The sequence below is a fragment of the Salvelinus fontinalis genome, chromosome 20, assembly GCF_029448725.1.
Source record: "Salvelinus fontinalis isolate EN_2023a chromosome 20, ASM2944872v1, whole genome shotgun sequence".
NCBI classification, from domain to species: domain Eukaryota; kingdom Metazoa; phylum Chordata; class Actinopteri; order Salmoniformes; family Salmonidae; genus Salvelinus; species Salvelinus fontinalis.
Genome location: NC_074684.1, coordinates 19,318,920 through 19,379,701, shown reverse-complemented (window position 1 = coordinate 19,379,701; position 60,782 = coordinate 19,318,920). Strand labels below are relative to the sequence as shown.

The 60,782-nt window shown below is 42.0% G+C and overlaps 2 protein-coding genes across 3 annotated transcripts; both read right to left on the bottom strand.

The window, feature by feature from the left end:
- Nucleotides 1-2,898: 2,898 nt before the first annotated feature.
- On the bottom strand, nt 2,899-36,454 carry LOC129817464 (beta-taxilin-like). 2 transcript variants are annotated; one of them, XM_055872736.1, is made up of 10 exons: nt 36,336-36,454; nt 27,887-28,222; nt 26,017-26,108; nt 25,229-25,399; nt 19,548-19,742; nt 7,216-7,335; nt 6,813-6,887; nt 4,675-4,767; nt 4,369-4,464; nt 2,899-4,286 (listed from the first exon to the last, which is right to left on the bottom strand). In XM_055872736.1, the coding sequence occupies exons 2-10, from the start codon at nt 28,206-28,208 to the stop codon at nt 3,243-3,245; spliced, it is 2,208 nt and encodes a 735-aa protein (XP_055728711.1). In that variant the 5' UTR covers nt 28,209-28,222; nt 36,336-36,454; the 3' UTR covers nt 2,899-3,242. The 2 variants fall into 2 exon arrangements, with proteins under 2 accessions (XP_055728711.1, XP_055728710.1); XM_055872735.1 differs by lacking the exon at nt 6,813-6,887 and adding an exon at nt 6,700-6,774.
- A 19,659-nt stretch (nt 36,455-56,113) lies between these two features.
- On the bottom strand, nt 56,114-58,563 carry LOC129817461 (cbp/p300-interacting transactivator 2-like). Its single transcript, XM_055872732.1, has 2 exons — nt 58,329-58,563; nt 56,114-57,985 (listed from the first exon to the last, which is right to left on the bottom strand). The coding sequence occupies exon 2, from the start codon at nt 57,975-57,977 to the stop codon at nt 57,249-57,251; it is 729 nt and encodes a 242-aa protein (XP_055728707.1). The 5' UTR covers nt 57,978-57,985; nt 58,329-58,563; the 3' UTR covers nt 56,114-57,248.
- Between the last annotated feature and the right edge of the window lie 2,219 nt (nt 58,564-60,782).

The window sequence follows — 60,782 nt, the reverse complement described above, 5'->3', positions numbered from 1 at the left end:
TGTCTCGCATGAAAATTCGTAACTTTATTCTGTAATCCATAGGTTGCATTATCAAAGCACGTCTGGGCTATAACATTTCCCCTGCTTCTCTGCGCTGTCTCGTATTGTTGCCAATATGAGAGCTTCGGTGGAGAATGTGTGATCAACAAACTATATGAGAGTATATATGGATATTTATTTTAAGAGTTAGTCCCCGTTAAAATACCTTGCTTTTTAAACATTTTGCTCTCAATCTCCCCGTTATTCATGATCTGATATACTATCTGTATAACCAAATAGTATATATGTCATTCGTTGGAGGTTATCTAGCAAGTTTAGGAACTTTGGTCATTTTACTTTTGTTTAAATGCCGTTATAAGGTTTGTATGATTCGTCAATGCTGTGGCCTTCTCGGGGTGCGCTCTGTGTCGAGATATTCTAGGCCTACTGGTGAAATGCGATGAATTAATTGAGGAACATAACGCTCTGAATGTTGAACGGCCTTTTGAAATTCATAATGTCATTTGCGATCAAAGTTACTCTATCAATACTAAATCACAGTTTCACTTGCTGTGAAATCTTTACACAGTTGCGCAGCCAAGATGGCATTGTGGAGCAGCGACAATCTTATTATGGGAGAACATTGAGTGACCTTATCTTGGTTTTAAATGTTAAATTGGCACTTCTCTTTTTTTGCGTTATTTCCTGGGACTTGAAATTTGGTAGATTTTTGGGAAAATATGAATACCTAATCCGCGAAGATGTACGGTGTATTGTAAAATGTCACAATGTGTACGTGGCGTACTGGTGCTTTCAAGACAACTGGGAACTCAAAAAAAGAAGGTAAAATTCTGACGTCAGTCAGGTCGGAAAGTCGAAGCTCTAGATGCCTGAGTTTCCGAGATGGAATTCCGAGTTGGATGACCGTTCAAAACGATTTTTCCCAGTCGGTGATGTTTTTTTTTCTGTGAGTTCCCAGTTGTCTTGAAGTCGGACATTTCCGAGTGTGCGTTTTAAGACTTCATCCATAGGTGCGTTCAGTTCGCTTGAACGTTTGCTACGTTGCGGAACGGTTTGTTCAGAACAACACGTTTCCCCAAAACGTTCTTGTAAATTCTTGAACAGATTTTGAGGGAAGTTTGCTCCTGTGGTGAGGTGTGGCTAGAAGCAATGCGAGACGTATTTGAAGTGCAATGGCCATGCTGACAGCGTTCGACAACCCAACCCCTCCCACGTTTTTCAACTGGTCGTTCAGTACAGCAACTTTCTCGTTCAATTGAACATCCCAGAACGTAAACACGTACTGAACGCAGCCCACGTTCCACTGTCTCGTTCCGTTTCCATGTGAGTGAACCGAACCCAGACTCCCTGCTCTCACTTCACGGTCAATAACTGCTGATGAAGCGGGTTTAGGGAATATCTGCCATCTGATATCTAAAGTCAGGAAAAGGGGGTCAGCCTGACTGCTATTACGGCAGGTGGCCTAGTGGTTAGAGCGTTGGGCAAGTAACCGAAAGGTTGCTGGATCGAATCCCCAAGCTGGCAAGGTAAAAATATGTCGTTCTACCCCTGAACAGGGCACTGTTCCCCCGTAGGCCGTCATTGTAATTAAGAATGTGTTCTTATCTGACTTGCGTGGTTATAAAAAATGTTATGATTAGATATTTGGTATGGGCAACATGAACATGTGGTATCTGGGGCTGTAAAAAAAGTGGAGACCTATTTTAATATTCACCCTTCAGGCTAAAATGAATTGTATAGGCTGTTGGTAGATACATTCATCTCTAAGATTCTGACTGTATGAAGTGCAAGCGCTCCTAAAATATGAGGTATGCAATGAATTTATTACACCAACATTTCCCCATGACTGTTAAAACTGATGTGAGTGTTTCTGGACATAATGTATCAATCCAGCATGGGATTAAAAAATGAGAGGAATGTCAGTATGAGGGTTTTGGTGAAATTTTGAATGGGTTTCAAAGGCACCATCTGGTGGCCACAACAATGAAGTGAAATATAACTGTGACCGGAAATCTTTGAAGAACCTCTGCCATACTCTTCTTGAAACAGGTTTTGGAATTACGTGTAGCCTGTTTCCCTACCAATTTGTATGTTTGCAGTGCCTCTTTCTGCCTGCTGACTGATGATTCCCATAGGTTGGTGGTGATATGATGATACTTTATGACATTTTCAGTTTCTTCATTAAGTGACAGCTAGGTCCTTTTGTCCTTAACTCTAGTTCATAACAGTAGAAATTGTTTGCCATTTTTGGTGTGCAATCTGCTCAACCAGTAATACAATCCAGAACATAAACATGATATTCACAGGGATCGGTAGCAGGTCTAATTTGTTTCCCCTGTGGCACTCAACACTGATCTGTATTTATTAAAAACCCAGGGTCCTCTGCACTATTATTATCACTCATACATTAGTGCTGTTCTCAACGGATTCGCAGATGGAGTTGCTATGGCGACTCAGTGCCTGTCAGTCTAATGTCCTGTTGTGTCCTTGGTGGAGGAGAGTTTGTGTAACTCAGTTATTTTGCCAGAACACAGACCGACCACGGCCAGGCCAGAACAACCCACTCTGTGGATAGAGACTGTCTGATACAGATTGTGTTAAAAAAGGAAATGTGCACCGGATGGGGGGAGTGTTGCCATGGAAACTACTGTAAGGATCCATCTCTAAATCATTGTGAATGACTGGCCAGTTAACTTTTAAGCAAATAGTTAACAATCCATATAAATAAGACATTAGTCAAAATAAAAAGGGACTTGGATGCAATATCAGGCCTTTATCTAGATATATGGGTCCATCTTCCAATATTTGGTCATATAAGGTTGGATATGAGATGTATATTGCATAAAACAGTGTGATGGGTCTAAGCAATACATACCAAAGAGCACATGCATGTCTACATAGTCTTCAATTAGATATTTATTGAAGTTACATTATAGGGGTTCAGATGGAAAAAGTCAAAAAAGATAGTGGCTGTTCTGATGTTGTTTGCACAAGGTAACATTTGGCATTGCAAAGTTTTGAGGGTGCAATGTCCTGAATAACCTTTCTACCTATTCTTTGGTTATGCAGTAAATCTCTGTCTGTCCTCATCTGGTATACGACTTAAACATACTTCTACTGCACGCCACTTCAGATAAAACAGTATATAGACAAACCAAGCTGGATTGGATATCTCAACTCAACCATAACACGAGGCACAGGGACTACAGTACTAACACTCACAAAATGACACATTCGTCAGTTCAGCTAGTCTTCTTTGCATTCTTTTTTTTTGGCGTCTGCTTCTTGGCAGAGGGCTCTGGGTGTTTTGGGGTCTCTGGCTGGACTGGGGCAGCCATCTCTGCCTGTGCTGGTGCCTCCACCTGTGCTGGTACCTCTACTTGTGCTGGAGCCTCTGCTGGTACCTCTACTTGTGCTGGAGCCTGTGCTGGTACCTCTACTTGTGCTGGAGCCTGTGCTGGAGCCTGTGCTGGTGCATCTACCTGTGCTGGTACCTCTACTTGTGCCTCTGCCTGTGCTGGAGCCTGTGCTGGTGCATCTACCTGTGCTGGTACCTCTACTTGTGCCTCTGGCTGTGCTGGAGCCTGTGCTGGTGCATCTACCTGTGCTGGAGCCTGTGCTGGATCCTCTACTTGTGCTGGAGCATGGGCTGGAGCCTGTGCTGGAGCATGTGCTGGTGCATCAACCTGTGCTGGAGCCTGCGCTAGTGCCTCTACCTGTGCTGGAGCCTGCGCGGGTGCCTCTACCTGTGCTGGAGCCCGCGCTGGTGCCTCTACCTGTGCTGGAGCCTGCGCTGGTGCCTCTACCTGTGCTGGAGCCTGCGCTGGTGCATCTGCATATGCTGGTTCTGGTTCCTCTGCATGTGCTGGTGCCTCTACCACTACCTGTACTGGGGCCTTTGTTGGTTCAGGGATCTTCTGGGCCTCAGCAGATTCTGTAGACTCTGGCTCTTCCTCACTATCAGAGTCATCGTCAGCATCGTCTCCTGTGGACGGGGCCAGTAGGGAGGCTGCGAACTCCGCCAGCCTGTTCTGCTCAGCCCTCAGACGGGCCATCTCCTCTGTCATCTCTGGCTCCTCAACTATGTCCATGAGGCTGTGGACTGGTTCAGTGGCCACCTCCTGTGTCTCGTCCTTGGGTGTCCCCTCGGTGGCGTCAGCCGTTTGGCGAATGCCTTTGATCTTGGAATACAGGATCTTCCTCTCATCCTGGAGTGCTCGGCAGAGCCTCTCCAGCTTGTCAATCTTCACAACGAACATCTCATACTCATTCTCCTTCACAGTCCTCTGTGGAAAAGAGAGTCTAACTTGTTGTAGCGCATTTGAATAAAGTCTAACACTATTGCATGTGTTATAGATGTGTATTTACCTCTTCAATCATCTCCGAGAGAGCCTTGTTAGTGCTCTCAAATCTGGTCTTCCAAACATTCGACTCTTTATCTAGTTTTTTCATCTTCTTTGTCATCTATGAAGCAAAATGTTTGTTGGGTTAAAACGTATCTGAAAATGTAACCATCATTCTGAATATGATTAATATGGAAAACAGTCCCTCCAACATATAGCTGTTTCCTCATTTCAGAATTATGCCGACCTTATATTACCTCCATGCACTTGGCCCTAAATATAAACAGTATATTTAAAGGAAGGATGATTTTATTTTAAGGATGCCACATACCTTCTCCATTTCATTTTTGAAGCTGGCGTACACATCGTTGCTCTTAGACAACGTAGTCTGGAACTCTTCAAACTTCTGGGAGTACAGAGCAAGCTGCAGAAAAACAGAGGGACAGTCAGGAGAGAACTCCAGAAATTGATTTCACATGTAGCATTCGTATGCATCTATTCACCTCATGAACAATCAGATCTATGCTTTGAACCTTATTTGACCCCAGAAACAAATTTGTTATACTTTAGTGTGAGATGAGGTGAGGTGAGAGGAAGAGCCAGCCGGTTTCACCAAACATTTAACCAGCCTTGCCTGGTTTCTTCATTGCTTCAGGGCCTAATTACAGAGTATTGCATTCCAAGTCCTAGGGCCCTCGGTGTGAATGCTCTACACTCAACTGGCCAGGCGGCCTCCCTGGGCTTCCCTTTAGCAGTCCTCTGCTCAGTGTTGGCAGAGCTATGTTAATGAGCGGCTCTATAAATGTTTCAGTGGCAGTCGGTCCAGCTAGAGTTAACAGGCTAATCTCCGGAGGCCCTCAGGGGAAACCACATCCTACACACAGCCAGTCTCCCGTATTCAAACCTGTCTATCTGCTAGCCACCCCATTGAGATCAACTGTCTTTATTTTAGAGTTACTGTTTTGGAACAAAAGCAAAACAACTGATTTGACATGCGCTATAAAAGAGGAAAGGCATTTGCTTGGTTATGTGTTGTATTTCAGAAAATCTCACTTGATACAGATTAGTTTCTGCCTCACGTCTTTCTAATAGATTTTTCTTGCTGGTTGCGCTGCTTTGGCCGTTTCCTTGTGTGATCTAAATCTACGCCTGGTATTGTAGAGACAAATAAGGTTGACATTCCTAGTTAATTGGATTGGAAATATGACATGGCCTGGTACAAATACATGATGAATCATATTGTCACGCCCTGATCTGTTTCACCTGTTCCTGTGATTGTTTCCACCCCCTCCAGGTGTCGCTTATTTTCCCCAGTATATTTATCCCTGTTTTTCCTGTCTATCTGTGCCAGTTCGTCTTGTATGTTTGTCAAGACAACCAGCGTGTTTTTCCCGTACTCCTTTTACAATTCTCTTTTTGATAGTCCTCCTGGTTTTGACCCCTGCCTGACTCTGGACTACTTTCCTGCCTGATCATCATGCCTGCCCTGACCTTTATTCTGCCTGCCCTTCGGTACCTTTTGGACTGAACTGGTTTTGACCCTTTTGTCTGTCCACGACCATTCTCTTGCCTTCCCCTATTGGATTAATAAATATTGTAAGACTCCAATCATCTGCCTCCTGTGTCTGCATCTGGGTCTCGACTTGTGTCATGATTATAAAGGTACTGAAATGCAGTATTAACATAATTTGTTTCTACTGAGAAAACACAAGGCTTTAAATAATGGCAAGGTTTCGCTGCAATTAATTATAACCATATAAACTGTCAGATATAATTTCTGAATCCAGCAGGGAAGCATTTATCTTTGTGTCAGACCAACTAATTTCATTGTATAATTTGCTTGCACCCATACAATAATTGTGCCACATCCAATAAACATAGCGGTTGTAATTGTATCATACTTTTACAATGGAATGATCAATGGTACTGGAGTATGTGCTACTGTGTGGTATTGCATCACATTTTTTAATATTCCCATGATGCTGTGTCATCCTGCTGGTTCAGGAAGAGGGAGTTTCTCTTGCCTGCTGCTATTATGGGAATTATGGCTGCTCTGTACAGTACAGCTGACAAATTTTCCTTTCATATCAAGTACCAAGTACATCAAGCCATATAGCCTAGTTACGAGAGGAGAATCACATTTTTTATGGTCACTTTTGCCATTGTGAGGATATTGAAAAACTTTACTATAGATCCAAATTAACTTAATACAGTAAATACTGAAATTAGTTGTCTTTAATACACATGGAGCAATCCAGAGGACCTTAATGGTAGGATTGGACTTGCCTTTCATAGACTTGGCCCTGAAATAAATGTAGTGAATAAGGGTGTTTGGCACCACATTGGATATATTCACCTGAGCCTGCATGACAGTCTCTTGCTCTCTCAGAAGTTTAGCTTGTAGTTTCCACTCAGCTGCATGTACCAGTAACTGGTTAAAAACAAAACACACGTAAAGCACAAATGTACCTTTTTCTTCAACTGCAACTCTTGCTCCTTCAATGTGTAGCATTTCTTTGTTTTGTCAATTGCCTCCCTAAGCAGCTAACAACAGAGACAGTGGATGGTTACAATACTCATTTCTGTGAGCATCAAATGCACAACAAACATCATTGGTTTTAAACTTAATACCGTTTAATTAAACAAAAGTTACTCAACTATATTTACATTGCTTTACAGTACTTTGTGGGTAAGGTCAGTAAAAGTTGTGCTCCTGTGTGGCTCAGTTGGTAGCGCATTGCACTTGAAATGCCAGCATTGTGGGTTTGATTCCCATGGGGGACCAGTCTGAAAATGTATGCACTTGCTACTGTAAATTGCTCTGAATAATAGCGTCTGCTAAATGACAAAAAATGTAAGTACAGTGACTCACGTATTCCTTTTCTCTCTTGTGCTTCTCCTCGGCCTCCTGCAGCTGTGCATTAGCTTGCTCCAGTTTGGTATCAGACAGCTTCTGCTGCAGGTCGTGGTGCTTGAAGATCTTCTCCAAGCTCTGAGTGATAGACAAGGTGAGATGACACACTAGATTAGACACTTAGTTTTAAGAAGGGCTTCTAAGACATTCTGTACAGGTTATGAATCCATCAATTAGGATACATTTCTCACACTTTCTAGGTTTCTAAAACCACCACTGCCATCCTGTCTGTCTATGAGAAATTGTCATTAACATGTGCCTTGAAAAGTAATTAAGGCCATTGTTGTTTGCGCACAGTATTTCATTGGAAAGTTCAGACATGTTTTATGATGCCTGAGAAAACAGACAAAATAGTGGGTGGAGAACTAATAAAAACCTGGGACTTGAATTACAGTTTCACAATTAACAGGAGGACAAATGCAAAAGCTTTTAATATTATTATTTTTAAGTATTGTCTTTTTCAGGATTACATTTGTCATTTTAGCAGACACTCTTATCCAGAGCGATTTACAGTAAGTAGTGAGTGCATACATTTTCATACTTTTTCATACAACCCTCTCATAAAGGGATTATTATTATCAGGGCACAAATTCTGATAAGAAAACTGACCCCAGATTAGTTCAATTAGGATAAATAATTGTTTCTATAGATACTATTTATTTTTGCGCATGATGCACAAATACTGCACTATACTGCACTATACTGCACAAAAATATAACAATTTAAAAAATGTGACTGAGTTACAGTTCATATAAGGAAATCAGTCAATTGAAATAAATAAATTAGGCCCTAATCTATGGACTTCACATCAGTATGCAGGGGTGCAGCCATGGGGGACCACTTGGCATTCAGGCCCACCCATTGGGGAGCCAGGCCCAGCCAATCAGAATTAGTTTTCCCCCACAAAAGGTCTTTATTACAGACAGAAATACTCCTCAGCTCCCCTCCACAACCCCCTCAGACAATCCCACAGGTGAAGAAGCCGGATGTGGTGGTCCTGGGCTGGTATAGTTACATGTGGTCTGCGGTTGTGAGGCCGGATGGACATACTTCCAAATTCTCTAAAACAACGATGGAGACAACTTAGGATAGAGATTTTTACATTTTTTTTTACCCCCTTATTCGCCCCAATTTCATGGTATCCAATTGGTAGTTACAGTCTTGTCTCATCGCTGCAACTCCCGTACAGACTCGGGAGAGGCGAAGGTCGAGAGCCATACATCCTCCGAAACATGACCCAATCTAGCCGCACTACTTCTTGACACAATGCACATCCAACCCGGAAGCCAGCTGCACCAATGTGTCAGAGGAAACACCGTACACCTGGCGACCTGGTCAGTGTGCACTGTGCCCGGCCCAACACAGGAGTCACTAGTGCGCAATGAGACAAGGATATCCCTGCCGGCCAAACCCTCCCTAACCCAGACGATGCTGGGCCAATTTTGCGCCGCCCCATAGGCCTCCCAGTCGCGGCCGGCTGCGACAGAGCCCGGGCTCAAACCCAGAATCTCTGGTAGCACAGCTAGTACTGCGATGCAGTAGTAGTTACAGTCTACCAGGGAGAAAGGGTAGAGAAATTAACATAAAATTATCTGGCAACAGCCCTGCTGGACATTCTTGCAGTCAGCATGCCAATTGCACATTCCCTTAAAACTTGAGACCAGCGCTGTGGCATTGTGTTGTGACAAAACTGCACATTTTAAAGTGGCCTTTTATTGTCCCTAGCACAAGGTGCACCTGTGCAATGATCATGCTGTTTTAATCAGCTTCTTGAAATGCCACACCTGTCAGGTGGATGGATTATTTTGGCAAAGGATAAATGCTCATTAACAGGGACATAAATAAGAAATAAGCTTTTTGTGCGTACGGAGCATTTATGGGATACATTTTTTCAGCTCATGAAACATGGGACCAACCACTTTACATGTTGCGTTTATATTTTTGTTCAGTGTATTTTGTTAACTATGGCAAATAGCCAAATGTATAAACAGTGTGGAATAATCCACAATTTCTCTGCCAAAAGGAGAACATTTAATGTCCATCTGGAAATGAATCCATCTCAGCATTTAGCCAACTATCAAATGTCAACTTGTGTCCATTTTATGCAACTGCTGATGTCAGAATGTCTTGTTCATCATTGCAATGTGTGGTTCTAATCACTTATTTTAATAGGACACATTAGATGTTATTTGGATGTCAAATAATCACATCTCTTTCTGGCACGCTGCCTCTTAAGTGTTTATACGGACTACAACCAGCAGATGGCTCTTGAGACAAATTACTAGAAACTCCACCAGTAAAAAAACGACAACAAATAAATAGGACGTTTAAATCATTACGGTTTTTACACACCATTCCCAGCTGTGTATGTGAGCAGCAAAAGCAGCAGCAGCAGCAGCCTCAGTGGCAACCAACTGCATGGCAGATCCTGGCTTTCATATGTCACTTCAGGCTTGTCTTTTCCCTGATGTGTTGTATTGTATTTATGCCAAAGCAGCAGCAGCTACTCTCCCTGAGGTCCAAATTAAAGCAGTTATACAGCACCAGTCAAATGTTTGGACACACCTACTCATTCAAGTTTTTTTTTAATTTTTTTTTTTATTATTATTATTTTTTTACTCTTTTCTACATTGTGGAATACTATTGAAGACATCATGAAATAACACAAATGAATCATGTCGTAACCAAAAAAGTGTTAAACAAATCAAAATATATTTTATATTTGAGATTCTTCAAAGTTGCCACCCTTTGCCTTGATGACAACTTTGCACACTCTTGGCATTCTCTCAACCAGCTTCACGAGGAATGCTTTTGAAGGAGTTCCTACATATGCTGAGCACTTGTTGGCTGCTTTTCCTTCACTCTGCGGTCCAACTCAACCCAAACCATCTCAATTGGGTTGAGGTCGGGTGATTGAGGGGGCCAGGTCATCTGATGCAGCACTGCATCACTCTCTTTCTTGGTTAAATAGCCCTTACACAGCCTGGAGGTGTGTTTTGGGTCATTGTCCTGTTGAAAAACAAATGATAGTCCCACTAAGCGCAACCCAGATGGGATGGCGTATCGCTGCAGAATGCTGTGGTAGCCATGCTGATTAAGTGTGCCTTGAATTATAAATAAATCTGACACACCTTGATCTGTTTCACCTGTCTTTGTGCTTGTCTCCACCCCCTCCAGGTGTCGCCCATCTGCCCCATTATCCCCTGTGTATTCATACCTGTGCTCTGTGTTTGTTTGTTGCCAGTTCGTCTTCTCTCGTCAAGCCTACCAGTATTTTTCCCGTACTCCAGTGTTCTCTCCAGTCCCTGTTTTCTCGTTTTCCCGGTTTTGACCATTCTGCCTGCCCTGACCCTGAGCCTGCCTGCTGTTCTGTACCTTGTGACTCTGATCTGGATTACTGACCTCTGCCTGTCATTGACCTGTCGTTTTCCTGCCCCCTGTTTTTGTAATAAACTTTTGTTACTTTGAACTGTCTGCATGAGGTCTGATAAATTCACCGACAGTGTCACCAGCAAAGCACCCCCACACCTTCACACCTCCTCCTTCCTGCTTCACGGTGGGAACCACACATGCGGAGATCATCCGTTCACCTACTCTGCGTCTCACAAAGACACGGTGGTTGGAAACAAAAATCTAAAATTTGGACTCTTCAGACCAAAGGCCAGATTTCCACTGGTCTAATGTCCATTGCTTGTGTTTTTTGGCCCAAGCAAGTCTCTTCTTATTATTGGTGTCCTTTAGTAGTGGTTTCTTTGCAGCAATTCGACGATGAAGGCCTGATTCACACAGTCTCCTCTGAACAGTTGATATTGATGTGTCTGTTACTTGAAATCTGTGATGCATTTATTTGGGCTGCCATTTCTGAGGCTGGTAAATCTAATGAACCTATCATCAGCAGCAGAGGTAACTCTGCATCTTCCTTTCCTGTGGTGGTCCTTATGAGAGCCAGTTTCATCACTGCGCTTGATGGTTTTTGCGACTGCATTTGAAGAAACTTTCAAAGTTCTTGATATTTTTCCCGGATTGATTTCATGTCTTAAAGTAATGATGGACTATTTGCCATAATATGGACTTGGTCTTTTACCAAATAGGGCTATCTTCTGTGTACCACCCCTACTTACCATTTCTCCAAAAAGTTTGATCTTTGTCCCCATGTGCAGTTGCAAACTGTAGTCTCGCTTTTTAATCGCGTTTTTTGAGCAGTAGCTTCTTCCTTGATGAGCGGCCTTTCAGGTTATGTCGATATAGGACTCGTTTTTACTGTGGATAGAGATACTTTTGTACCTGTTTCCTCCAGCATCTTCACAAGGTCCTGTTGTTCTGGGATTGATTTGCACTTTTCGCACCAAAGTACATTCATCTCTAGGAGACAGAACACGTCTCCTTTCTGAGAGGTATGATGGCTGCGTGGTCCTATGGTGTTAATATTTGCGTACTATTGTTTGTACAGATGAACGTGGTACTTTCAGGCGTTTGGAAATTGCTCCCAAGGATGAACCAGACTTCTGGAGGTCTACAGTTTTTTCTGAGGTCTTGGGTGATTTCTTTTGATTTTCCCATGATGTCAAGCAAAGAGGCACTGAGTTTGAAGGTAGGCCTTGAAATACATCCACAGGTACACCTCCAATTCACTCAAATTATGTCAATTAGCCTATCAGAAGCTTCTAAAGCCATGACATCATTTTCTGGAATTTTCCAAGCTGTTTAAACACACAGTCAACTTAGTGTATGTAAACTTCTGACCCACTGGAATTGTGATACAGTGAATTATAAGTGAAATAATCTGTCTGTAAACAATTGTTGATAAAATGACTTGTGTCATGCCCAACGTAGATGTCCCAGCCGACTTGCCAAAACTATAGTTTGTTAACAAGAATTTTGTGGAGGAGTTGAAAAACAAGTTTTAATGACTCCAACCTAAGTGTATGTAAACTTCCGACTTCAACTGTACATGCACATACCCACATATTGTCACGCCCTGACCTTAGAGAGCCTTTTTATTTCTCTATTTGGTTAGGTCAGGGTGTGATTAGGGTGGGCATTCTAGGTTTTCTGTTTCTATGTTGGTGTGTTTGATTCCCAATCGGAGGCAGCTGTCTATCGTTGTCTCTGATTGGGAATCAGATATAAGTTTCCTTTTGGGTTTTGTGGGATCTTGTCTTTTGTTTGTTGCTTTATTGCACGACTAGCTTTACGTTCGGTTTGTGTTCATTGTTTTTTCCCGGTGTTACGTTTTCAAATAAAGAGAGAATAAACGCCTACAACGCTGCACCTTGGTCCGGTCATTTATCATCCGACAACGAGCGTAACAGAAGATCCCACCACCAACGGACCAAGCAGCATGTCCCGTAGTGGAGGACATCATGGACATGGGAGGAGGTAATGGCAGGGCATGAGAGCCTGCCGTGGAAACAGGTGGTAGCAGCGGCGACGAGACCAGGAGTCACGGCAACGAAGGAAGCACGAGAGGCAGCCCCCAATTTGCTTTGGGGGGGAGCACACGGGGAGATTGGCGGATGAGCAACTCCCCGCGCTTACCGTGGGGAGCGAGTGACCGATCAGGCACCGTGTTATGCGGTGATGCGCACTGTGTCTCCAGTGCGCATTCACAGCCCGGTGCGCTCTGTGCTAGCTCCCCGCATTTGCCGTGCTAGAGTGGGCATTCATCCAGAACGGATTGTGCCGGCTCAGCGCTCCTGGTCTCCGGTGCGTCGCTTCGGCCCAGGATATCCTGCGCCGGCTCTGCGCACTGTGTCTCCGGTGCGCCTTCACAGCCCAGTGCGTCCTGTGCCAGCGCCCCGCATTTGCCGGGCGAAAGTAAGCATCCAGCCAGGAAGGGTTGTGCCAGCTCTACGCTCGAGACCTCCAGTGCGTCTCCACGGCCCAGTGTATCTGGTGCCTGCTCCACGCACCAGGCTTCCAGTGCATCTCCCCAGTCCGGTGAGACCTGTTCCGGCTCCACGTACGAAGCCTCCAGGTATGATCCATGGTCCGAAGCCTCCAGTGATGATCCATGGCACGAAGCCTCCAGTGATGATCCATGGCCGGAGCCTGTAGTGATGATCCATGGCACGAAGCATCCAGTGATAATCCATTGCCCGGAGCCTCCAGTGATAATCCATGGCACGAAGCCTCCAGTGATGATCCATGGCCCGAAGCCTGTAGTGATAATCCAAGGCACGAAGCCTCCAGTGATGATCCATGGCTCGGAGCCTGTAGTGATGATCCATGGTACGGAGCCTGCAGCGACGGTCCCCAGTCCGGAGCCTCCAGCGACGGTCCGTAGTCCAGAGTCTCCAGCGACAGTCTGCAGTCCAGAGCCTCCAGCGACGGTCCGCAGTCCAGAGCCTCCAGCGACGGTCTGCAGTCCAGAGTCTCCAGCAACGGTCTGCAGTCCAGAGTCTCCAGTGACAGTCTGCAGTCCAGAGTTTCAGCTATGAATACCAGGCCTGGTTTCCCAGATATTTCATAGTGTTCTATTGTTTCCAGTTCTTGTCTTATATTATCTCCAATGTATCGTCCATGTGAAAACCTGTCTGATTAGGATGAATAATATCTGACAAAACCATTTTAATTCTATGCGCTAAGCATTTAGCTAGAATTTTTGCATCACAACACCGAAGTGTAAATCCAATTTTTTAAATGGACTGGAGTTTTATATATACCAATTGGATCCTGTTTCAGTAATAATGAAATCAGACCTTGTTGAGTGTCCGATAATCTACCATTTATATAGGAGTGGTTATAACATGCTAATAATTGTCATCTGAGTATGTAAAAAAGAGTATACCTCCACTGGTATGCCATCCAGCCCTGGAGTTTTCCTGGACATAAAGGCTTTAATTGCATCAAGAAGTTCCTCCTCTGTAATTTGGCCTTCACATGAGTCTTTCTGTACAGATGTTAATTTTACATTATTAATAGTAAAAAAATCCATACAATTAGCTTCGGTTAGTGGAGATGGAGGAGACTGAAACGAAAACATATGCTTAAAGTACTTTACTTTCTCTTTCAAAATATTGTTCGATGAATCATGAGTGACTCCATCATTTGAAACAAGTTTCAGTAAAACGTTTTTGGTAGCATTTCTAAGTTGAAGATTGAACAATTATTTTGTGCATTTTTCCCCATATTCCATCCAGTTCCCCTAATTTTTTATAATATATTACATTGGATCTTTCTTGAATAAGTTACTCCATTTATTTTTTTAGTTTTTCCTCTAACTTACTCTGCACCTCTATGGTACAGTTTTTATTGTTATCTATCTGTACTGTTAGTCCTTCAATTTCCTTTGTTAATTTTGGACTCTTTTGACCTAAATTGCTTTTGTTTTATAGATGAGTACTGAATTGCATGCCCTCTAAAGGCACATTTAAAAGTGTCCCATACAATAAGGGGATCTGTTGTACCTATGTTATGTCTGAAAAAGTCAGTTATAAATTCTTCTGTCCTTGTTAAAAACAAATGATCATCCAGTAGGCTGTGGTTAAATTTACAATATCCTTGCCAACGTGGAAATTCTGTTAGAGTAATATATATGCAATTATGTGATGGTCCTACCGCACTCTGTCCCATATCAACACTTTTTAAACTTTTGGTGCCAGAGAGAATGACATAAGAATGTAATCAAGACAACTAGCTTGATTAACCTCCACAATGTATATCTGATTTCCTTAAAACCCGAGGATTTGCCCCTTTTTTCAATTTTTGCCTAAAATGACATGCCCAAATCTAACTGCCTGTAGCTCAAGCCCTGAAGCAAGGATATGCATATTCTTGGTACTATTTGAAAGGAAACACTTTGAAGTTTGTGGAATTGTGAAAGGAATGTAAGAGAATATAACACAATAGATTTGGTAAAAGATAATACAATAAAAAAAAAACTGTTCTTTTGTATTTTTTTCTAACATCATCTTTGAAATGCAAGAGAAAAGGACATAATGTATTATTCCAACCCAGACGCAATTTATATTTTTTCCACTAGATGGCAGCAGTGTTTGTGCAAAGCTTTAGACTGAACCAATGAACCATTGAATTTCTGTTCAAAATTTTGTGTCAAAACTGCCCAAATCTGCCTAATTTGTGTATTAATAACTTTTCATGTTTGAAATTGTGCACTCTCCTCAAACAATAGCATGGTATTATTTTACTGTAATAGCTACTGTAAATTGGACAGTGCAGTTAGATTAACAAGAATGTAAGCTTTCTGCCAATATCAGATATGTCTATGTCCTGGGAAATTTCTTGTTACTTACAACCTCATGCTAATTGCATTAGCCTACGTAAGCTCAACCACACCGTGGATGGGACACTGATCCCGAAGAAGTTTTAAGTGCCTGAGGGTGATAGTTTGTAGTGTGATTTCCTTTACGGTCCATAGAGGTATTTAAAACCGTATTATAATCTCCCATCAAAATAATAGAGTCTTGTTTGTAGGGTTGATAAATTGTTATATACACTACTGTTCAAAAGTTTGGGGTCTTCAGTTTCTTGGCAATTTCTCGCATGGAATAGCCTTCATTTCTCAGAACAAGAATAGACTGACGAGTTACAGAAGAAAGTTATTTGTTTCTTGCCATTTTGAACCTGTAATCGAACCCACAAATGCTGATGCTCCAGATACTCAACTAGTCTAAAGAAGGCCAGTTTAATTGCTTCTTCAATCAGGACAACAGTTTTCAGCCGTGCTAACAGAATTGCAAAAGGATTTTCTAATGATCATTTAGCCTTTTAAAATGATTAACTTGGATTAGCTAACACAACGTGGGGCGGCAGGGTAGCCTAGTTGTTAGAGCGTTGGAGTAGTAACCAAAGGTTGCAAGATCAAATCCCTGTACAAATCTGTCGTTCTGCCCCTGTTCCTAGACCATCATTGAAAATAAGAGTTTGTTCTTAACTGACTTGCCTAGTTAAATAAAGGTTAAATAAAACATGCAGTTGGAACACTGTGACCTTTGCTGATAATGGGCCTATGTAGATATTCCATAAAAAATCAGCATTTTCCAGCTACAATAATCATTTACAATGTCTACACTGTATTTCTGATCTATTTGATGTTATTTTAATAACCTGTTGAGGACAGAGGGCGCTGTTTTCACTTTGGGGGAAAATCGTGCCCAATTTAAACGGCCTCGTACTCAATTCTTGCTCGTACAATACGCATATTATTATTACTATTGGATAGAAAACACTCTCTAGTTTCTAAAACCGTTTGAATTATATCTGTGAGTAAAACAGAACTACTTTTGCAGCAAACTTCCTGACAGGAAGTGGAAAATCTGAAATCGATGCTCTCTTCTAGGGGCTGCCTATTAAAGTCCTTGATATTTATTAGTTTAGATGCACTTCATACGTCTTCCACTAGATGTCGACAAGGAGTGAGAGAAGAAATTGAGTGTGTAACTTGGGCTCGAATTATAGCTCTTGGCATGACGTGTCACCAGTTTCCTGTTTTCTGGAGAGCGCGAGCAGGGACCTGGATTTGCCTTCTGATAAGCTGCCGTTATGGACGACTAATATCTCCGGCTTTGATTTTATTTGATACATGTGACAATATCATCGTAAAGTACGTTTTTTCAATATAGTTTAATCAGATTATTGACATTTTTTCGGGAGTTTTGCCGTGTTCCGTTCTCTTCCGTTTGTTGACATGGAGAGATTCGCGCCACTTGGCAAGTGTGCTTGCTAAATCGAGAGGGAAAAGGCCGTTCTAAATCCAAACAACGATTGTTCCCGACAAAGGACCCCTTGTACAACATTCTGATGAAAGATCAGCAAAAGTAGGACCCATTTTATGATGCTATTTCATATATCTGTCAAACATGTTGTGCTAGTCGTTTGCGCCCAGCTTTTGGGTACTCTCTCGCTATACCTAAGCTGGATGTCGTAATGAAGTTATTTTTAGAATTCTAACACGGCGATTGCATTAAGAACTAGTGTATCTATCATTTCCTATACAACATGTATTTTTTAGTTATGTTTATGAATAGCTAGTTGGTCAGAATATGTGTGTCAGAAAAAGTGTCAGAAAAATATCCGGACGTTGTGGGAAAAAGATGCTACGTTAGCACAATGTATAACCACTGATTTCAGCTCTAAATATGCACATTTTCAAACAAAACATAAGTGTATGTATAACCTGATGTTATAGGACTGTCATCTGATGAAGCTTATCAAGGTTAGTCAAAAATTATATATATTTTGCTGGTTTGTTACGATCGCTAACTTTTGCTACTGGGAAATGGCTTGTGTTTCTGGCTATTGTGGTAAGCTAATATAACGCTATATTGTGTTTTCGCTGTAAAACACTTAAGAAATTGGAAATATTGGCTGGAATCACAAGATGCCTGTCTTTCATTTGCTGTACACTATGTATTTTTCAGAAATGTTTTATGATGAGTATTTAGGTATTTGACGTTGGTGTCTGTAATTATTCTGGCTGCTTTCGGTGCAATTTCTGATTGTAGCTGCAATGTAAACTATGATTTATACCTGAAATATGCACATTTTTTGAACAAAACATAGATTTATTGTATAACATGTTATAAGACTGTCATCTGATGAAGTTGTTTGTTGGTTAGTTTGGTTGGTTCTTGGTCAGTTAGGTTGGCTTTGTGCATGCTACCTGTGCTGTGAAAAATGTCTGTCCTTTTTTGTATTTGGTGGTGGGCTAACATAAATATACGTGCTGTTTTCGCTGTAAAACGTTTTAAAAATCGGACATGTTGGCTGGATTCACAAGATGTGTACCTTTCATTTGCTGTATTGGACTTGTTAATGTGTGAAAGTTAAATATTTCAAAAATATATATTTTGAATTTCGCGCTCTGCCTTTTCAATGGAATGTGGGAGGAGTTCCGCTGGCGGAACGCCAGAGCCAGACAGGTTTTATGGGCAATTTTTAACATTTTCTTTCAAAAACAAGGACATTTCAAAGTGACCCCAAACTTTTGAATGGTAGTGTACATTTTCAAAGAACCGTGGATCACCATTATTTGGACCGTATAGGTTAATAAGCCATATCTGTTTATGGTCCAATAACATATTTAAAATCATCCATCTACCTTGAGGATCTGTTTGGACAATTTGCACATTTGAATCAAAATAACTGTTAACTAATATCATCACCCCTTTTGAGTTTCTTTGCCCTTGGGAGAAGTATATTTCGCCCCCCAGTCCTTTTTTCCACAAAACTTCATCTAAAATTGTTGAATGAGTTTCCTGTAAACAATAGATATTATATTCCTCCTCTTTTAGCCAGGTAAATATTGATCGTCTTTTCTTATTATCTGCTGAGCCTTTACAATTATAACTAGCTACACTTATTTAATGAGACACAAGTTTAAATTCTATTCATCATAATATATGTTTGCAAACGTACCATTAAAAAGTAACACGATGATTGAGTACCTATACAGCTGTACCATGATATTTGCATTGCTACTAAGTAAAGGGTGACTACTTTGAAGAATCTCAAATATAAAATATATTTTGATTTGTTTGGTTACTACATGACTCCATATGTGTTATTTCATAGTTTTGATGTCTTCACTATTATTCTACAATGTAGAAAATAGTAAAAATAAAGAAAAACCCTTGAATGAGTAGGTGTGTCCAAACTTTTGACTGGTACTATACATTTGAAAAACATTACAATACATTCATAACAGATTTCACATCATATTAAGTGTGTGCCCTCATATTAAGTGTGTTTTTGTGATTATACTCTATATGACATGCTATAGTGTCACTCAATGAGCGAGATTCAACCTTAAAAAGGGTATGAATTTGTCATGTATACAGCACAAATAAGGAGCCCTTGCTGGCTATATCTCTGAGTATTGATGTGAGTAGGAAGCAATAATAGCTTTAAGCATAGCAGTGGGAAGTAAGGGTGCTGAGGGGGCTGCATACTGTATATTTTAAAAAATACATTTGTGCACTAGGATTTTATTACTCCTGTATGAGCAGTCAGCGGAGCAGAGAAAATCCCCCCCCCCCCCCCCGTCGACAGCACCCCCACCCATAAACATCTTCCCGCAGCCAGCCATGCCTCTAAGTGTCTCTGAGTGTCTTTATTCAAAGATCTGACTCAACTCTTTTGTCACGGCTATCTCACTCAACATTACATACAAGTGTTCATTTCCTGTAGATGAATCATCATCAATAACATCTTTGGTTATCAAATGACTCTCTGACTGGAGCCTGCATGCATGGGGTTAGTAGGCCGTGGATGAGGGTGTACAGATATACAGACATGTAACAGTGAGGTTAAGTGTCCCTGTCGTGTACCTCCTCTCTCTGCTCATACTGGCTGATGATGTGTTTGAGTTTGTCTGCCAGGTTGGTGTTCTCCGAACACAGCTTGTTGTTGCGGTTACTGTGCTGTTCAATCTGAGCCTGGATGTCTGTCAGCGTGCTCTGGAAGTGAGTGGTGATCTCTCTGCGCTTCTCCTCGTCCTCACGACAACGTGCAAGGGTCTCCTCCTGAGGGAGAGAGAGGGAGAGAGAGAGACATTCAGACTTTAGTCAACCTCAGGTTTGTGAAATGCCAGTTTCCAGACTCAGCTTACTGAGAAGCAAGCCAAGCGTTGCCAGAGTTTCTATATTAAGACATGGCTGTTTATTTTACAAATGACACAGACGTAAGCTCCCACATGGGAAATGTAACTCAATTCAACCTGCAGCTAAGTGCTCAAAGACTGAGCTCCTACCACTGAAGTAGCAAAGCACATTAACGCCACTCCTCCTCAGACTCTGCTACCAGATGACAAGACATGATGTTCCACTTTCAACAGCTGTCACATTCCCATTCAAATCGGCACATTTTGATTCACTTTGCATGTAGCAACAATGTTCACTTTACAATCAGATTTTTGCATAATGATTGCTGCATATCAATCGGTTATACCCAATAGTCAAATGATAACCCTAACTCTGCTTCCACCCTGATTTCCTTTATACATTGAAATGTTAGAAGGAAAGAGATGGATGGGTCAAGGCTTTAGAGCTTTAGCCCATCAGGGGAGGGCCGCGCCCATCCTCTGCTTGTGCCTCTGAGCCTTTTTCTCTCGCCTTTGATTTATAGTCGAAGGGCAGATGCCACAAAAGACCAATGAGACCATCCCTCTTGTCAGAGAGCCACATCACCGGTGCCCTGTGTCTGAGGGGTCTCCTCCCAAGGCCTGAGTGTGAATCACACACACACTAACACACACACACGGCGCAGTGAGAGACCACAGAGGTCCTGCAAGTGTAGAGAGACGGGGTATCCAATTACCTCCCCAGGGGAGAAGAACAGGAGATGAAATATGTCGCAGAGGTTGTGTAAGGGTTACACAATAGACAGGATACTGATCCAGTGAAAAGGGTCCATTTGTTTACAGATCACTGAGCATTATGCCATTAATGACCAATAGGGTGATTTATAAATGATTCATAAACAAATCGAATGCCCATTTAATCATACTGTGTACATAACTGTTGGCTGTGAATCAAAGAATATGTGAACACTGGGTTCAGTGATGTTGATTTAATGGATAAACTTAATCAAAACCGGAGATTTAGCTGAAGAGGTTTCACATTAAGAGGACTAACAGCAGTGGCAATGTGGCCACACAATATAAATCTTTGATTATGCTAAACCTGTGACCTTTGCTTAAGCATGTGGGCAAATTAGGTAGTGCTATTGGTCATGGACTTTCTTTGAAACCTTACAGACAAACTGCTTATAAATGGGATGACTAAACATTTGTCAATCTATTATTTATAGATGTAACAGGACACTCAAGCATGTAAGGGCTAATTGAGCTATGACCCTCTCACATTGAGAGCACTCTGACTCAGGGAAGAGTCAAGGCCATTTGGAAGTGGCCCCTTTAGCCATCTAACTTTTAGAATGAAAATACCAGTAGTTTAAGAAACAAAATCAAATGTACAGTGGACAGTAAGTATAATTGACAAGCATTGACAGTAACATTTTCTCTCTCCTGCATTTGATGTCCTATTTCTGTCATCAAGTCTATTTGAGTTTCAATACTCACAGCTACCAACAGTGAGACATCAATAGATCAGTTGATTAAACATACAGTAAGAGGCTGGTAGATTGATGCTCTGCTCCCCTGCTGTGTATTGGAGTCAACTAAAGGTGTCCGCATGGTTCCCATCCGAAACAGTTCAGAACAGTTTGTGCATACAGTACCAGTCAAAAGTTTCAACACACCTACTCATTCAAGGGTTTTTCTTTATTTTTACTATTTTCTACATTGTAGATTAATAGTGAAGACATCAAAACTATGAAAAAACACATGGAATCATGTTGTTACCAAAAAGTGTTAAACAAATCAAAATATATTTGAGATTTGAGATTCTTCAAAGTAGCCACCCTTTGCCTTGATGACCTACTCTGGCCCATCTTTGGACACTGTGTTAACAACCCTCCAGACGAGCTTCAATGCCATACAACTCTCCTTCCGTGGCCTCCAACTGCTCTTAAATGCAAGTAAAACTAAATGCATGCTCTTCAAACGATCGTTGCCAGCACCTGCCCACCTGTCTAGTCTGGACGGTTCTGACTTAGAATATGTGAACAACTACAAATACCTAGGTGTCTGGTCAGATTGTAAACTCTCCTTCCAGACTCACATTAAAACTCTCCAATCCAAAATTAAATCTAGAATTGGCTTCCTATTTCGCAACAAAGCATCCTTCACTCATCCTGCCAAACATACCCTCGTAAAACTGACCATCCTACCGATCCTTGCCTTCGGCAATGTCATTTACAAAATAGCCTCCAACATTCTACTCAGCAAATTGGATGTAGTCTTTCACAGTGCCATCCATTTTGTCACCAAAGCCCCATATACTACCCACCACTGCGACCTGTATGCTCTCGTTGGCTGGCCCTCGCTTCGTATTCATCGCCAAACCCACTGGCTCCAGGTCATCTATAAGTCTTTGCTAGGTAAAGCCCCGCCTTATCTCAGCTCACTGGTCACCATAGCAGCACCCACCCATGGCACGCGCTCCAGCAGGTATGTTTCACTGGTCAACCCCAAAGCCAACTCCTCCTTTGGCCACCTTTCCTTCCAGTTCTCTGCTGCCAATGACTGGAATGAATTTCAAAAATCACAGAAACTGGAGACTCATATCTAAGCATCAGCTGTCAGAGCAGCTTACAGATCATTGCACCTGTACATAGCCCATCTGTAATTAGCCCACCCAACTACCTCATCCCCATATTTTATTTATTTGTTTTGCTTCTTTGCACCCCAGTTTCTCTACTTGCACATTCATATTCTGCACATCTATCACTCCAGTATTTAATTGATAAATTGTAATTTTTTTGCCACTATGGCCTATTTATTGCCTCCCTAATCTTACTCAATTTGCACACACTGTATATAGACTTTTCTAGTGTGTTATTGACTGTACGTTTGTTTATTCCATGTGTAACTCTGTGTTGTTTTGTCGCACTGCTTTGCTTAATCTTGGCCAGGTCGCAGCTGTAAATGAGAACTTATTCTCAACTGGCCTAGCTGGTTAAATAAAGGTGAAATATATATATATTTTTAAATGCCAGCTTTGCACACGCTTGGCATTCTCTCAACCAGCTTCATGAGGTCGTCACCTGGAATACATTTCAATTAACAGGTGTGCCTTGTTAAAAGTTAATTTAATGCGTTTGAGCCAATCAGTTGTGTTGTGACAAGATAGGGATGGTATACAGAAGATAGCCCTATTTGGAAAAAGACCAAGTCCATATTATGGCAAGAACATCTCAAATAAGCAAAGAGAAATGACACTCCATCATTACTTTAAGACATGAAAGTCAGTCAATCCAGAAAATGTCAAGAAATTTGAACGTTTCTTCAAGTGCAGTCACAAAAACCATCAAGCACTATGATGAAACTGGCTCTCATGAGGACCGACACAGGAACGGAAGACCCAGAGTTATCTCTGCTGCAGAGGATAAGTTCATTAGAGCTAACTGGACCCCAGATTGCAGCCAAAATAAATGCTTCACATAGTTCAAGTAACAGACGCATCTCAACATCAACTGCTCAGAGGAGACTAATTGATTCCGGCCTTCGTGGTCAAATTGCAGCAAAGAAAACACTACTAAAGGACACCAATAAGAAGAAGAGACTTGCTTGGGCCAAGAAACACAAGCAATGGACATTAGACCGGTGGAAATCTGTCCTTTCGTCTGAAGAGTCCAAATTTGAGTTGTTTGGTTCCAACTGCTGTGTCTTTGTGAGACGCAGAGTAGGTGAATGGATGATCTCCGCATGTGTGGTTCCCACCGTGAAGCATGAAGGAGGAGGTGTGATGGTGTGGGGGTGCTTTGCTGGTCACACTGTCTGTGATATATTTAGATTTCAAGGCATACTTATCCAGCATGGCTACCACAGCATTCTGCAGCAATACGCCATCCCATCTGGTTTGCGCTTAGTGGGACTATCATTTGTTTTTCAACAGGACAATGACCCAACACACCTCCAGGCTGTGTAAGGGCTATTTGAACTGTAAGGAGAGTGATGGAGTGCTGCATCAAATGACCTGGCTTCCACAATCACCCGACCTCAACCCAATTGAGATGGTTTGGGATGAGTTGGACCGCTGAGTGAAGGATAAACAGTCAATAAGTGCTCAGCATATATGAGAACTCCTTCAAGTCTGTAGGAAAAGCATTCCATGTGAAGCTGGTTGGGAGAATATCAAGAGTGTGCAAAGCAGTCATCAAGGCAAAGGGTTGCTTTTTAAATTTATTTTATTTAACCCTTATTTTACCAGGTAAGTTGACTGAGAACACATTCTCATTTACAGCAACGACCTGGGGAATGGTCACAGGGGAAAGTAGGGGGGATGAAAGAGCTAATTGTAAGCTGGGGATGATTTGGTGGCCATGATGGTATGAAGGCCAGATTGGGAATTTAGCCATGACACCGGGGTTAGTAGAATCTTCTACTTTGAAGAATCTCAAATATAAAATATATTTTGATTTGTTTAACACTTTATTGGTTACTACATGATTCTACATGTGTTATTTCATAGTGTTGATGTCTTCACTATTATTCTACAATGTAGAAAATAAAAATAAAGAAATACCCTTGAATGAGTAGGTCTGTCCAAACCTTTGACTGGTACTGTATATTACGACCACATTTTGTAGCATTTTTGTTCATTTTGGTCTTTGGTAAGGGTTTTCGGCTGTTCATACACACAAAAAAATTCTCAAGGCAAGCTGAAGGAGCTAAAGTCTACGCCCCTTCATCGGTCATTGGTCAACAGTAGGGATTCGTCAATTAAGTGTTTGTTGTCATTCAACGATAGACAACTCATTTTCATGCAAATTTTGTTCACCTGAGAAATACTGCACCAAACATCTTAGTTAGATATGTAAAATTGCGCGACTAAGATCTCCTCTGTGAAAACGTCAAAATTAATGACAAATTTCTTGAGTTATTTTAGATAAATTCTGACTACTTTGAGGAAGTGGCTACGGTGTCTCAAGATGGAGTAACAGTACTATTGACACTTTTCCTCATGTTTCAACCGAAGATCTTTTAAGCGAGTATACAAGTACACTCGTTTGGTTCGGTTAGGCGCAGGCCAAACCGAGGCATGCGAAGCCTTAAGTTTGAGCTGTGCTGAACCCCTGGTGTTGAATGGAGTTAACTGATGATAAACTGAGCTATCTGGACCCCTGCTGTTCAGCAATGTAGAGTTGACTTGAGGTTGAGCTGTAGCAGAGTAGGTTTGTGGTACATAGTATTGCTTGAGACCTTGATAAATGCTTTCTTTCAGAGCTAATGCATATAAGCTTTAGCTCAGCAGGCTAATGTGGTCTCACATTGTGTATATGACCTGGATTCAAAACCCAGTTGGTCTTGAATGCCCACCTCAAGGGTCTTTAACCCATAATGTTGAGTAGGTTAGTGTAGTGATGGAGCCGAACAGTTATCACCCACCTTGAGGGTCTTGTTGTGCCTCTGGAGTTCCCTGCAGAGGCCCTCCAGTTTGCTGCGGGCCAGGATGGCTCTGCTGTGCTCGTACTGGAGCTGGTCCCTCTCCTTCCCCACATGGCCCTGCTTCTTCTGAAGGAACCTCAGCTGCTTCTGCTCCCCTCGACGCTCCTCCAGCTGTGGACCATGCAGACAGATGTGCCATATACATTGCACTGCCTTTCAGTCTCTGCCCTCCGTCCAGACTTGGGCTGTTTAAGCTGCTTTTGGCTAACAACCGACTGGCTGACTAAAATAATAAAAACATGTCCTAAGAGGATTTGGTATGGCTGGGTGGGTGGGTATATATTTGTTTCATCTTGACATCTCTTTAGCCTTGTCTCTTTCTTTTTCCTGGTGATACTATGCACTGTATATGTAGGAACTGTCCAATTACTACACATGAACCTGACTGATAGCCGATGTCTTTGGAATATATTATTCATAATGCCTAGTGTTCCTGATGTTGTCTTGTTGAGGAATTACAGAGCCATGTTGTAGCTAGCTGTCTTATTATGGAATATGGCCTTTGCGTTCAGATTCGCCTTTGCAGCCAGAGGCGCAGAATATTTAGGTCATCACGGTACGAGACTGAACCACTTTCAAGATCTCACAAGGCACTCCCTGTTGATTCATGTGTGTTTCTATTTGTTTCCTTTTAACTTTCCCTGGTCTGTTTTATTGCTGCTGGTTCCTGCTGTGCTGAAGAACTCTACTCTCTGGTGTGCTGATAGAGGGGAGAAGAGAACACTCACCAGTTCGGCATACTTCTTGAGTAGAGCATCCAGTTTCTCTTCTGGCGTGCACAGCTTGTTCAAACTTTGCATTAGAAGCGTGCCCTCCTTTCCTGTGTGGATAGAGAGAAATCATGTAATGTTTGTTTCCATTTGGACAGGCACTAGAAAAAGAAAGATGAAAAAAGGCCAACAGGGATCATTCTATAAATGGTTTCAAAATAAATACTTTTCTGAAGCAATTTCCCCTGCATGAAAGCTCTTGCATCTTGACACCAATGGCTTCGGAAAAGCAAATAAAATCAAATGGCTGAAAATGCGTAACCAAGATTTGTATTACCCTCTGTTGCTGGCCTGGTTTCATGTTGAGGCAAAGAAACTATCTCCAACATCTGCTATTGGTTAGAAAATACACTTTGTGTTGCTCTGAAGCAGGCCTCTCCCCATGACTTGTGTAACCTGTCCTCAAAACACAATCTGAACATGGGGCACAACCTGGACGGATGTTGAGATACAGTAACATGACACTTAACATGTCTGCTTGTTCCTTTGTGCATAAGCAGTCATGATTTTAAATGATCATGCCCACTTATACAGTAAGTCTTAGATTCAAAAGAAGATGATGATGAAGGAATGCATCCTCTGACTATATAATAATAATAATCATTTGGTGGATGCTTATATTTGTCCTATTTCAAACATTTACAAGTGTGTATTATACGCATGTGTGAATTGGAAATGTTTTTTTTTTTTGCATATCCCAACTCCCCCTGCGAGTAGGGCCATGGCCATGGTCTTCCATTATTAACAGCAACTCCTGAGCAATTAAGGTGAAGTGCCTTGCTTAAGTGCACATTGACAGATTTTTGACTTTGTCAGCTCAGGGATTCAAACTAGCAAACTTTCAGTTACTGTCCCAACACTCTAACTGCTAGGCTACCTGCCACCCCATTTACAGTGAACAAAAATATAAACACATGTAAAGTGTTTTGGTCCCATGTTTCATGACAGAAATAAAATATCTCAGAAATGTTCCATACAAAAGCTTATTTCTTTCAAATTTTGTGCACACATTTGTTTACATCCCTGTTAGAGAGTATTTCCCCTTTGCCAAGATAATCCATCCACTGAAAAGGTGTGGCATATCAAGAAGCTGATTAAACTGCATGATCATAGCACAGGTGCACCTTGTGCCCGGGGACAGTAAAAGGCCACTCTAAAATTGTCCATTTTGTCACACAACACAATGTCACAGATGTCTCAAGATTTGAGGGAGCGTGCAATAGGCATGCTGACTGCAGGAATGTCCACCAATTTAAATGCACAAAGATACCGCAACGAGATCCTGAGGCCCATTGTGAGGCCCATTTTTTGAAGGTATCTGTAATCAACAGATGCATATCTGTATTTCCAGTCATGTGAAATCCATAGATTAGGGCCTAATGCATTTATTTTAATTGATTGATGTCCTTATATGAACTGTAACAGTAAAATCTTTGAAATTGTCGCATGTTGCGTTCATATTTTTGAAGTCAATGAAAACTATTCTTAAGAGCGATATACACCGTTATGTATCCAATAATTTCTTTTAACACATGTTCTGTCAATTGAATGCTTGTTGAGTGGTGACTAGAATACCTCCTCTGGTCTATCTCATTAGCACACTGCCCCGTCTTTGCGCTCACAGATACTGTTGTCGAACAACAACAGATTATAGCATAGCTGTGTTGAAATACAAAACCATTCTGCTGTTGAATGTAAGGTTGTGGGACTTGACTATGTTTTCTATGTATTGTATATCAAAGTGTTGATGTTATCTTTAAAAACAAAACTGCACAATCCAAATAATGCATGAGGAAAACAAAACATTGACCTCTCTAAATACACCTACCTAAGCCTTTCAGCAACTTCTTTGCATCCTTGCCCGTGCTGGCGTTCTTGGCGGCTGTTACTTCATCAGCTTCCTCTCCGCTTGCCTCCTCTTCCACCTTCTCCGTTTCCAGGATGATGCACTGTTTCTCTATCAGGCTGGCTGCGGAGCCATAGGTGTTGATGATTTCGTCCAACCGAAGACCAAACTCCTCCATGGGGTCCATGTGCTGGCCCTCCTGGGGTAGAGGGACCGGGGTCTCTGCGGTGACTGGGGACGGTGGTGGAGTCACACTGGTCTGGGCTGGGATGACCTCTGCAACAGACTGGACGTTGATCTCCATTCTCACAGATGTGGCTGAGAGGGGATGGAGATATAGGATGTTAGATGTCCTATATATACAAAAGTATTTGAACACCACTTCAAATTAGTGGATTCGGCTATTTCAGCCACATCCGTGGCTGACAGGTGTATAAAATCGAGCACACAGCCATGCAATCTCCATAGACAAACATTGGCAGTAGAATGGCCTTACTGAAGAGCTCAGTGACTTTCAACGTGGCACTGTCATAGGATGCCACCTTTCCAACAAGTCAGTTCGCCAAATTGCTGCACTGCTAGAGCTGCCCCCGTCAACTGTAAGTGCTATTATTGAAGTGGAAACGTCTGGGAGCAACAACGACTCACACAAGCTCACAAAATGGGACCGCAGAGTGAACGTAACATGTAAAAATCGTCTGCAACACTCCCTACCGAGTTCCAAACTGCCGTTGGTCGGGAGCTTCATGAAATGGGTTTCCATGGCCGAGCAGCTTAAGAGAACCATGCGCAATGCCAAGTGTCAGCTGAAGTGGTGTATAGTTTGCCTCCATTGGACTCTGGAGAAGTGGAAACATGTTCTCTGGAGTGATGAATCACACCTCACGATCTGGCAGTCTGACAGACAAATTTGGGTTTGGCGGATGCCAGGAGAACACTACCTGCCCAAATTCATATTGCCAACTGTAAAGTTTGGTGGAGGAGGAATAATGGTCTGGGGCTGTTTTTCGCGGTTTGGGCTAAGCCCCTTAGTTCCAGTGAAGGGAAATCTTAACATTACAGCAATGACATTCTAGAAGATTCTGTGCTTCCAACTTTGTGACAATAGTTTGGGAAAGGCCCTTTCCTGTTTCAGCATGACAATGCCCCCGTGCACAAAGTGAGGTCCATACAGAATAGTTTGTCAAGGTCGGTGTGGAAGAACTTGACTGGCCTGCACAGAGCCATGACCTCAACCCCATCGAACACCTTTGGGATGAATTGGAACGCCGACTGTGAGCCAGGCCTAATCGCCCAACATCAGTGGCCGACCTCCCTAATGCTCTTGCGGCTGAATGGAAACCGAAAGTCCCCGCAGCAATATTCCAACATCTAGTGGAAAGCCTTCCCAGAAGAGTGCAGGCTGCTATAGCAGTAAAGGGAGGACCAACCCCATATTAATGCCCATGATTTTGGAATGAGATGTTCGATGAGCAGGTGTCCACATAATTTTGGTAATGTAGTGTACTACTACCCATGTGGCAGATACGGAGACACATTAGAAAACTAACAAACAAACTGACAACTATACTAATAATACTAACTATACTAAAAAGGTACCTGTGTAATAGTGATGCACAGGATGACTCATATCCGCTGGGATGGGTTTAGGGTCATTCAGGTTTGAATAAATAGAAGCAATGCCTTTAAATAAATCTATAAATGTATAATTATTGTGCAATTTATATAGGCTTCATTGAGGCTTTTCTTACACTATTTTAGGCTATCTGGTATTAGTGCATAAGCCTAAACTTCAGGGCTGTAAACGCGTCAAATAGCCTACACAGCCAATCTCCAAATAATCCTTTTGGGAACGGGCAGAAAAACTTAACGTCAATCCACGCAGGCAAAACGGATATTGTCCAAGTTTAAATCAATAAGACAAAAGCTGAGAAAGGAGAGTTGAAAGTAATGAGAAGGGAGGGCCACAAAAGTAATGTTTGTAAAATATTTGGTGAAGTGGTAAAAGAGGATGATAGCTTTGCCAGCTGTTATGTGTCATGATTGTGAGTCGCTAAACAAATTTGACAGTCACAAGACGGGACTTCAAATAGGCCTACGGCATGTCAAGGGAACAGTAGCATACTGTTTAGATTGGTTAAATGAAAACTGAAATCTGGCATTGACTAACCAGAATAACCTACTGTTTTTTTTGGCAAATTCCAAGGTCCTCTGATAGTACTAGCTCCGTGTCAATCGACATCCCTGTGTTTTGAGAGAAATGTCTGAGTTTAACAGGTAGCCTATTGCGTGTGGTTTGAGCATGAAAACAATAACTGATTTGATGATAAGGACAGACACTTGGAGACGGGAAGCAAGTACAGGGAGTGAACATTTAATTAATAAACAGACATAAAATAAGACAGAAGAGCATCTGGACATGAAAAACATAACGACATTAATGCTGACACGGGGATTAAACAGAGGAACAGACAGATATAAGGAAGGCAATCAAAATGTGAAGGAGTACAGGTGAGTCCAATGAAGCGCTGATGCGCGTAATGAAGGTGACAGGTGTGCGTAATGATGGGCAGACTGGCGCCTTCGGGCGCCAGGGAGGGGGAGCGGGGGCAGGCGTGACACCTGGGCGAGGCGTAGAAGCCCAATGAGCCGACTGAGGCATGGGAGCCTGACGAGCCGGCTGAGGCGTGGGAGACTGACGAACCAGCTGGGGCGTGGGAGCCTGTAGAGCTGGCAGAGGCGTGAGAGGCTGACGATCCGGCTGATGCGTGAAAGCCTGACGAGCCGGCTGAGGCATGACGTGGGGTGGGAACCTGCCGAGCCAACTGAGGCAAGGAAACCTCTTGAGCCAGCTAAGGCGTGGAAGCGGATGAGCCAACTGAGGCCCCCCCGGCTCCATCGGCAGCGGCACTCGGACCCGACGTTACCAATAAAACCAAAAATTCCCTGATGCTTCAAATTGTGGTTTCAGCATTCTGTAAGGACAGACGCTTGGAGACGAGAAGCAAGTACAGGGAGTGAACATTTAATTAATAAAGATATATGAAACAGGACAGGAGAGCTTCTGGACATAAAAAACATTAATGCTGACACAGGTATGAAACAGAGGAACAGACAGATATAAGGAAGGCAATCAAAATGTGAAGGAGTACAGATGAGTCCAATGAAGCACTGATGCGCGTTAAGAAGGTGACGTGTGCGTAAAATGATGGGTAGCCTGGCGCCCTCGAGTGCCAGGAAGGGGGAGTGCCAGGAAGGGGGAGCGGGAGCAGGCATGACATCGATCAATTTAATGAAGTGCATAGCCTACAGTTGAAGTCGGAAGTTGACATACACTTAGGTTGGAGTCAGTTAGGACATCTACTTTGTGCATGACACAAGTAATTTTTCCAACAATTGTTTACAGACAGATTATTTCACTTATAATTCACTGTATCACAATTCCAGTGGGTCAGAAGTTTACATACACTAAGTTGACTGTGCCTTTAAACAGCTTGTAAAATTCAAAAAAATTATGTAATGGCTTTAGAAGCTTCTGATAGGCTCATTGACATAATTTGAGTCAATTGGAGGTGTACCTGTGGATGTATTTCAAGGCATACCTTCAAACCCAGTGGTTCTTTGCTTGACATCATGGGAAAAAGAAATCAGCCAAGACCTCAGAAAAAATTGTAGACCTCCACAAGTCTGGTTCATCCTTGGGAGCAATTTCCAAACGTCTGAAGGTAACATGTTCATCAAACAACAATAGTACGCAAGTACCAACACCATGGGACCACGCAGCCGTCATACAGCGCAGGAAGGAGACGCGTTCTGTCTCCTAAAGATGAATGTACTTTGGTGCGAAAAGTGCAAATCAATCCCAGAACAACAGGACCTTGTGATGATGCTGGAGGAAACAGGTACAAAAGTATCTCTATCCACAGTAAAACGAGTCCTATATCGACATAACCTGAAAGGCCGCTCATCAAGGAAGAAGCCACTGTTCCAAACCCGCCATAAAAAAGCCAGACTACTGTTTGCAACTTCACATGGGACAAAGATCATACTTTTTGGAGAAATGTCCTCTGGTCTGATGAAACAAAAATAAAATTGTTTGGCCATAATGACCATCATTATGTTTAGAGGAAAAAGGGGGAGGCTTGCAAGCCAAAGAACACCATCCCAACCGTGAAGCACGGGGATGGCAGCAGCATGCTGTGGGGGTGCTTTGCTGCAGGAGGGACAGGTGCACTTCACAAAATAGATGGCATTATGAGGGAGGAAAATGATGTGGATCTTTTGAAGTAACATCTCAAGACATCAGTCAGGAAGTTAAAGCTTCTTCGCAAATGGATCTTCCAAATGGACAATGACCCCAAGCATACTTCCAAAGTTGTGGCAAAATGGCTTAAGGACAACAAAGTCAAGGTATTGGAGATGCCATCACAAAGCCCTGACCTCAATCCTATAGATCATTTGTGGGCAGAACTGAAAAAGCGTGTGCGAGCAAGGAGGCCTACAAACCTGACTCAATTACACCAGCTCTGTCAGGAGGAATGGGCCAAAATTCACCCAACTTATTGTGGGAAGCTTGTGGAAGACTACCCAAAATGTTTAACCCAAGTTAAACAATTTAAAGGCAATGCTACCAAATACTAATTGAGTGTATGTTAACTTTTGAGCCACTGGGAATGTGATGAAAGAAATGAACGCTGAAATAAATCATCCTCTCAACTATTATTCTGACATTTCACATTCTCAACAGACCTAAAACAGGGAATTTTTACTAGGATTAAATGTCAGGGATTATGAAGTTTAAATGTATTTTTCCTCAGGTGTTTTTAAACTTCCGACTTCAACTGTATGTATAACGGGTGTACATGTATACACTTCCACATTTTATGCAAATAAATTGAATATCGCCAATGCATCATAAAGAAAAATTGAGCCTATTTAATGCAACCCTTGCTGTTAATAGATCGCAAAGTAGCATACAACAGAGCTAAATGTTTGGAACACGTTCACTTTCTCATCCATAGCCTAAAAACGCATATCAAGTGCAAGTTAGCTGTTTACATCACATATTAAGGCTGGGGGGCATTTAGGATGTCATCTACTGAGGATCGCTAAAATATCCTAATGATTCTGATCACACTTCCCCAATTCAAATATTAATGGTGACACCATACCAAAGATGGTTTGGTATGGTTTAGAAACGTAATAATAACTCATGCAGAATTAAGTATTTCTTGCAGTAAAATGATGCACAAAATGTAGGCAAAATTTGAACTTGGGAACAGGAGTGGAGGAATATGATTTCTTTATTTCTGCATCATTAGAGAATGCATTGCCCAGTTGGTGCTGTCTTTATCATAAAAGCTGATTTCAACCACATGAAATATGCATCAAAGCTGAACTGAAACCTTATCAGAAACATGTTGGGTGGTTTTCACAGCTTTCTTTTAGCTTACAAACTCATTTGGACATTTTGCACAGAAAATCTTTCCTAAACGTCTTTGTTCCGCGAAAGATGACAGAGAAAACTTTACCTAAGTCAACTAGATTGAAGAATTAATTCTATGACAACAAATAATGACAAAAGATAAGCTAAATGTATCTAATTATAGACAAGTTGACTATCAAATAGCCTACCAAAATGTCAGAAATTATAAGCAGAAACATATCTAAATCAGGCAACAACAACAAATTCTACACCCCCTGTCAAAATATCGTTCTGCAGTCTTTGACTGTGCACATTTACTATATTTGCAGGTCATGCATGGGTGTGGGCCTCAGATTTTCACTTTAACACATATAGTCGAGCGGTTGCTGATGGGTTATTAGCAATTGTAGGCGGTTGTGGTTGACTGCTATCTGTGTTTTTTTATTACATGTTTTATTTAACCTTTATTTAACTAGGCAAGTCAGTTAAGAACAAGTTCTTATTTACAATGATGTCCTACCAAAAGGCAAAAGGCCTCCTGCGGGGACAGAGGCAGAGATAAAAAATAAATAATAATATATATATATATATATATATAGGACAAAACACACATCACAACACTACATAAAGCTACATAAAGAGAGACCTAAGACAACAACATAGCATGGCAGCAACACATGACAACACAGCATGGTAGCAACACAACATGACAACAACATGGTAGCAACATATGGCATCAGCACAAACATGGTAGAAACATTATTGGGCACAGGAAACAATACATCACGCGAAGCAGCCACAACTGTCAGTAAGAGTGTCCATGATTGAGTCTAGTTTTAGTGTTTTTTGCAGCTTGTTCCAGTCGCTAGCTGCAACGAACTGAAAAGAGGAGCAACCCAGGGATGTGTGTGCTTTGGGGACCTTTAACAGAATGTGACTGGCAGAACGGGTGTTTTATGTGGAGGATGGGGGCAGCAGTAGGTATCTCAGATAGGGTGGAGTGAGGCCCTAGAGGGTTTTAGAATAAGCATCAACCAGTTGCGACGGGTATACAGTGGGTCTTGCGACGGGTATGATGTGTCCTATAAGGAGCATCGGTGGCAAATCTGATGGCCGAATGGTAAAGAACATCTCGCCGCTCGAGAGCACCCTTACCTGCCAATCTATCAATTACGTCTCAGTAATCTAGTATGGGTAGGATGGTCATCTAAATCAGGGTTAGTTTGGCAGCTGGGGTAAAAGAGGAGCGATTACCAGAGGAAACCAAGTCTAGATTTAACCATAGCCTGCAGTTTTGATGTGTGCTGAGAGAAGGACAGTGTACCGTGTAGCCATACTCCCAAGTACTTGTATAAGGTGACTACCTCAAGCTCTAAACCCTCAGAGGTAGTAATCGGTGGGGAGAGGGGCATTCTTCTTACCAAACCACATAACCTTTGTTTTGGAGGTGTTCAGAACAAGGTTATGGGCAGAGAAAGCTTGTCGGACACTAAGAAAACTGTGTTGTAGAGCGTTTAACACAACATCCGGGAAGGGGCCAGCTGAGTGTAAGACTATCATCTGCATATAAATGGATGAGAGAGCTTCGTACTGCCTGAGCTATGTTGTTGATGTAAATTGAGAAGAGCGTGGGGCCTAGGATTGAGCCTTGGGGTACTCCATTGGTGACAGGCAGTGGCTGAGACAGCAGATGTTCTGACTTTATACACTGCATTCTTTGAGAGAGGTAGTTAGCAAACCAGGCCAAAGACCCCTCAGAGACACCAATACTCCTTAGCCGGCCCAGAAGAATGGAATGGTTTACCGTATCAAAAGCTTTGGCCAAGTCAATAAAAATAGCAGCACAATATTGCTTAGAATCAACTGCCATGGTGACCTGTGTACCACTTGCCTAAATCTAAAACAAAATCTCCAAACTGCAATATCTCTTTGTTAGACTAAAAGATTAACATTTTCTTAAAGAAAACTCAAATATTTACACTTGTAATATTTAATCTGATGTTTAAGCTTCTCTTAGACTGAATACTAGGTATAGTATTACTTCTCAATAAAGTAACTTTCAGTCTGATGCATGTGGAACAAATCACTGTGGGTGGTGAAAAATAGCACAAAACCCAATAGCCTGTCGGGAGTCAGGAAACAATACCACTGTGAGGATTTAAATCTGCCCTGTCACAAATAGACCTCAGGCCCAGCATCCTCCCTTCCCACTTCTCTATTTGATTTAATACAGAATTAATTTAAAGCATCCAGAGGTTGTTTATCCCCCAGCTTTATTGCTACATGACTGCTCCCTGCTTATCAGGATAAAATTAGCCCTAGTCCCCCCCCCTCTGCAGCCCCTTTCCCTCTCCCACCCTCCCTGCTTCCAGCGGGCAGGCACATGGCACCTGTTCTGAGGCCTCACTCTATTTTAGGAGCCTCTAAATATGGTCAAGCTATTTGTTATTCCAGCCACGTATCTGTTGATGTCGATGACGGCACTTTTAATGTAGAAGTGTGAAAAACACAGTTGATATTATGTTCTAAATGTCTACATTCATTCTTTGTTAGCTGATAATACATCTGATGAGATTACATATATATTTTTAAAGACAATGTGTTTCAGTTGATGATTCCGAATAGATCATAACCTCCTCTGATAATGTTGAATAAACAACACAAATCAAAAAACACTGAATAATTCAGTGTGTCTTCAGACCAAACTAACACAGGAGAATACTTCACCACCAACTCAATTCACCATAATAAAACAGAATAGTTAGCTTACACTACATAAGTTACATGTCACACTAGCACAACACATTTGTCACTATGATCCGAAGGTAAAGCCAAAAATAACTCATCAATTTTGTCACCACACATCATGAAGCAGCGTTTCACTAATCATCAGAACTAAACAGGGCAGATAGACATAGCTCAAAGACAAGTCCACCAAAAACTCAAACTTTACGTATAATTTCTGTACCTGAACAGTGTGTAAAAGAGTTTGGGAAATCCACTTACCAGGTCCAGGGGATAGAAAGAGAAACGCGAAGAGGGTCCAACAGGACTCTGGTGACTGAGACAACAGCTGTGACAGGCAAGCCCCTCAAAATAACTTCCTGCAACTCAACTCTGCTCACATCAAGTGGAGAAGCTGTCAGCGTATGATGGGCCACAATAATAGCCTTTCTGATCAGGCTTTGCTGGAGGGCAGCTCAAAGGCCCACCCTCGACTGTCCTTCCTGGAATCTCCAGGGGCTGTTTTTAAAGAAAGTTTGGTGCAGTTTTACAGTGCAAGATTGGATTGTCTTGTTATTATAGCTCTTGTTTAGGGCACTGAGTTTTTCCTGACCATGTCACCTGGCTAGGAAAAACTCTGGTCCCTAGACAGCTCATAACTAGGGCCCAGTTTTTCAATATATACAAAAGTATTTGGACACCCCTTCAAATTAGTGGATTCGGCTATTTCAGCCTACACTCGTTGCTAACAGGTGTATAAGATCGAGCACACAGCCATGCAATCACCATAGACAAACATTGGCAATAGAATGGCCTTACTGAAGAGCTCAGTGACTTTCAACGGGGCACCGTCATAGGATGCCACCTTTCCAACAAGTTAGTTTGTCAAATTTCGGCCTTGCTAGAGCTACCCCAGTCAACTGTAAGTGCTATTATTGTGAATTGGAATGCCTAGGATCAACAACGGCTCAGGCGCGAAGTGGTAGGCCACACAAGTTCACAGAACGGGACAGCCGAGTGCTGAATTGTCTGTCCTCGGTTGCAACACTCACTACCGAGTTCCAAACTGCCTCTGGAAGCAACGTCAGCACAAGAACTGTTCGTCGGGAGCTTCATGAAATAGGTTTACATGGCCGAGCAACCGCCATTGGACTCTGGAGCAGCATTCTCTGGAGTGATGAATCACGCTTCACCATCTGGCAGTCCCAATGAATAATGGTTTGGCGGATGCCAGGAGAATGCTACCTGCCCGAATGCATAGTGCCAACTGTGAAGTTTGGTGGAGGAGGAATAATGGTCTGGGTCTGTTTTCATGGTTCGGCTAGGCCCCATAGTTCCAGTGAAGAGAAATCTTAACGCTACAGCATACAATGACATTCTAGACGATTCTGTGCTTCCAACAGTTTGGGGAAGGCCCTTTCTTGTTTCAGCATGAGAACGCCCTCATGCACAAAGCAAGGTCCATTCAGAAATGTTTTGTCAAGATTGGTGTGGAAGAACTTGACTGGCCTGCACAGAGCCCTAACCTCAAACCCATCGAACACCTTTGGGATGGCCTAATCGCCCAACATCGGTGGCCGACCTCATTAATGCTCTTGTGGCTGAATGGAAGTAAGTCCCCGCAGCAATGTTCCAGCATCTTGTGGAAAGCCTTCCCAGAAGAGTGGAGGCTGTTATAGGAGCAAATGGGAGACCAACTCCATATTAATGCACATGATTTTGGAATGAGATGTTCGATAAGCACATAATTGTGGTCATGTGGTGTATCATGTGGTCATGATAACCTCCTCCCCTGGCCCTAGTTAAAGCTTATCTTGTGTTGCGACCGCTGTAAAAACGGCCATGTCTCATGTTATGTAGAAGTATTTAATAGAGCTGTTTGTAGGACTCATACAAATGTGTATACATTTAATCCAAATGACTATGTGATGGACATCAGCTATCAACATTTACAGGAGGCAGCCAAAATGGCACTGGGCCATCTAAATGACCTCTTTTTAATTAAAACTTTTATGGAATGACTCCCGATGATGAGCATTTAACTGCTCCAGAGTGCATTTTGTAACTGTGTTGGCACCCTGATTTACCACCAGCTGCAACACTACTTCTACTTCTTGCCAAGTCATAAATGTTAATTATTTCATTTCATGGATTTCATGTGGAAGCTTTTCCTCTGCCCCATCTATTTCATAAGTCAGCACTGAACTGTATATTTAAAATAAACTGTATGTAGCTATTGACCCCGAACCCTCTGTATGGTCAAATTCAATGACTGGCTAAATGGCAACTCAGATTCATCTGATTGATGTGGATTGAATGAGCAGAAGAATATGTTGAATCCTACTGCTGGACTGGGATTAGAATCCTAAATCCAATAATTCAGAACATGACTGAGGTGGCCGGGATTGGGGTGCGGGATGGGGCACTGTCTCAGCAGCTTGACAGTATGTTGACGTGGCTTGTCTGTTGTACTGTACAGTATCCTACTTCGCTAGTACCCTACGTTCAGGCTATGCTCAAACCCTACACACTCAAACCCTGCACCCCAACCCAACATATATATTTTTAAAGCCTTTCGTGAACTCACACTCCCACTTGACTTTTCCCCCCCTACTAGCTCTGACTTTGCTGATAACTACTTTATTGAGGGAACATTTACTTCCCATGACTGTGACATGTGGTTGTCCCGCTTAGCTATCTTAAGATGAATGCACTAAGTGTAAGTCGCTCTGGATAAGAGCATCTGCTAAAGGACCACAAATTAAATGTACAATGCATTCGGAAAGTATTCAGAAGCATTGCATTGTTCTTGAAAGTTTAATTTAGCTATGAATGAAGACGTGTGGAAAACGACGGAACCCCGGATCTAATGGAGAACAAAGGAACAAAAGCTGCTGTGGGAGACACAAACTCAACACGGAAAACTTCGGAACTCAAGAACTCAGATACCGGTGTCAACACCTGCTAGCAACCAGCCAGCTAGCTAGCTAACTAGGTTGCAATGGAGCCTGCTTCACCTGGAATAGCTAACGAACGTTTCCAGCGCTGTAGACGCAGTGTTTATTACGTTTTTGTCCGTGACAATATTGACAATCCGGAGTTCCAATGCGGCAGTTGTTTGCTAGTGGAGGACTACAGGAATGAGGTGGCTATGCTTAACAAACAGATCTCAATTCTCAACATCTAATGGATGTTTCCCCACCTTGTCATCTGTCCCTATCCGAATGACCTGTGATCCCTGGAACTTGCTTTCCAAGGAAGTCATCTCCATCTGCTTCTCCTCCTCAATCCTGTAGTGAAGTAGACGGAGAACAGCAAGAAGAGTGTTCCAATCAGCGCTGGTCCCATATCACAAGTCGTGGAAACCGAAGGCAGCGGCATGCTGCTAAGTGTACGGGAGTGACTGCGAGAGGTTTGGAGCAGATTGACAAAAGGAATAGCTTTGCTGCACTGGTGACTGATCTACCGGCGCCTTCATCGGTGGGACGGCAGTGCTAACTCCAACTACGCTGACTCCAGCAGTGGCTTTGTCGTCGAGTTCTGCTCCTTTCCCTTACTCTGAATCTGATGGGACACTGCCTGCTGTGGGAGGTCTGGACCTATCGACGGGAGCAACGGGCGTACGCTATCCTGCTTCTCGTGGGCCTGTGAAAGGCTCAGCGAATTGTGTGAGGGGTGCGAATAGGCATTGTATTGGGAAGTTCCATGGTGAGAAATGTCTCAGTCCCTGGAGCAAAAACGTTTTGTTATGTATTATAGTACATGATATCAATAAGCTGCTCCCAAACATCTTAAACCAGCATCTTGAAATTGAGTCTATCATAGTTCATGTGGGATTCAATGACATTATGAAGGGCAGCTCAGAATAGCTGAAGATGGATTTTAAAAGAGCCGCCTGGTATGGCAACTGCTCGGCATCTGACCGTAAGGCGCTACAGAGGTTAGTGCAAACGGCCTAGTACATCACTGGGGCCAAGCTTACTGCCATCCAGGAATTTGGTTCTGAATATAAACGACTACACCTTTGTGAATGTTGACCTGTTTAAAGGTTTCGTTCACATCAGCTACCGAGATCGTTATCATACAGTCATCCAGAACAGCTGGTGCTCTCGTGCATGCTTCAGTGTTGCTTGCCTCGAAATGAGCATAAAAGGCATTTAGCTCGTCTGGTGGGCAGGTCGCATCACTGGGCAGCTCACATCTGGGTTTCCCTTTGTAGTCCGTAATAGTTTTCAAGCCCTGCCACATCCAACGAGCGTCAGAGCCGATGTAGTAGGATTCAATCTTAATCCTGTATTGTTTGATGGTTCGTCTGAGGGCATAGAGTGATTTCTTTAAGTGCCTGGATTAGTCTCCCGCTCCTTGAAAGCGGCAGCTCTAGCCTTTAGCTCGATGCGGATGTTGAAGTGATATCCATGGCTTCTGGTTGGAATATGTACGTACAGTCACTGTGGGGACTTTGTCGTTGATGCACTTATTGATGAAGCCGATGACTGAGGTGGTGTACTCCTCAATGCCGTAGGATGAATCCTGGAACATATTCCAGTCTGTGCTAGCAAAGCAGTCCTGTAGTGTAGCATCCGCGTCATCTGACCACTTCCGTATTGAGCGAGTCACTGGTACTTTCTGCTTTAGTTTTTGGTTGTAAGCAGGAACCAGGAGGATAGAATTATGGTTAGATTTGCCAAATGGAGGGCTAGGGAGAGCTTTGTATGCATCTCTATGTGTGGAGTAAAGGTGGTTATTGTCACGACTTCCGCCAAAGTTGGTGCCTCTCCTTGTTCGGGCTGCGTCCGGCGCTCGTCGTCACCGGCTTTCTAGCTGCCACCGATCCATGTTTCTGTTTTCCATTTGTTATGTCTTGAGTGTACACACCTGGTTCCCATTAAGTTATTATTATTTCCCTATTTCCCTCTGGTTCCCATTATGTGTTGTGCGTGATTGTTCCTGTTATGTGTTAGTCTTGCGTGTTAGCGTTTGTTATTCCCTACGTGGATTTATTTGTACTGTATATTTTTCCCCGAGTAAAGAACGTTATTTTTACTCAGTTCTGTTTCCGCCGCTTGACTCCGTTCTCACCTATACACCACTAACGCTGACAGTTATCTTGTTGCACATACTGTACACAATAAGTAAAAAAAATAAAAAAAATAAAACACAAAACGAGAAAAATCTAACAAAAAAGCATATTTGGTTGGGAGAATGTAAAACGTCAGCCATGTTCTTCTGCGCCATCTTTGCAAGTGTGTGAGTGAACATGTGTGAAATGCTTGATAATGTATGTGATTTCAACGGAGAGGTATATTTCCTGGGGATTTTAAATATTGACTGGCTTTCATGAGGCTGCCCACTCAAGAGAAAGCTAAAAACTGTAACTAGTGCCTGCAACCTGGCTCAGGTTATCAGTCAACCTACCAGGGGAGTTACAAACAGCACAGGAATGAAATCATCAACATGTATTGATCACATCTTTACTAATGCTGCATACATTTGCTTGAAAGCAGTATCCAAATGCATTGGATGTAGTGATTACAATGTAGATGCCATATCTAGGAAAACCAAAATTCCAAAGGCTGGGCCTAATATAATGTATAAGAGGTCATACAATACGTTTTGTATTGATTCCTATGTTGTTGATGTAAAGAATATTTGTTGGTCCGTGGTGTGTAATGAGAGGCAACCAGACGCTGCACTTGACACATTTATGAAATTGCTTATCCCAGTTACTAATAAACATGCACCCATTAAGAAAATAACTGCAAAAACAGTTCAATCCCAGTGGTTTGATAAGGAATTGAAAACTTGTAGGGTTGAGAAGAATGAGGCAGAAAATGGCAAATAAGCCTGGCTGCACAACTGATTGGCAAACCTACTGCAAATTGAAAAATCATGTGACTAAACTGAATAAAAAGAAGAAACTACACATTGAAACAACGATAAATGACATAATGATGTCACGCCCTGGCCTTAGTTTTCTTTGTTTTCTTTATTATTTTAGGTCAGGGTGTGACATGGGGGATGTTTGTGTGTGTTTGTCTCGTCTTGGGTGGTTGGATTGTCTAGGGAGTTTTTGTAGAGTTCATGGGGTTGTGTTCAGTGTAGGTGTTTAGGTAAGTCTATGGTTGCCTGGAATGGTTCTCAATCAGAGACAGCTGTCTATCGTTGTCTCTGATTGGGAGCCATATTTAAGGCAGCCATAGGCATTAGGTAGGTTGTGGGTAATTGTCTATGCCTATGTTGCATGTGTGCACGTAGTTTGTATAGCGTCACGTTTTTGTATTAGTTTGTCAGTGTTCTTCAGTTGTCGTCTTCGTTATATATTAAAAGAAGATGTATTCATATCACGCTGCGCCTTGGTCCACTCTTTCACCTCAAGACGATCGTGACAAATGAATCATAGTAAAAAGGTTTGGAGCGCCTTAATTCTTATGGCTGCAATCCCGCTACCGGGATCGATATGACAACAGCCAGTGATAGTGCAGGGCGCCAAATTCAAAAAACAGAAATCTCATAATTAAAATTCCTCAGACATTCATGTGTCTTATATAATTTTTAAGGTAATCTTGTTGTTAATCCCACCAAAGTGTCCGATTTCAAATATGCTTTTCAGCGAAAGCATTACAAACGATTATGTTAGGTCACCACAAAACCACAATAAGCACAGCCATTTTCCCAGCGAAAGATAGCTTTCACAAAAACCAGAAATAGAGATAAAATTAATCACTAACCTTTGATTATCTTCATCAGATGACACTCATAGGACTTCATGTTACACAATACATGCATGTTTTGTTTGATAAAGTTAATATTTATATTAAAAGATCTGAGTTTACATTGGCGCGTTACATTCACTAGTTGCAAAAACATCAAGTGATTTTGCATAGCCACATCTATTCAACAGAAATACTCATCATAAATGTAGATGATAATATAAGTTATACACATGGAATTATAGATATACCTCTCCTTAATGCAACCGCTGTGTCAGATTTCAAAAAAACTTTATGGAAAAATAAACCATGCAATAATCTGAGACGGAGCTCAGAACAATAGTCAAATTAGCCGCCATGTTGGACTTAACAGAAACCAGAAAATACATGATAAATGTTTCCTTACCTTTGATGAACTTCATCAGAATGCAGTCCTAGGAATCCCAGGTCCATAATAAATGCTTGATTTGTTCGATAATGTCCGTTATTTATGTCCAATTAGCTACTTTCGAATTGTTTACCAAATGCCCTAACCAAAGTCTCAAAGCGCGTCCACTATAATGTGGCGAAATGTCCAAAACTTTCGTTACAGTCAGTAGAAACATGTCAAACGATGTACTGAATCAATCTTTAGAATGTTGTTAACACACATCTTGAATAACGTTCCAACCGGAGAATTACATCGACTTCAATTGACCGACGGAACAGAGCTCCCTCTCACATGAACGCGCCAGTTCAATGCGTGGGCACCTCATGGAAGTGATTACTCATTCCTGTCTCCTTCGGCCCCCCTTCACATTAGAGTAATCAGACAAAGTTCTATTGACTGTTGACATCTAGTGGAAGCCGTAGGAAGTGAAAACCCATCCATATCTCTCTGTATTTTCAATGAGAGCTTGGTTTAAAATCTGGCACCCCCAGAAAATATTCAAACAGGAAGTGGAACTTCTCAGGTTTTTGCCTGCCATATGAGTTCTGTTATACTCACAGACATAATTCAAACAGTTTTAGGAACTTCAGAGTGTTTTCTATCCAATACTAATAATAGTATGCATATATTACCAACTATGACATAGGAGCAGGCCATTTACTCTGGGCACCTCTGTGCACCTTTCATCCAAGATACTCAATACTGCCCCTTCAGCCATAAGAAGTTAAATGAAATTTGGGCAAAGGTCAAACTCTGCTCCATCATTCATTGAATCAGATGGCTCTTTCATCACAAAACCCACTGATATTGCCAACTACTTTAATGATTTTTTCATTGGCAAGATTTACAAACTTTGACACTACGCATCCAAGTATATCTGACCAAATTTTGAAAGACAAGGAATGTAATTTTGAATTCCGTCAAGTGCGTGTGGAAGAGCTGAAACAATTATTGATGTCTATCAACAATGACAAGCCACCTGGTGTCTGACAACTTGGATGGAAAATAACTGAGGATAATAGAACACGATATTGCCGCTCCTATTTGCTATATCTTCAATTTGAGCCTACTAGAACGTGTGTGCCCTCAGGCCTGGAGGGAAGCAAATTCCCCTACCTAAGAACAGTAAATCCCCCTTTACTGGCTCAAATAGCCAACCAATCGGCCTGTTACCAACCGTTAGTAAACTTTTGGGAAAAAATTGTGTTTGAACATATACAATGCTATTTTACAGTAAACAAATTGACAACATACTTTCGGCACGCTTATTGGGAAGGACATTCAACAAGCACAGCACTTACACAAATGACTGATGATTGGCTGAAATAAATTGATGATAAAAAATATTGTGGGGGCTGTTTTGTTAGACTTCAGTGCAGCTTTTGACATTATCGATCATAGTCTGCTGCTGGAAAAATTTATGTGTTATGGCTTTACAACCCCTGCTATATTATGGATAAAGAGTTACATGTCTAACAGAACACAGGGGGTGTTCTTTAATGGAAACCCATGCAACACAATCCAGGTAGAATCAAGAATTCTCCAGGGCAGCTATCTAGGACCCTTACTCTTTTCAGTTTTTACTAACGACATGCTTTGAGGAAAGCCAGTGTGTCTATGTATGCGGATGACTCAACACTATACACGTCAGCTACTACAGCAAGTGAAGTGACTGCAAACACTGAAATAACTGACACAAAGAGCTGCGTTTAGTTTCAGAATGGGTGGCAAGGAATAAGTTAGTCCTAAATATTTCAAAAACTAAAATCATTGTATTTGGGACAAATCATTCACTAAACCCTAAACCTCAACTAAATATTGTAATGAATAATGTGGAAATTGAGCAAGTTGAGGTGACTAAACTGCTTGGAGTAACCCTGGATTGTAAACTGTCATGGTCAGAACATATTGATACAATAGTAGTTAAGATGGGGAGAAGTCTGTCCATAATAAAGCACTGTTCTGCCTTCTTAACAGCACTATCAAAAAGGCAGGCCCTACAAGCCCTAGTTTTGTTGCACCTGGACTAATGTTCAGTTGTGTGGCCAGGTGCCAAAAAGAGAGACTTAAGAAAAAATTGTAATTGGCTCAGAACAGGGCAGCACAGCTGGCCCTTAGAGAGCTAACATTAATAATATGCATGTCAGTCTCTCCTGGCTCAAAGTGGAGGAGAGATTGATTTCATCACTACTTGTATTTGTGAGAGTTTTTGACATTTGAATGCACCGAGCTGTCTGTTTGAACTACTGGCACACAGCTCAGACACCCATGCATACCAACAGAGGTCTCTTCATGGTAGGCGCACAGAACTATATAGAACCATGACTACATGGACCTCTATTCCACATCAAGTAACTCATTCAAGCAGTACAATTAGATAAGAAAATATATAAAAATACACCTTATGGAACAGCGTGTGAAGCAACACAAACATAGGCACAGACACATGCATACAAACACACAATAACATACGCACTATACACACGTAAACATGGATTTTATGATTGTAGAGAGCCCGGACTTGAACCTGATCGAACATCTCTGGGCAGTGACGCTCTCCATCCAACATGACAGAGCTTGAGCGGATCAGCAGAGAAGAATGGGAGAAACTCCCCAAATACAGATGTGCCAAGCTTGTAGCCCCATTTTTTTTCTTTTTTCCCCCAACCTTTATTTAACTAGGCAAGTGGCCTCTGTCGTGATGTTGCTGTCAGTAATGCGATGGCGGCTATTCATTGAATAATTACATACCACGTTCAATTATTACGCGATTAAATTAATCATATAACAATTTAATTAAGTAGTAATCTGTGGCACCACGGGTAAAGTTTATTTAACGAGTTACCGTTTCCCGAATTAACTAAAATATTAGAATATCTCGATATACTCTCCCGTCATCCATGAATAATTTTCCTCTACTTCAGTCTGAACGTCGTAATATCCTATAAATCTGCATGAACCCTAGTCTCCATGACGAATCAGCTTACACAAATTGGCTTAATTATTTATTTACTAACTAATGAAATAATCACACAGAAATACATAAACACACACACAGTATAGTATTGAATATTAACATAATGCAATGAAAAGTCCCTAGTGGACTAACCCAATATGATGGCTGGTTACACAACGGAAGGGGGTGGGGAACAAAAGTGCAGGAGGAGGAGAGACAACGGGATTCAGCTATCATACATACAGTTGAATAATATGCTCATCGTAAATGTGGATATTAAGCACCCTAACAACCGCTCATTTGGATTTAGGATTGCAATACATATTTACGCTTGTTTGTCTTTGTCGTTTCGCTCTGTTGAAAACGCCCGATCAGTCTGTGGAGTCAATCAACAGAAAGTCTCTGGTTGTGTAAGTGCCTGGTAGTCCACCAGAGGTCACCCATGTCCTTTGTAGTTGTAGTAGGTTGGTCTATGAGTGTCTGTTAGAACAGGTCTTCCAGAGGTATACCACGTGGTATTCAGCGGGCCTCGCCCTTCACTCTGTTTGTTTAGAATAGATACCCTAGAGATACCTATAGTGGAGAGGAAATTGTTCTTTGTCTCTCGTCTTCGATCGAGTTTCCTAGGCTAACAGCTGCAGACTAAATGTTCCTGTGTAGTCTTCTTCTTTGAGAGAGAGAGTTTCAGAGGGTCTTACCATTTTCTGGTATTGTAGTTTCAAACTATTTTGCCATATCCAGCTCGCGCTGTAGTTCGACTGGTCTTTAGTTTTTAACCATTTCTCAGCAGTGTAGCCACCTCTTCACCTTGTCTGGTCTTCTCTGTGGAAAGTTTCAGAGTTTCTAACCATTCGTACCTTTCATCTCACGCTATCAGGCACGCTTGTCTAATGTAGAGTCTAACCATTTTACATGTCCGGCTTACCGTCCGTATACTGGTCTGTAGAGATTCCACCCATTTGTACGTGTGGATGGCCCTCACGTTCTCTGGTCTAATGTAAATTTTGTTAGCGGTCCTTTTATGCCCTTGCCTTGGAGGGCGGTTCCATCACGCTGCCACAAGGTCTGTGCTCACATGTGCGTGCTTACTGACTCGGTAAAACTTTACATGAAAAACAATTATCTCATTTAGAAGGCTAAAATCACATTTCATCTTCTCACAAATAGTTTCATATTTAATCATATAAGTTCCACAACATGTAAATCTGAAAATTGGGACGTATACATTTGTAAAGTTACCGTTATTTGGTTATACCGTCCTTAATGATATCACACAACAACAACTGAGCTGACATAATTGTTCTTTAAGTCCCTTACGACCAATTCCCACATTCTTTGTGTTGGGAATATTGTCTCAAAGTCCAACCTTTTACGTCATTTAGCAGACGCTCTTATCCAGAGCGACTTACAAATTGGAAAGTTCATACATATTCACCCTGATCCCCCCCGTGGGAATTGAACCCTAGTCCCCCCGTGGGAATTGAACCCACAACCCTGGCGTTGCAAGCGCCATGCTCTACCAACTGAGCCACACAGGACCGTTGATGTTACAGTACTGCAAAGCCTCTCTCTGTTGTAACAAAGGGATTTTTAAATTCCATTTCTGCAGAGTGGGAGAGAGACTTCCTGCAAGGTATTTACGACAGTCATAAAACTGGCCAACTTCCTCCACTACTCCCCCTTCCTCTCTGGTGGTGGAGCGGGGGCTCTCTCCGATCCTCACCTAGGAGGGAAAGTTAGGACACCTCCATCATACCCAAGAAGACTCAAGGCTGTAATTGCTGCCAAAGAAGCTTCAACAATGTACTGAGTAAAGGATCTGAATACTTATGTAAATGTGATATTCAGATTTTTTATTTAATTATTAGCAAAAATTTCAAAAAACCTGTTTTTGCTTTGTCATTATGGGGTATAGTGTGTAGAATAAGGCTGTAACGTAACAAAATGTGGAAGTATCTGAATACTTTCTGAATGCACTGTAGCCATCAGCAGAGAGCATCAGAAAATCTACCTAGCCACCATTCACATGTACTTGCTAATGCGAGATAATTGCTACAGCAATACTGATCTTAGGGAGGCCATCAGTCTGTACAAAGGGAAATATAACTCTCAATGTCCTCCATGTATTTAGTCCTTTATAAATGTCTCACTAATTACTACACAGAGCTAGAGAGAGAGAGAGATTTTGACAATGCGCTCAAGGCTTAATTATATCAATGAGTGCTTGCAGCTCAATTGTTTATAATGTCCTCTACCTCAAAGAGAAGACGTTCAACAGAATCAGAGACCGTTCCATCCTGAGTAAGATGTATTGGTAGACAGCAAATTAACCTTGGTTGTAGCTTTTCATCTATAATGAACAAAAATATAAATGCAATATGTAAAGTGTTGGTCCCATGATTCATAAGCTGAAATAAAAGATCCCAGAAATTGCCCATATGCACAAAAAAGCTTATTTCTCTCAAATGTTGTGCACAAATTTGTTTACATCGCTGTTAATGAGCATTTCTCATTTGCCAAGATAATCCATCCACCTGACAGGGGTGGAATATCAAATAGCTGATTAACAGCATGTGTAACCGGTATGAAATGGCTAACTAGTTAGCGGGGTGCGTGCTAATAGTGTTTCAATCGGTGACATCACTCGGTCTGAGACCTTGAAGTAGTTGTTTCCCTTGCTCTGCAAGGGTCGTGGCTTTTGTGGAGCGATAGGTAACAAGGCTTCGAGGGTGACTGTTGTCGATGTGTGCAGAGGAGCCCAGGTAGGGGCGAGGAGAGGGACGGAAGCAAAACTGTGACATTGATGCTGTTGATCCGGATCACTGGTTGCTGCGGAAAAGGAGGACGTTAAAGGGGGGTGACTGTAACCGGTGTGAAATTGCTAGCTAGTTAGTGGGGTGCGCGCTAATAGCGTTTCAATCGGTGACGTCACTTGCTCTGAGACCTTGAAGTAGTTGTTTCCCTTGCTCTGCAAGAGCCACGGCTTTTGTGGTACGATAGGTAACGATGCTTTGTGGGAGGCAGTTGTTGATGTGTGCAGAGGGTCCCTGGTTCGAGCACAGGAGGAGAGGGACGGTAGCAATATTGTTACACATGATCATTCCACAGGTGCACTTGGTACTCGGGACAATAAACGTCCACTTTAAAATGTGCCGTTTTGTCACACAACACAATGCCACAGATGTTTCAAGTTGAGGGAGTGTGCAATTGGCATGCTGACATCAGGAATGTCCACCAAAGCTGTTGCCAGAGAATTTAATGTTAATTTCTCTACCATAAGCTGCCTCTAATGTCGTTAGACACTGGCCTCACAACCGCAGACCAGGACCTCTGATTCCGGCTTCTTCACCAGCGGTATTGTCTAAGACCAGTCACCCAAACAGCTGATGAAATTGCGGAGTATTCCTGTCTGTTATAAAGCCCTTTTGTGGGGAAAAACTCATTCTGCTTGTCTGTGCCTGGCTCCCCAGTCCATAGATTAGGGCCTAACATATTTATTTCAATTGACTGATTTCCTTATATGAACTGTAACTCAGTAAAATCGTTGAAATTGTTGCATGTTGCGTTTATATTTTTGTTCAGTATAGATTTAACATCACACTTAACCATCTTCCTGTCGGATTGATCAAAGGCGTTTGTTATATTAAACTGATTCAGTGTATAGGGAGCCTAGAAACAAATGAATGTGCTATAAATAATTATTATAAATTATTTATTTATGTCAAAAGTCTCTGTAATAGACTAGAAACTATTAAGTATCGGCGGTAAGTTTATTCATTAACAAAATCTATTATGTCTTCCATGTACTTTCAGAAAGTTCCTTTCATCTTTGCTTGGCTCTGACTGACACTATATGATACGATTGCTTTACTGCTAGGCACCAGTATAATTGGCACAATCAAACATTCCTTAGTCAAATGTGGACCTGCTCCGCTCTTGCCAACTCACATTCCAGTGCTGCAGTAGCTGTTCTAAAAGGTAGGATACCCTGAGTGCATGTTACATAAGCAACAGAGATCTAAAGCATTGCTTTAATTTGACCCAAGGTGACTCTTTCCTTTTCGTGGAGTTGAGTTGGAGTCCTGCAGTATGTGCAGTGAATTTGTAAGTGAAGCGCAAAGAAAGCTTTGTGGTATGATTTCAGAACAACTTTGGGACAGAAAGCTTTGTGGTATGATTTCAGAACAACTTTGGGACAGAAAGCAATTGCTTGTTTAAATCAAACATACTGTAGACCAACGATCAGATGATCTGACCATGAAAGCTGACTATATGTTTGATCTGGTGTTTCATGTACTGTATCTCCACTGGTCTTAGATGTGGCAAATATCTACATGCTTTTTCATCTTTGGGGATTTTATACTGTGTATCTCTCTTGATCAATGTCAATCTACATTCTGTTTCGGTCTCCTACAGCATTACAGGCCCTAGCTGCTCTCCTCCTCTCATATCAGATTCATTGGGAACCAAGACACTCTCTTGCTTTAACACTCCAGAGAACCTGAACATGTCATTAAAGAAAGATAAGTTGGAGAGATACACTGTCAGAGAAGTCAGTGGAGTGTATCTTGTATGTGCAAGATGAAAGTGGCCCTGTTACACAGTTCTACATGTGCATTTTGAATGTATAACTTTTCTGCAACGTGACTCCTCTCCAACATGATGCCTCAGAAACAGAATGTAGATTGACATTGATCAAGAGAGATACACAGTATAAAATCCCCAAAGATGAAAAGCATGTACATATTTGCCACATCTAAGACCAGTGGAGATATGAAATATCTCATGAAATATTGCTGGTGCTGGGTACAAATAGAATTAAAGGCAACCCAGAGGGATCTGCACTATCCAAGGTACTCTCTCTCACCTTGGGATGGAAAGAAGAAGAGGCATAGTGCTCAGGAGGAGAGAGAGTACCTTGGATAGTGCAGATCCCTCTGGGTTGCCTTTAATTCTATTTGTACCCAGCACCAGCAATATTTCATGGGATATTTCATATCTCCACTGGTCAGGAGGAGCACTATGCCTCTTCTTCTTTCCATCCCAAGGTGAGAGAGAGTACCTTGGATAGTGCAGATCCCTCTGGGTTGCCTTTAATTCTGTTTGTACCTGGCACCTGCATATCTTCTGCAGCGAGGGATTCTGACTGGAGATTTGTGATGTCTGCCATCTCATTCACAGCGGGTTTCAACTCAACTACCTTTTTTCCACCTTCTCCTAAGTTTAAATTGTTGTGAATTTCCTAAATACTTCTTTTGAGTCTCATACTTAGTCTTAGTTGGTGATCTTTTAACACAGAACACCATAGATAAACACTAAGATTGTCTATACATGTACACATTTTTGTCAAATCTTTTGGACTGTCAGTCCTTGCATCCATAGCTTTGTCTGTGAATCTGAATGGTTACAGTTTTACAGCATAATCCATCAGTTTCCAAAGAGTGGCAGGGTTAGGGTGTTGAAATTACAGATTGGTTCTTTAAATGGTGGGGATCAAGTTTTCAACAAAAAATCTGTGCACACCTGTGAGCAAAATTAATCACAAAGCATTTAGCCTTTTTTAAGGACATGCAATTGTATTTCTTCTTCTAGAAACTGTAAAAATACAAATCAGGGCTTGTTTGCACACTCGACAAGGTGTTAATGGCACACAGATTGACCAGCAGAGCAATAGCTATGGTTTTTGGCATAATGATACCCCTCTTCACTGTAGTACATCCCTGCCAACTGTCCCTAAGACAGTTCTGTGTCTATATGAAGAATCATGGTCGTGCTGAAGCTGAGGTATATTGAGGTAAATATGGAATGTTGGGAGCCAATAGGGCATATAATTTTGTCTGAGTGAAATTAATACACAGTGCATTCGGTAAAAAGTTTTCAGACCCCTTGACTTTTTACACATTTTTGTTACTTTACAGCCTTATTCTAAAATGGATCAAATAAAATAAAATCCCCATCAATCTACACACGATACCCCATAATGACAAATTAAAACAGGTTTTTAGAAAACAGAAATACCTTATTTACATAAGTATTCAGACTCCTTGCTATGAGACTTGAAATTGAGCTCAGGTGCATCCTGTTTTCATTGATCATTCTTCAGATGTTTCTACAAATTGATTAGAGTCCACCTGTGGTAAATTCAATTGATTGGACATTTGGAAAGGCACACACCTGTCTATTTAAGGTCCCACAGTTGACAGTGCATGTCAGAGCAAAAACCAAGCGATGAGGTCCAAGGAATTGTCCATAGAGCTCCGAGACAAGATTTTTGTCGAGGCACAGATTTCTGGAAGTATACCAAAAAATGTCTGCAGCATTGAAGGTCTCCAAGAATGCAGTGGCCTCCATCATTCTTAAATGGAAGAAGTTTGGAACCACCAAGACTCTTCCTAGAGCTGGCCGCCCGGCCAAATTGAGCAATCAGGGGAGAAGGGCCTTGGTCAGGGAGGTGACCAAGAACCCAAAGGTCACTGACAGAGCTCTAGAGTTCCTCTGTGGAGGTGGGAGGACCTTCCAGAAGGACAACCATCTCTGGAGCACTCCACCAATCAGGCCTTTATGGTAGAGTGGCCAGATGGAAGCCACTCCTCAGTAAAAAGCACATAACAGCCCGCTTGGAGTTTGCCAAAAGGCACCTAAAGACTCTCAGACCATGAGAAAAAAGATTCTCTGGTTTGATGAAACCAAGATTGAACTATTTGGCCTGAATGCCAAGCGTAATGTCTGGAGGAAACCTGGCACCATCCTTACGGTAAAGAATGGTGGTGGCAGCATCAAGCTTTGAGGATGTTTTTCAGCTGCAGGGACGGGGAGACGAGTCAGGATTGAGAGAAAGATGAATGGAGCAAAGTAGAGAGATCCTTGATGAAAACATGCTCCAGAGTGCTCAACACCTCAGATTGGGGAAAATGTTCACCTTCCAACAGCACAACAACCCTTAGCCAACAGCCAAGACAATGCAGGAGTGGCTTCGGGACAAGTCTCTGAATGTCCTTGAGTGGCCCAGCCAGAGCTCGGACTTGAACCCGATCAAACATCTCTGGAGAGACCTGAAAATAGCTGAGCAGCAACGCTGCCCATCCAACCTGACAGAGCTTGAACAGATCTGCAGAGAAGAATGGGAGAAACTCCCCAAATACAGGTGTGCCAAGCATGTAGCGTCCTACCCAAGAAGACTCAAGGCTGTAATTGCTGCCAAAGGTGCTTCAACAAAGTACTGAGTAAAGGGTCTGAATACTTATGTAAATGTAAAAATGTCTGTTTTTTATTAGTAATACATTTGTTAAAAACAATGTAATCAATTTTAGAATAAGGCTGTAACGTAACAAAATGTGGAAAAAGTCAAGAGGTCAGAATACTTTCCGAATGCACTGTATACTGAACAAAAATATAAACGCAACTTGTAAAGTGTTGGTCCCATGTTTCATGAGCTGAAATAAAAGATCCAAGAAATGTTCCATATGCACAAAAAGCGTATTTCTCTCAAATGTTGTGCACAAATGTGTTTACATCCCTGTTAGTGAGCATTTATCTTTTTCCAAGATAATCCATCCACCTATCAGGCGTGGCATATCAAGAAGTTGATTAAACAGCATGATCGTTACACAGGTGCACCTTGTGCTGGGGTCAATAAAAGGCCACTCTAAAATGTGCAGTTTTGTCACACAGCACAATGCCACAGATGTCTACAGTTTTCAGAGAGCATGCAATTGGCATGCTGACTGCAGGAATTTCTAACAGAGCTGTTGCCAGAGAATTTAATGTTAATTTCTCAACCATAAGCCGCATCCAACGTCATTGGCAGTACATCCAACGGAACTCACAACAACAGGTCATGTGTAACCACGCCAGCCCAGGACCTCCACATCCGGCTTCTTAATTTGCAGGATCATCTAAGGAGGGGTGTGGGGTTGCTGAGGAGTATTTCTGTTTGTAATAAAGCCCTTTTGTGGGGAAAAACTCCCTCTGATTGGCAGGGCCTGGCTTCCCAGTGGGTGGGCCTGGCTCCCAAGTTGTTGGGCCCAAGCCCTCCCAGGCCCAGCCATGGCTCCGCCCCTGTGAAATCCATATATTAGGGCCTAATGAATTTATTTAAATTGACTGATTTCCCTCTATGAACTTTAACTCAGTAAAATCTTTGAAATTGTTGCATGTTGTGTTTACATTTTTGTTCGGTATAATTAAAGGGATTGCACAGCACACTTCACAAAGACAAGGGTCTCAAATTGCTAACCTACTGTATTGATGTGTCAATTTAGTTTTTTATAGTCAATGACACCAATTTCAGGAATTATAGCAATTTACTGATAACCCTTCAACTCTTCAGTCTCTCTCTGCTAACAAATCAAGCTTCTTTAAAAAAAAGTGTGTCCTCTGAATCTAATCCTTTCTTCGTTATGAAAGGGATGACTGATTTGGAAATGGGGGAAAAAACCTCAAGGACAATACAGGGTAGCATGCCTCTGGGATGAATGAGTCTCCACTTCAATATTCAGTAAAAATCTCACCTGGGACTCATCTCCCTGCACTTTTATTAGTCTCAATTATTGATTTATGCCGTGTTTAAAATTCTCTTCAAATTAACTCCCTGTAATAGATACATAAATTAGGAGTGAACAGTCAGTAGTATAATTGCCTTAGCTGAGAAACGGTTCAGGTCTCGTCAGACAGTGAGAGAGAGCTCAACAGATGAAGCCACCGAACATTAGCATGGTAAAGGTTAGACGCCTGCAGCGTTACATCTCATGGTTCATTCCATAATCTCATTGAGTACTTCCTAGTGGCACTCCAGTCTCATTTTCACCTAATTTAACACCTGATTTACTTAACAAAAGGCACATGTCAATAGGTGGTCCAGGTAAGTCATGACATAGCACAAGTGGGGGGGGGGGGGGGGTTCTATGTTGCTCCTCTATTGTTCCTCAAGCACTTCCCTTCAAACTAACTACTTGAATGCCCTACTCCTTGAAGTTTGCAGTTGTGTCTTAAAGACACCATTTTGCTCAAAACATATATTTTTTACCCTGTAGTGTTTGTGCTTTACTGTATTTATATCGCTTTTCAACAGTGAAAGTTTAAAAATCACTGGAGGACGTCTGTATGTGTTTGGTTCCTCTCTCTCTCGCACCATTAAGGATCCATAAAAACAGGTATTATGGGCTGAATAGTCTAAATGTCATTTCATAGTTTGTCATCCAAGGAAAGTGTTAAATCTTTTACATTTTTTAAATCTTATTTACAGTTTGGCAAAAACAATATGAGTGTACTTATTAACTAGCTTGACAAAAAGACAGACCTTATGCCATCAGCATTCAATGGCAGTGCCTTCTCACATGGCATATCAAGCATAACTAAAAACAGTATCACATTAGATCATTGTCCAATACCTGCAGTGGCATCATTGTAAATAATAAATAACACAGGTGTGTTATCTTAGTTTCAAGGACAAAGTGAAGCTCATTGCACTGTTTTTCTATGCATGCATAGTTTCAATCACAGAGATGCAAAACACTAGACTTCTTTGTAATACCTATGTAATAAGTACTAGAATTGTTAGGTTGTTGGGTATTTTTAGGCTGTATGCATCATTAGTGGTTAGTCTCAGAAGTACACTCTTAGAAAAAAAGGTGCTATCTCGAACCTAAGAGTGTAGTATTTCCTCACAACAGTAACCGGGCGCCGATGACGTGGATATTGATTAAGGCAGCCCCCCGCACTTCTCTGATTCAGAGGAGTTGGGTTAAATGCAGAAGACACATTTCAGTTGAATGCATTCAGTTGTACAACTGACTAGGTATCCCCCTTTCACTAACTACAACTTTGGAACCATGTGAACCAAACTGAAATCTGAATGTAAAAGGATAGTTGTTTTTTGTCCTGCCACTATGCAAAAGTATGCAACAACAAACCCCACAAATTGAAAACACATGGAACGGATGCCAACACCCACAATCACACCATGTTCACTTCAGTAATGCACTTCAGCTGCTTTATTCATGTTTGCAAATTAAAATAGAATAAATTACAAAAATACTGTCCAACTTTCCTTGAAAGCTTCAACACAGTAGTATTGCCATGTATCGCATACACTAAATAAGCACAGTGGTGTCAATTCTCAGAACTGATGAGGAAGAAAACGTCCTGTGAAATTATACTCTCTACCTTGATAACATTCCACACCATTTATTGTCCACAAAGGAAAGAGCAGGGGGGAGGGGGCCGGGTATTCAAGCGAGGAGTATCCTTTTTCCAAAGACAATATTTTGTCTCACTCTTTCTACCAGACAGGTCCCATTTAAGCATGTGGACAATACCCACACCTCAACACATCACTCCCTCTGTTATTGAAGGATCCACATCTCTCCTACAATTAACCTTTACAATAACCGAGACGCCAAGTTCACTCACACCGCATCCTGGCTGGGATACAAGCAATGTTAGAAAGACATTTGCAGGGGAGAAGAAGAAAACACAAGTTGTAGTTCTCTTCCATAATAGACAAATCATTTTACATTACAGATATCTGATAAGTATATCGCCACAAAATTGTACAGTATATTATTGTAGGGAACAATGACACAGCACTTGTCTACAAGCATGTTTCTTAACCACTTAGATCATTTAGAATATGGTTCATTTGCAATTCATAATAATTCAACATTTTCTGTCACCCAAAATGTTTGAATGAGGCAGGAAAATAAATATACCAAGCACACCATTGTACATCTCTATTTTCTTTGAGGACTATTCAAATAAGCAGACAGCTCTACTCCAGTAGGTTTTCTTGATTTCCCATGTTCAGTTGTTCAATTAAGTAATGATGCATTTCATGGATTTGAAGATTTTCCTTCTGACAGACTCGATTGAGGTTGTAGTGCATTCCTACCCAAACAAACTAATTTCCATGATGTCTGCAGTGCAGTGTAAGCCTATTACCCCCCAAATATTAGAGGAATTTATCTAGTATAGCCTACATGTTTGAATGGTTCTCCATTGGTATATTGCAGATCTCTCTCGAATGCTTGAGTTTAAGAGACAAACAGGAATGTTTTAAAGTCTGTTTGAGTAGATGACTGTATAAGTCCACTTGCTGAGAATTAACAACTCACTCGGCTTGGCTGTTGCTTACATACAAAGTCTGTCATGAAATCAAACTCGTTCTGTCCTAACCACAGCTCAGGTAGCTCCTTTATTCGGTCCAGCCCCATCTCAATGACCAGAGACATCAAGACCTCCTCATCAATAAAGTCCGTGTCAATGACGTTGGGGGGCAGTATTGCAGCAGGCAAATGGTGCGCCTGTGGAGGCAAACTGGACGTGCTGTGTTTCGCGTTGCCATCTCTGAACTGTTGTCCTGTCCCGTTAAGTTGATGATTCGCAGGATGTAACTCATGCATATAATGATGATGAGAGGGATGTGTATGGTGGCTGTAGTACTGCGTGTTGAGCTTTTGTAACTGCATGCTTGCCGCGAGCTGTCCTTGAGTGGGGACGGCGGCGGTGGGTCCCACAAATTGAGAGCTATAGCGCGCACCGGGAGGCATGTTGCCGTTTGGGTGTCCAGCGTTTACATTTACATTCCCCGACCCCACTGAATGTCTAATTCCGTGGTTAGATGTTACATTTCCCCCTCCGTAGTGCAAATGATCTCCCATAATACCAGTAGTGTAGCCATGCTGCTGTTGCTGCTGCTGCTGTTGTTGCTGATGGTGTAGTGGGTTCGAGAACTGCCCCATGCCCATTCTGCGTGCTGGGTGGTGATGGTGGAGACCATTAATAGCTTCAGGGAATCGTCCATGGTTCATTGCCATCATGCGGTCTACCATTCCCCAAGCTGTCACAAATTTAAAAACAAAATTACATTTGCATCGACAGGATAAGACAAACACCATTAGCGTATCCAATAAATTACGCACAATGACAGTGGAAAGGATTATCACCCAGTAAATAGTTTTGCTGTTAAAGCCTTCAAAAAAGTATTTAGAAGCACACTTCCCATGCAAAACATTAATATTAGACACTATGTATACAATGTAACTTCAGACTGGTTCACAATAACAGAGCTGCAAGGTTGTATCAAATGTCTCCGTGATATTGTAATTACTTTTTTTTTCAGTGTATAAATTTCCCGCAGGTCACTCCTAAACTGTTGTCCATACACAAAACTTGCTCTTTACCTCCTTGACTGGATCCCTTGGATGTGGTTCCGCTGTCAGCACAACACGAGTAACTATATCAGTCCAGTTTAAGCGATATGTAGTCCCAACTCAGTGAACACTGTGCATTCTGAAAACCAAGATAGCGTACTTTCAACCTAAACTCAGAAAAAATAAAAAACTGTTTCAAGCGCCCTCGCCCAGTGCTGATATACTATACAACCAGTCATGGGCGGAGCGAGCCAAATCTTGAATCTGACGAGACAAAAGTCTGGATTCAGGATCGCAAAAAATGTGGAGCAGAGCCTTCGCCACCCTCCCGCACCAATCGCCTCCCAGCAGCAGCAGTTTCACAGCAGAAACATCGAGGCACATTACCTCATTGCAGCTATTTCTGTTTAAGTCAAGAGTGGGAAAACATTAACTCACTTTTCACACCTTTGGAAAGTTCAACATGCATAGAAGCTGTTCCCCAATTTTGCGCAAAGAGGTGAGAAAATGACCAAATGGCCAGATTATTAGGCTATCTATTGACTCCTAAAACTGGTCAGGATCTATACATATACCAATTCATAAAACTATATCATTTTTAGCGATTTTTAGCGTATATCACTATAGCGTTTTTATATCAGTATTTAACATTTCTGACATGTTGAGAGACACATGAATACAGTTGGAACAGTGGAAATAATCCAATGCTTCTGCAGCCTTTGCTGGTTCCATGTTTTATGAATATCCAAACGCGTCTGCAGGCGTGCGGTACGTGCGCCCTGCTCCTAGCGGTTGTCACTGATGTTTTGATCAGCCACACTCCTGCTCAGTGCTCTGTAAACAAACCTGATCACCTCAACCAATGTACTGTTTTTGCCTCAAACCTGACTATGCCCACTGCTGTACACAAAAACATATCCTGTTGCTTCTCCTGAGGGTACAAAGCATATGCGGCTGCTGTGTGGAGGACAGCTCATAATAATGGCTGGAATGGAGCTAATGGAATGGCATCAAACACATGGAAACCATGTGTTTGATATATTTGATACCATTCCCTTGATTCGGCTCCAGTCATTACCACGAGCCCGTCCTCCCCAATTAAGGTGCCACCAACCTCCTGTGGTACAAATCAAATCAAATTGTATTGGTCACATACGTACACATGGTTAGCAGATATTAGTGTGACTGTAGTGAAATGCTTGTGCTTCTAGTTCCGACAGTGCAGTAATATCTAACAAGTAATCTAACAATTCCACAACAACTACCTAATACACTCAAATCTAAAGGGATGGAATAAGAATATGTACATATAAATATATGGATGAGAGATGACTGAGTGGCATAGACAAGATGCAATAGATGGTATACAATACAGTATATACTGTACATATGAGATGAGTAATGTAAGATATGTAAACATTATTAAAGTGGCATTATTTAAAGTGACTAGTGATCCATTTATTAAAGTGGCCAATGATTTCGGGTCTATCTGTAGGCAGCAGCCTCTCTGTGTTAGTGATCATTTCTTCAGCCTTTGAGGTTGAAGAGGCATTGTTGTGCCTTCTTCACCACACTGTCTGTGTGGGTGGACCATTTCACTTTGTCCGTGATGTGTACGCCAAGGAACTTTCCATCTTCTCCAATGCTGTCCCGTTGATGTGGATAGGGGGGTACTCCCTCTGCTGTTTCCTGAAGTCCACAAGCATCTCCTTTGTTTTATTGACATTGAGTGAGAGGTTGATTTCCTGACCCCACACTCTGAGTGCCCTCACCTCCTAACTGTAGGCTGTCTTGTTGTTGTTGGTAATCAAGCCCACTACTGTTGTGTCGTCTGCAAACTTGATGATTGAGTTGGAGGCTTGGACCCAATTGCACAGAGCGGGGTTGAGACCCAGGGTCTCAAGCATAATGTCAATGTACAACATTCTTACATAGATATTCCTCTTGTCCAGATGGCGGATAGGGCAGTGTGCAGTGTGATGTGGACCTGTTGGGGCGGTATGCAAACTGAAGTGGGTCTAGGGTGGCAGGTAAGGTGGAGGTGATATGATCCTTGACTAGTGTCTAAAAGCACTTCATGATGACAGACGTGAGTGCTACGGGGCGACAGTAATTTAGTTCAGTTATCTATGCCTTCTTGGGGCACTTTCAGTTCTGCGCGAATGCCGCCATCTATCCACGGTTTCTGGTTAGGGTATGTTTTAATAGCCACATTGTGTACAACATCTCCAATGCACTTCCTTATAAACTCACTCACTGAATCAAAATATAAATCAATGTTATTCTCTGAGGCTGCCTGGTACATTTCCCAGTCCGTGTGATCAAAACTATCATGAAGCGTGGATTCCGATTGGTCAGACCAGCATTGAATGCTTCTTGCCACAGGTATATCCTGTTTGAGTTTCTGCCTATAGGACGGTAGGAGCAAAATAGAGTCGTGGTCGGATTTGCCAAAGGGAGGGCAGGGGAGGGCCTTGTATACAT

Coding starts and splice junctions, on each gene's coding strand:
- LOC129817464 (XM_055872736.1), bottom strand. CDS start 28,208: ATGGAGATCAACGTCCAGTCTGTTGCAGAGGTCATCCCAGCCCAGACC. Junction 26,109..27,886: donor GAAGTTGCTGAAAGGCTTAG/GTAGGTGTATTT, acceptor CTATCCACACAG/GAAAGGAGGGCACGCTTCTA. Junction 4,465..4,674: donor TCAAAAATGAAATGGAGAAG/GTATGTGGCATC, acceptor TTTGCTTCATAG/ATGACAAAGAAGATGAAAAA.
- LOC129817461 (XM_055872732.1), bottom strand. CDS start 57,977: ATGGTAGACCGCATGATGGCAATGAACCATGGACGATTCCCTGAAGCT.